At 45.9% G+C, this 72,089-nt stretch overlaps 1 protein-coding gene across 2 annotated transcripts; it reads left to right on the top strand.

The window, feature by feature from the left end:
- The first annotated feature begins 12,224 nt into the window (after nt 1-12,224).
- Nucleotides 12,225-44,305, top strand: LOC129693624 (myelin-associated glycoprotein-like). Of its 2 annotated transcripts, XM_055630414.1 has the most exons (7): nt 12,225-12,622; nt 15,940-16,013; nt 26,995-27,354; nt 28,426-28,716; nt 33,409-33,669; nt 43,189-43,285; nt 44,055-44,305. In XM_055630414.1, the coding sequence occupies exons 2-6, from the start codon at nt 15,974-15,976 to the stop codon at nt 43,272-43,274; spliced, it is 1,038 nt and encodes a 345-aa protein (XP_055486389.1). In that variant the 5' UTR covers nt 12,225-12,622; nt 15,940-15,973; the 3' UTR covers nt 43,275-43,285; nt 44,055-44,305. The 2 variants fall into 2 exon arrangements, with proteins under 2 accessions (XP_055486389.1, XP_055486390.1); XM_055630415.1 differs by lacking the exon at nt 43,189-43,285 and having other exon boundaries at nt 12,230-12,622; nt 44,055-44,303.
- The last annotated feature ends 27,784 nt before the right edge of the window (nt 44,306-72,089 follow it).

Genomic DNA, 72,089 nt, shown 5'->3' with positions numbered 1-72,089 from the left:
ACATGCCCCATCTACACTAGTCCCACCCGACCAACATGCCCCATCTACCCTAGTCCCACCCCGACCAACATGCCCCATCTACACTAGCCCCACCCCGACCAACATGCCCCATCTACACTAGTCCCACCCGACCAACATGCCCCATCTACACTAGTCCCACCCCGACCAACATGCCCCATCTACACTAGTCCCACCCCGACCAACATGCCCATCTACACTAGTCCCACCCCCAACCAACATGCCCCATCTACACTAGTCCCACCCCGACCAACATGCCCCATCTACACTAGTCCCACCCCGCCCAACATGCCCCATCTACACTAGCCCCACCCCGACCAACATGCCCCATCTACACTAGTCCCACCCCGACCAACATGCCCATCTACACCAGACCCACCCCAACCAACATGCCTCATCTACACTAGTCCCACCCGACCAACATGCCCCATCTACACTAGTCCCACCCCGACCAACATGCCCCATCTACACTAGTCCCACCCCGACCAACATGCCCCATCTACACTAGTCCACCCACCCCGACCAACATGCCCCATCTACACTAGTCCCCCCACCCCGACCAACATGCCCCATCTACACTAGTCCCACCCCGACCAACATGCCCCATCTACACTAGTCCCACCCCGACCAACATGCCCCATCTACACTAGTCCCACCCCGACCAACATGCCCCATCTACACTAGTCCCCCCCCGACCAACATGCCCCCTCTACACTAGTCCCACCCCGACCAACATGCCCCATCTACACTAGTCCCACCCCGACCAACATGCCCCATCTACCCTAGTCCCCCCCCCGCCCACCTACCCCATCTTCCCTCTTCCCACCCCGACCAACATGCCCCATCTCCACTAGTCCCACCCCGACCACCATGCACCATCTACACTAGTCCCACCCCGACCAACATGCCCCATCTACACTAGTCCCACCCCGACCAACATGCACCATCTACACTAGTCCCACCCCCACCAACCTGCCCCATCTACACTATGCCCCTTCCCGACCAACATGCCCCAACTACACTAGTCCCACCCCGACCAACATCCCACCTCTACACTAGTCCCACCCCGACCAACATGCCCCATCTACACTAGTCCCACCCCGACCAACATGCCCCATCTACACTAGTCCCACCCCCACCAACATGCCCCATCTACACTAGTCCCACCCCGACCAACATGCCCCATCTACACTAGTCCCACCCCGCCCAACATGCCCCATCTACACTAGTCCCACACCGACCAACATGCCCCATCTACACTAGTCCCACCCCGACCAACATCCATCACACTAGTCCCACCCCGACCAACATGCCCCATCTACACTAGTCCCACCCGACCAACATGCCCCCATCTACACTAGTCCCACCCCGACCAACATGCCTCATCTACACTAGTCCCACCCCGACCAACATGCCCCATCTACACTAGTCCCACCCGAACAACATGACCCCATCTAAACTAGTCCCACCCCGACCAACATGACCCATCTACACTAGACCCACCCCGACCAACATGCCCCCATCTACACGTCCCACCCCCAACATGCCCCATCTACACTAGTCCCACCCCGACCAACATGCCCCATCTACACTAGTCCCACCCCGACCAACATGCCCCATCTACACTAGTCCCACCCCGACCAACATTCCCCATCTACACTAGTCCCACCCCGACCAACATGCCCCATCTACACTAGTCCCACCCCGACCAACATGCCCCGCATACACTAGTCCCACCCCGACAAACGTGCCCCACCTACACCAGTCCCACCCCGACCAACATGACCCATCTACACTAGTCCCACTTCGACCAACATGCCCCATCCCAGCCCCACCCTGTCCACTATACCCCATTTACACTAGTCCCACCCCGACCAACAGGCCCCATCTACACTAGTCCCACCCCGACCAACATGCCTCATCTACACTAGTCCCACCACCCGACCAACATGATCCCATCTACACTAGACACACCTAGACCAACATGTCACATCTACATTAGTCCCACCCCGACCAACACGTCCCACAGAGTCCCGCCACCGTTGGAGAGTGTGGAGGAGGTTCAGGGCGGTGAGTACTTAATCGGGCGCGGGGCTTGCTTTTACAGGGGTCCGGGACCGTTGGAGAGTGTGGAGGAGGGTCAGGGCGGTGAGTGCTTAAATTGGGCGCGGGGCTTGCTTTTACAGAGGCCCGAGACCGTTGGAGAGTGTGGAGGAGGGTCAGGGCGGTGAGTACTTAAATCGGGCGCGGGGCTTGCTTTTACAAAGGCCCGGGACCGTTGGAGAGTGCGGAGGAGGGTCAGGGCGGTGTGTGCTTAATTCGGGCGCGGGGCTTGCTTTTACAGAGGCCCGGGGCCGTTGGAGAGTGTGGAGGAGGATCAGGGCGGTGAGTACTTAAATATTGCGCGGGGCTTGCTTTTACAGAGGCGCGGGATCGTTGGAGAGTGTGGAGGAAAGTCAGGGCGGTGAGTAGTTAAATCGGCGCCGGGCTTGTTTTCACAGAGGCCCGGGACTGTTGGAGAGTGTGGAGGAGGGTCGGGGCTTTTTTTTAAACAAATCCGTAACGTTCCACACTCCATAGGGAGGGTTCTGGTGGAAGCCGCTGATTGGTGGAAGCAGACTAGAGGAAGCAGCTGATTGGGTGCAACCTCAGGTTAGCATTTCTGCTTTCTGGTTAAAGGTTTAGTAAAGGTACAGTGATCTAAGGGTACAGTGCATTAGTAAAGGTACAGTGCTTTTTGTTTATATAATAAAGGTGCAGTTTAAAGGTCAAGAGCGAGCAGCTGTTGTGAGTCAGATACCTGCTGATTTCTCCGAGCAATTTCTATTGTATTATACTTGTATCGGATCCAGGGTAAGGCGAGAGAATGACAGTCAGAGCAGTGCACTGTTCTGGATGTCAGATGTGGGAGGTCATGGTGGCGGATGGCCCTCCAGACGTCCACATCTGCACCAGGTGCAGCGAGATGGGGCTCCTAAGGGACCGTATTAGGATCCTGGAGCAGCAGCTCCATGACCTCTGTCTGATCAGGGAGAGTGCGGAGGTCATAGAGGGAAGTTATAGGGAGGTGGTCACTCCAAAACCACGGGAGAGAGATATGTGGGTCACGCTAAGGAAGGGCAAGGGGCAGAGGCAGGAACGAGTGAGTACTCCAATGTCGGTACACCTTGCAAATAAGTACTCCTGTTTGAGTACGGATGGGGGTGACAGCCTACCCGGGGGTAGCGACAGCGAACGGGCCTCCAGCACAGAGACCGGCCCTGTTGCTCCGAAAGGTAGGGAAAACAAGAAGAGGGCAATAGTAATTGGGGACTCTATTGTTAGGGGGTCGGATAGGCGATTCTGTGGACGCCGTCGGGAGACCAGGATGGCGGTCTCGGACGTGTCTCAACGCATGCAAGATATCCTGAAATCAGAGGGAGAGGAGCCTGAGGTCGTGGTACATATAGGTACCAATGACATAGGTTAAAACAAAGGAAGAGGTCCCGAAGGGATGATTTAGGGAGTTGGGAGGAGAGTTAAGGAAAAGAACCAAAAAGGTAACAATCTCAGGATTACTACCTGTGCCACGCGACAGTGAGAGTAGGAATGGAGCGAGGTGGAGGATAAATGCGTGGCTGAAAGACTGGTGCAGAGGGCAGGGATTCAAGTTCCTGGATCATTGGGACTTCTTTTGGGGGAAGGTGGGACCTGTACAGAAAGGATGGGTTTGCACTTGAACCCGAGGGGGACCAATATCCTGGCGGGGAAATTTGGAAAGTCTACTGGGGAGACTTTAAACTAGAATGGTTGGGGCGAGGGACTCAAATAGAGAAAGCTAGTAGACAGAATGGAAGGCAGGAAGCAGAAAAGGGAAGCAGTCGGCCACAAGAGGAGAAAGGAAGAAAATGAAATAAACAGAGAATAAGAGACGGAGGGTTTCTTAAATGTGCATATTTTAATGCAAGGAGCATTGTAAGAAAGGTGGATGACCTTAGAGTCCGGATAGACTCCTGGAAGTATGATGTTGTGGCGATCAGTGAAACATGGTTGCAGGAGGGCTGTGATTGGAAACTAAATATTCCAGGATTTCGTTGCTTCAGGTGTGATAGAATTGGAGGGGCAAGAGGTGGAGGTGTTGCATTGCTAGTCAGGAAAGATATTACAGCCGTGCTTTGGCAGGATAGATTGGAGGGCTGATCTAGGGAGGCTATTTGGGTGGAACTGAGAAGTGGAAAAGGTGTAGCAACACTTATATTACATTGTATTATAGACCGCCAAATGGGGATCGAGAATTGGAAGAGCAAATATGTAAGGAGAGAGCAGATATTAGTTTTAAGCACAAGGTAGTGATTGTGGGAGATTTCAACTTTCCACATATAGACTGGGAAACACATTCTGTAAATGGGCTGGATGGTTTGGAGTTTGTAAAATATGTGCAGGATAGTTTTTTACAGCAATACATAGATGTACCTACTAGAGGAGGGGCAGTGCTGGACCTCCTGTTAGGAAATGAGACGGGACAGGTGCCGGAGGTATGCGCTGGGGAGCACTTCGGGTCCAGTGATCACAATACCATTAGTTTCAATATAATTATGGAGAGGGTCAGAACTGGACCTAGGGTTGAGATTTTTGATTGGAGAAAGGCTAACTTTGATGAGATGCGAAATGTTTTAAAAGGAGTGAACTGGGACATTTTGTTTTATGGGAAGGATGTAGAAGAGAAATGGAGGACATTTAAAGGGGGAATTTTAAGAGTACAGAATATTTATGTCCCTGTTCGGTTGAAAGGAAACAGTAAACATTGGAAAGAGCCATGATTTTCGAGGGAAATTGGACATCTTGTTCGGAAAAAGAGGGAGATATACAATAATTATAGGCAGCATGAAGTAAATGAGGTGCTTGAGGAGTATACGGAATGCAAAAAGAATCTTAAGAAAGAAATTAGAAAAGCTAAAAGAAGATATGAGGTTGCTTTGGCAAGTAAGGTGAAAGTAAATCCAAAGTGTTTCTACAGCTATATTATTAGCAAAAGGATAACGAGGGATAAAATTGGTCCATTGGTGAGACAGAGTGGACAGCTATCTGCAGTGCCAAAAGAGATGGGGGAGATATTGAACAATGTATTTTCTTCGGTATTCACCAAGGAGAAGGATATTGAATTATGTGAGGTAAGGGAAGCTAGTAGAGTAGCTATGGATACTATGAGTTTCAAAGTAAAAGAAGTACTGACACTTTTGAAAAATATAAAAGTGGATAAGTCTGCAGGTCCTGACAGGATATTCCCTAGGACATTGAGGGAAGTTAGTGTAGAAATAACCGGGGCTATGACAGAAATATTTCAAATGTCATTAGGAACGGGAATAGCCCCGAGGATTGGCGTACTGCGCATGTTGTTCCATTGTTTAAAAAGGGTTCTAAGAGTAAACCTAGCAATTATAGACCTGTTAGTTTGACTTCAGTGGTAGGCAAATTAATGGAAAAGATACTTAGATATAATATATATAAACATCTGGATAAACAGGGTCTGATTAGGAACAGTCAACGTGGATTAGTGCCTGGAAGGTCATGTTTGACTAATCTTCTTGAATTTTTTAAAGAGGTTACTAGGGAAATTGACGAGGGTAAAGCAGTGGATGTTGTTTATATGGACTTTAGTAAGGCCTATGACAAGGTTCCTCATGGAAGGTTGGTTAAGACGGTTCAACTGTTGGGTATAAATGCAGGAGTAGCAAGATGGGTTCAACAGTGGCTGAATGGGAGACGCCAGAGGGTGGTGCTGGATGGCTGTTTGTCGGGTTGGAGGCAGGTAACTAGTGGGGTGCCTCGAGGATCTGTGTTGTGTATCCTTTGTTGTTTGTCATGTACATCAATGATCTGGATGAAGGTGTGGTAAATTGGATTAGTAAGTATGCAGATGGTACCGTGATAGGGGGTGTTGTGGATAATGAAGAGGATTTCCCAAGTCTGCATAGTGCTTTAGGCCATTTGGAAGAATGGGCTGAAAGATGGAAGATGGAGTTTAATGCTGATAAATGTGAGGTGCTACACCTTGGCAGGCCAAATCAAAATAGGACGTACATGGTAAATGGTAGGGAATTGAAGAATGCAGTTGAACAGATGTAGCTGGGAATAACCGTGCATAGTTCCTTGAAGGTGGAATCTCATATAAACAGGGTGGTAAAGAAAGCTTTTTGTATGCTAGCCTTTATAAATAGTGAGATTAAACGAGGACTTACCAGTGCGAAGTTTGATCTGTATTTTATGAGGAGTTACGATGAGGGATTACGTGAAGAACCCACCCAGTGCGCAGGCGCGGCATACTTCCAAGCAGCGGTGTGGAATCACAGGTAGACACAATATTTGAAGTAAAGATAGTAAAGATTAAAGAGACATCAGCTCGAGTTTGATCCATATACTGAGGGTGGGAGCGGAGGGCACGTAATCCCTCATCGTAACTCCTCATAAAATACAGATCAAACTTCGCACTGGTAAGTACTCGTTTAATCTCACTATTTTACTTCGGAGTCACGTGAGTGACTACGTGAAGACTTCAAAGATCTGTGATTTCAAACCGTGTAACAGCTATATCACTCGCTGCCGAAGTTATCGAGGGAGGAAGTGGTATCTAAAGACCAACGAATTTGTTTGTTTTGAAAACAAAAATTGTTTATTAAACAATAACAAAAATAGCTCCCTTAGGCTTAAAATTATAAGTTTGCAGTTTCTAAAATGTTCTCTGCAAACAAGTCTTTCTGCATCAGCGGTTTATGGTAGAATATCCGGAACGTCGATTCCCTTGACCATCCTGCTGTGCTTAGGATGTGGTCTATGGGAACATCCATCCGTTCCGCAGCTGACGTAGATGCTGCCCTAATAGAATGGGATTTGAAAACATCAGTGTTAATCCCTGCAGCTTTCAGGACCTGTTTTAACCACCTGGATATAGTTTGGCTGGTTACCCGTCCAAAAGGCTTCTTGTGGCTGACCCATAAGGCTTTTTCACTCCCTCTAAGTGTGTGGGTTGTGTCTACATAGTTGTATACATGGGTCACTACACAGAGCCTAGGTTCTGGAGGGTAGGCCCGGAAGATTAATGGCGAGTTGGACATACCTGGCCTGCTTTGTTTAACTAACCCCGGCATAGTGAATGTGATGCAGTCTGGGGTAGTTACCATGTTGTCCAGTCGTAGTTTATGTAGTGACTGGACCCTTTGTGCAGAGACGAGCGCCATTAGCATCAGGGTCTTGAGTGTGGATTGCTCTAGACTGAGGGATCCCACCGGTGGCCATCCTCTGAGGTGTGATAGCACGACACTTGTATCCCATACATGGGTATACCTGGGTGTAGGGGGTTTGTTATTGTAAATCCCCTTGAGGAGTTTTATGACAAGCGGGTGGGACCCGATGCTATGGTGTCCGGTTGGCATGAGATAAGCGGACAGGGCACTTCGTGCTGCATTGACGGCACTGTAGCTCATCTTCTGGTCATGGTGTAAATGGGCCAGGAACTCCAACACGTCCGTGATTGTGGCTTTCTTATACGACGCCCCTGCATCCAAGCAGTACTGCTCCCATTTCTTGATATATGTCAGGTACTGCTTCTTGGTTGAGTCTCGCAGGGATGCCGACATGGTGGTGATTGTTCTCTCTGATAAACCCAGTTCCTGGTAAGGCCTGGTTAAAACCTACAAACCAGGAGTTTTAAATTTTTATGGCATGGATGACTTATGCCGGATACTGGGTGAGTCAATAGCTGTGGGTGACTGTTAAAGACCATAGGTGACTCAACCACCATGTCGTGAAAGACTGGGAACCATGGTTGGGTAGGCCAGTCGGGTACGACCAAAATACCTGAAGCAGAGTCTGACTGTATTTTCTGGAGTACCCGGCTGATGAGGCAGAAGGGAGGGAAAGCATAGAAAAAGAAATTTCCCCAATCCAGCGTGAAGGCATCTACCGCTGCTGCCTCTGGGTCTGGTTCCCGAGCCACATACATGGGTAACTGGTGATTCAATCTAGACGCGAACAAATCTATATCTGGCGTTCCATATTGCTTAGTAATTTTTGCAAATATTTTTGGATCTAACATCCATTCGATGTTATCATTGAATTTTCGTGACCTGGTGTCTGCCACTGTGTTTAGCTTACCTGGTAGATAGGCAGCTGATAGCCAAATATGTCTCTCGACACACCATTGCCAGATTATATTAGCCAATTTGTCGCATGATACTGATTTTATGCCACCCATGTGCTTGATGTAGGCCACCACCGTTGTATTGTCAATCATTAACCTAACATGCACGTGCTGCATATTGGATGAATATGCTTTTAGCCCATAAAAGGCGGCCAGCATCTCCAAATAATTTATGCCTAGTGAGTGTAGTAGCGATGTCTCGGAATTAGTCCATCTGCCACCTGTGCTGGATATAGAGTTAGTAGCTCCCCAGCCTAAAGCACTGGCATCCGTCGTGATGACTATGTTAGGATTGGTGATGACAACGGGACTGTAACTGTGCCAAATATTTTCTGACCACCACTGAAGTTCTGATATGGCCTCAGTGGGTAAATACATAGTTCGGTCATAATGCCCCCTACTTTGTTGTAGTGCATGTGTCCTTGCTCTTTGTAAATTTTGGTAATGCAAGGGTCCATATTGTGCAGCTGGAAATGCTGCTACAATACTCCCAATGACTCTGGCAACATGCCGGATCCTTGGTTGTGAATTTGAGATTAAATTGTTGCATGCTTGCGCTAATGCAACCTTTTTATCCCTTGGCAGAGTAACAGTCATGTGGGTAGAATCGATGGTGAAGCCTAGATAGTCCATGTTAGTTGACGGCTTCAATTTCGATTTATCTGGGTGTAGAACAAATCCCAACGTTTCAAGGAGTTGTTTAGTAGCTGAAACTGCTGCGACAGCTAGTTCCTTGGTTCTCCCCATTATGAGAATGTCATCCAGATAAGCCATGACTAGGTATTTTTGTTCTCTTAATATTTTCATGGCTACTTTAAGAATTTTGGTAAATAATCTGGGAGCTGTCGTTAACCCATTGGGCAGTGCTCTATATTGCCATTGTTGCTCCATCCAGATAAATTTCAGATATCTAAAATGATCCTTGTGAATGGGTACTAAATAGTAAGCATCTTTGATGTCTATGCTTGCCATGAAGTATCCCTTGGAGATCAGTTGTCTGGCAGTGACAAATGTCTCCATTTTGAAATGTTGATACTCAACAGATTGATTTAGTGATGTTAGATCAATGATGATGCGACATCCACCATCTTTTTTGGTTTTAAGAAATATATTTGATACAAATTCCAATGGCTCATGTCTGGTCCTTTCAATGACCCCTTTAGACATGAGCCTATCTAGTTCAGCCTGTCCTTCCTCCTTCTCTAGTTCAGTAGGAAGGAATACCCTTTGGGGTATATGCTGAACCGGCGGTATTATGCCTGTTTTAAATTCAATTTTGTATCCACTAATACTGTTGAGTATGTATTTGTTGTTAGTGATAGTACACCAAACATGTTTAAAGAACCGTAAACGCCCTCCTGTTAGTAAAACACCCTTGGTTGTTGTATGTTGACAGGAACCAGACCCACCTACCTCCATGTTCATTTTTGGGAGCGTCTCCGTTGGTGGGTTTGGCTCGAGGGCGTTCTTGTTGGTGCTGTCACGGGGCGGCGTATCTTCCCACGGCTCCGCTCTGGGCCCCTCTCTAAAAAAGAGCTGTGGGGGTAGTGAGGAGCGGTCGCCAGGCTTTCACCAGTCCGGTATCTGCTGGTGGATGCCGAGGGGTGCTGCCAACTGGGTGTCTTCGCCCTGCTCGGCGCTGGTCCTGCCCTCATGAGGCCTACTGGTTGGCTGCCTCTTCAAGTTCTTTCAGCCTTGTCCCCAGGTCAGCCCCAAATAGCAGTGCCTCTTTCTCTGGCGCAGGAGCTTTACAAAGCCCCGCATATTTGGGGTTGAGGGCAGGCCTGATGTTCTCCCGCCTTAAGTTGTTCATCTCAAAGTGGGTGTTACACATCAGAGCTAGGACATCCTGTTGGGGTGTAGTGAGGTCCGTGAGCTCTGCGGACCGAGCAAAGGCGGTGATGGCTGCGGTATGGAGCTTCAGGATGCGCTGCATCTTCAGCTCTTGGCTCCTGATGTGTTGGCCTAGCTGGCTCCATATCTGGCCATTGACGGTCTTAACCCGCAGCGCCTCACAGTTCTCGGGTGCCGTGTACGTCTCGAGAGCCTCCTGGAGTACTTTTTCCTGGAGAGGCTTGTTGGATAGCCGGTTTATGCTTGCCGCCATTTTAGGGGTCAGCATTCTCCCGGCCCTCGGGGGCGCCGCATATCTGTTGACCACACCCAGCAGCTCTTCTTCCTCCTGCTCCCCTGGCATACTTGTGCAGTCGTCCGCCTGCCCCTGCGATAAGCCAGCCCAGTCCTGGCCTCCCTTGCTGACCTCAAACAAGGAGGGAGCAGAGGGGTAAGGTGACGGTTTGGAGGAGGCCTCAGCCCGTCCTCCCTGGAGATGCCTTGCCTGCATCTCCTGCTCGAACATTTGTTCGAGGAGCTGCCTCATGCAGCTTAAGCGGCTGTCTCCCCGTTTAGCCGGTGGAGAATGTTCCCGATCCTCCGACGAGTCAGAGACCACCGGCCGGTCCGTTTTACGGGTGGATTTCCTCCCTGTGCGAGGTGTTGAAGTCGGCAGCACAGGGAGCGGCTCGGGGTCGGGTGTACGGGAGCGCTGAAAATGCTCCTCTGCCGCCAGTGGCTGCCGCCCAGATGTCGACCCTTCCTCGGGGGGAGTTGGGCAGGCAGTCCGTTTAGTTTGTCGCTTGCGGGTAGCCATGCTAGCGACTTCTCTGCAATACAAAAGACTCACTTACCTGAGGTCTTGTCTTTATCCTGCAGCTGGAGAGCCTGGCTCCAGCTGCCGCCGCTGTTGCGCTGCTGGCGTAATGCCGCGCCTGCGCACTGGGTGGGTTCTTCACGTAGTCACTCACGTGACTCCGAAGTAAAATCAGAGCATTGTGTATAGAAGCTGGGATGTAATGTTAAAATTGTACAAGGCATTGGTGAGACCAAATCTGGAGTATGGCGTACAATTTTGGTCGCCCAATTATAGGAAGGATGTCAACAAAATAGAGAGAGTACAGAGGAGATTTACTAGAATGTTGCCTGGGTTTCAACAACTAAGTTACAGAGAAAGGTTGAATAAGTTAGGTCTTTATTCTCTGGAGCGCAGAAGGTTAAGGGGGGATTTGATAGAGGTCTTTAAAATGATGAGAGGGATAGACAGAGTTGATGTGGACAAGCTTTTCCCTTTGAGAATAGGGAAGATTCAAACACGAGGACATGACTTCAGAGTTAAGGGACAGAAGTTTAGGGGTAACATGAGGGGGAACGTCTTTACTCAGAGAGTGGTAGCGGTGTGGAATGAGCTTCCATTGGAAGTGGTGACGGCAGGTTCGTTGGTATCTTTTAAAAATAAGTTGGATAGGCATATGGATGAGAAGGGAATGGAGGGTTATGGTATGAGTGCAGGCAGGTGGGACTAAGGGTAAATAATTGTTCGGCACGGACTTGTAGGGCCGAGATGGCCTGTTTCCGTGCTGTAATTGTTATATGGTTATATGGTTATTGAACCTCGGTGGGCTAAAGGGCCTGGTTCCCCGCTGTATCACTAAATTAATCTGACCTAAACTAAACTGAAGTAAACGAAAACTAAACTAAACTCAACTAAACCAAATCAACTCAATTCAACTCAACTAAACTAAACCAAACTAAACTAAATCAAACTAAACTAAACTAAACTAAACTAAACTAAACTAAACTAAACTAAACTAAACTAAACTAAACTAAACTAAACCAAACTAAACTAAACTAAATTCATCGCTTCCCGTATTACTCACTCACGATTCTCCTCGCTTCATATTTTCCAAGCAGGTAGCATTATGAATGACCATCTGCACCAAGGACACGGTCTGATCTGTCACTGAATTTGCAAGGCGATTCATACTGAAGATTGTATTTGCACTTCTCGTGTGGTTTCCAAATAGTTGTGGTTTAGGTAGTCTAACTCGAATGTATCAACTGATTAAAAATGTCTGAGGTTTAACGGGTTTTCAATCATTCCGGCAACTGTTTCAAATATGGGCACGGAAACACCTTCTAAGAGGACGTCCAATCGCCGCCTCTCTGACGTGGCTAGTAGTCGTCCCACGTCCGTTTCCCTTCAACTGGCCCTGCTGGTACAGAAGCAGATCAATCCGGCTCATTTCGACATTTCAAAACCAACATCGGTTCTGTGGCGTTAAGAGGCCCAGCGTCAGGTTTTAACGCTGCTGTATCTGAAATTTACAGGTGCGACGGTTTTCGAACCGAAGTAACCAAACCCGCAGAATCACTGCCGATACTACTGAACATATCTACAGAGCAAGGCTACAGAACACAACTACAGAGGTAAACGAACAAACATACAGAAATAAGACCGAAGACCACTCTATTTACAGTACCACCAGGCGAATCGTTGGCCAGTTCTTTTCCCGGATCTGTGGTTTCTAATAAACTACGCTCCAGCAATTACCTGCAGACTCCATGCAAGGTGCAACCCCGACAGGTTTGAACGTAAGTAGGACTTTAGCTTCTGTCGAGTTTATCGAATTTGCTCTCTATGCATATGACAAAAGAATGGGGGGTGTTGTGGTCTGGTTTGGTGAGTCCGGTTTATGTGAGAATGCGAGAGAGAGCGTGGGCGCGTGCTGGTGTGTGTGCGTGCGTGCGTGCGTGCGTGTGTGTGTGTGTGTGTGTGTGTGTGTGTGTGTGTGTGTGTGTGTGTGTGTGTGTGTGTGTGTGTGTGTGTGTGTGTGTGTGTGTGTGTGTGTGTGTGTGTGTGTGTGTGTGTGTGCAAGTGAGTGTGTGCAAGTGAGTGTGTTTGTAAGTGTGTGTGTTTGTAAGTTTGTGTACGCAAGTGAGTGTGTTTGTAAGTGTGTGTGTGTGTAAGTGTGTGTGTATGTGTTTGCAAGTGTATGTGTTTGTTTGTGGGTGTGTGTTTGTAAGTTTGTGTGTGTGTGTGTGGGTGTTTGTCGGTATGTGTGTGTCTGTGTGGGTGTGTGCGTGTGTGCGTGTGTGCGTGTGTGCGTGTGTGTGTGTGTGTGTGTGTGTGTGTGTGTGTGTGTGTGTGTGCAAGTGAGTGTGTGCAAGTGAGTGTGTTTGTAAGTGTGTGTGTTTGTAAGTTTGTGTACGCAAGTGAGTGTGTTTGTAAGTGTGTGTGTGTGTAAGTGTGTGTGTATGTGTTTGCAAGTGTATGTGTTTGTTTGTGGGTGTGTGTTTTGTAAGTTTGTGTGTGTGTGTGGGTGTTTGTCGGTATGTGTGTGTCTGTGTGTGTGCGTGTGTGTGTGCGTGTGTGCGTGTGTGCGTGTGTGCGTGTGTGTGTGTGTGTGTGTGTGTGTGTGTGTGTGTGCGCAAGTGAGTGTGTGCAAGTGAGTGTGTTTGTAAGTGTGTGTGTTTGTAAGTTTGTGTACGCAAGTGGGTGTGTTTATAAGTGTGTGTGTGTGTAAGTGTGTGTGTATGTGTTTGCAAGTAACCGACTAATAGATAAATATGACCAATTCTTAAAGAGTTGGTCTCCTTTCATCGACTTTTTGGAATCATGTGATGCAGCGGTGCCGTAAGGATTGCTGATTTCAGTTCATGAAGCGGATAGAGCTACATCTCCGAATACAGATTTGAAAAATTCTCTTTTAAGGGGCCTTCTCTTCTATTTCTACTTTCCTCTTTCTCTCTTTATTTTTTTATTTTTTATATACACACTTCACGTTTTTCTACTCTCTACCATCTATTTTTCCACTTTTTCCCCTTTCTATTGCTTTCTTTTTCTTGTTCTGCTTACTTCTTTCTTATAACATAAAACTAGAGGTTGTACATAGAATGGATTACGGTATTACATAGTTGGCACCTAAAATTAGGTGCCACTGTACTGTTTTGTGCTGTATTAACTTCTAATAAAATAAACACACAAAAAAAAAAAGTGTGTGTGTATGTGTTTGCAAGTGTTTGTTTGTGGGTGTGTGTTTGTAAGTTTGTGTGTGTGTGTGGGTGTTTGTCGGTATGTGTGTGTCTGTGTGTGTGCGTGCGTGCGTGTGTGTGTGTGTGTGTGCGTGTGTGTGCGTGTGTGCGTGTGTGTGTGTGTGTGTGTGTGTGTGTGTGTGTGTGTGTGTGTGTGTGTGTGTGTGTGTGTGTGTGTGTGTGTGTGTGTGTGTGTGTGTGTGTGTGTGTGTGCGTGTGTTGATGCAAGTCTGTATGTATACTCTGCATTCTTGCCTCCTTGCTAAAATAAAATGTCCACCTGACTTCTCTGAAATCCATTGGGAAATGTTAACTTTTCGCTCCAATTTTTTGTGAAGTTATAGTAGTCTCCGAATGTCACAATACATGAACGTTTCATTGTGAAGTCTGCTTTCGACTTTGTTTCTGGTACAAATGTTGCAACGGGGCTTCATGCAGATGTGGCAATATCGTTATCCAGCCAAAATAATTTGGCTACAAATCCCGCAGCAGAGCTCAAAGGCGAAATCATCACTGCTGAATGTCCCAGGAGTCTTGTGGATGGTAAAGGGAGGGGTAAATGACGGTTCTGGCCCTGGGCGATTGAACCATGTGGTTGGGGAATCAGCATGTTGACAGCCAATAACGCAATTAAAATAAAATAAAACAACATTTATTTTTGAGCCAAGATCATTTGGGTTGTTTTATTGTTTAAGAAGGAACTGCAGATGCTTGAAAATCGAAGGTACACAAAAAAGCTGGAGAAGCTCAGCGGGTGCAGCAGCATCTATGGCGCGAAGGAAAAGGGCAACGTTTCGGGCCGAAACCCTTCTTCGTTGTTTTTCTTTGTCTGATTCAAGTATTTTCCTGAAATTACACACCCAGAAAGATTGTTAAAATCATCGAGCTTTGCAATACTAGAACAGACCATTCTATCCATCTGGTTCATGCCTAACTGAGCTTGAAGATAGACACAAAAGGCTGGAGTAACTGAGCGAGTAAGGCGGCATCTTTGGTGACGTTTCGTGTCGAGGCCCTTCTTCACGCTGAAAGTTAGGGGAATGAGAAACGAGATATATAGCAGGTGATATAGAGAGATAGAGAGCACATGAATTAAAACATTGCAAAATGTAACGATGATCAGGAAATGGTGAAGATATGGAAGATTGTGCCTCGTGTAGCCGGGGTGAGATTGTTTGAACTCAGCATCGCATTCAACACAAACATTATAGGTCAAAAAGCTTGTTCACGTGCATTTCTATTTTCTATGCTCTTCTATTACCCGATCTCAGAACCCTAACTTCCATGTATCTTTCCTCTTCATATAACCGTACGGTGGCACGGTGGCGCAGCGGTGGATTTGCTGCTTTACCCTCGTTCGATCCCGACTACAGGTGCTGTCTGTACGGAATATGTACTTTCTCGCAGTGAACTGCCTGGATTTTCTTCGGGATCTCCTGCGATCTGTTGGTATATCGATTATGTTATGAATATTTGTCCTTAGTATTTCTGAGGTGCAGAACGGCAAAACGAGAATATATTTATTAAGAATTAGTTCAGATTAATTTATATATATAGCGCGGAGACATGCCATTCGGCCTGCCGAGTCCGCGCCGACCAACGGTTCGTGCACACTAACATCATCCCACACACACTAGCCGAAATTTACAATATTATTGATGCCAAATAGTCAACAAATCACTACGTCTTTGGAGTGTGGGAGGAAAGCGCAGCTCCAGCCGTAACCCCACGCAGGTTATGTGAAGAACATACAAACTCCGGACAGACAGTTCCCAGAGGCAGGATGGAACAGTCTCTCCACACTGTAAGGCAACAACTATCCGCTGTGCCATCGTGCCGCCCATAATAATATAATTTGATTGTTCTTTTTTTTACAGATCCAGTAAAGGACGATATATTCAAGAAAACACAATGATCTGGCAATATTGCTTCCCACTGTTACTTCTGCAAGGTAAAATCGGGAACGTTTCGCACGTATTGCTTACATTCCTTGCAAATTATAAATAGTGATACGATGGGGCTAATGTCAGCATGGACCCAGTGTGGTAACGCACACGAGTCGGCCATCGCCGTTGAGGCCATGGAGCCAATTAGTTCAACATCTCGTTATTTAAGAAGGAACTGCAGATGCTAGAGAATCGAAGGTACACAAAAAAGCTGCAGAAACTCAGCGGGTGCAGCAGCATCTATGGAGCGAAGGAAATAGGCAACGTTTCGGTCCGAAACCCTTCTTCAGACTGATCGGGGGCGGGGGTGGGTGGGGACAAGAAAGGAAAAAGGAGGAGGAGCCCGAAGGCTGGGGGATGGGAGGAGACAGTAGGGGGACTGAGGAAGGGGAGGAGACAGCAAAGTTCAATATCTCAATTGTCGGAATCATCGTCTATCATCCATCCTGTGATCATTATTCCTGCCACTTCGCCAACAGCAGTTTCACTGGACACGTTTTGTGCACAGAGAACGGCGGGCGCCTGCAATGTACAGCTGGGGGCAGTGGTGGAGGGTATTACGATAGTGGCATTTACAATTATTTTAAATAGGTCCATAGATCTGCAGCGAATGGTGTGATATGATTTTTGTGTAGGCGGGGAGATTGATGTGGCATCACGTTCGGCACAGGAATGTTGGCGCAGGGAACTCGTTCCTCTGGTGTGCGGTTCTATGTTTGCGGCGAGATGGATGAGAAATAAAAAAATCCACATGAGCCCATCGTTGGGACAGCGATCTCGGACATTTGCAGGGGAGAATGTTGTGGATTAACAAACAATCTTCTGGTTTTCCCAGCGGATCAGGCAACCATTGTGCAGATAACTGAACAAACGATGTTCCGGGTCGAGGCACTTCACGCGTTTGAGTGAGTGGGAGGTATGAAGTGTTAGATGTAGGGGAGATATGATTGATTGGTTGATTGATTCATTGATTGATTGTTGATTGAGTGATTGGATAATTGTTTGATTGATTTGTTGTTTGATTGATTGATTGTGAGTGATTGATTGATCCATGATGCAAGTATGATGTAGTGGGAATTACTGAGAAATGGCTGCAAGATTGCCAGGGCTGGGAATAGAATATTCAAGGGTATAGCTCATATCGCAAAGACAGGCGGGTGGGCAGAGAGGGTGGAGTAGCTCTGTTGGTGAGGAATGAAATTGAGTCAATTGCAAGGGATGACATTGACACATGAGATGTGGAGTCAGAATGGATAGAACTAAGGAATTGTAAGTGTAAAATACCCTAATGGGACTTATCTACATGCGCCCAAACAGTAGCCTGGATATAGGGTGCAATTTGAATCAGGAGTTAAAATTGGCATGCAGTAAAAGTAATGCTGTGGTTGTTATGGGAGATTTCAGCATGCAGGTAGACTGCGAAAACCAGGTTAGTAGTATATATTTATTGTCATTTTCCTGAGTGCTCACATACCCAGAGGAAACAAAAAAACGTTGCTCATTCAGTGTGCAGTAAACATAAACAGAAATAAAAATACATATATCATGAACAAAACACTCTACTCGTTACTAAACACCAACAGGTGTTCCGATCGGCAGCGGCACGACAGTGGCTCTGCTGCAGTGTGTCCAGGTTGGTGGTTGGTGCGCGATACTTTGGCAGGGGGGCAAAGTCCGTTTATCAGTTTTATAGCCTGCGGGAAGAAGCTGAGGAGCATCCTGCTGGTTTTGCAGCTAATGCTCCTGTACCTCTTCCCAGATGGCAGGATGGATAATATGTGATGCGATGGATGGTAGGGGGTCTTTGATGATGGAGATGGCTCTGCTGATACATCTCTTCCTGTATATGGGATGTAATGTTAAAATTGTACAAGGCATTGGTGAGGCCAATTCTGGAGTATGGTGTACAATTTTGGTCGCCTAATTATAGGAAGGATGTCAACAAAATAGAGAGAGTACAGAGGAGATTTAATAGAATGTTGCCTGGGTTTCAGCAACTAAGTTACAGAGAAAGGTTGAACAAGTTAGGGCTTTATTCTTTGGAGCGCAGAAGGTTAAGGGGGGACTTGATAGAGGTTTTTAAAATGATGAGAGGGATAGACAGAGTTGACGTGGAAAAGCTTTTCCCACTGAGAGTAGGGAAGATTCAAACAAGGGGAATGACATGAGAATTAAGGGACTGATGTTTAGGGGTAACATGAGGGGGAACTTATTTACTCAGAGAGTGGTAGCTGTGTGGAATGCGCTTCCAGTGAAGGTGGTGGAGGCAGGTTCGTTTTTATCATTTAACAATAAATTGGATAGTTATATGGATGGGAAGGGAATGGAGGGTTATGGTCTGAGCGCAGGTATATGGGGCTAGGGGAGATTATGTGTTCGGCACGGACTAGAAGGGTCGAGATGGCCTGTTTCCGTGCTGTAATTGTTATATGGTTATATGGTTATATGTCCAGCAGGAAAGGGAGTGGAGCACCAATAATCCTGCTGGCAGTCTTCACAATCCTGTCTAGTTGGTGCCGTTCGTGCGCCTTGCAGCTCCCGAACCAGGAAGTGATGCCGTAGGTTAATGTGCTCTCGATTGTCCCCCTATAAAAAGGTTCGTAGGTGTGTAGTGGGGAGACCTGCTTTCCGTCGTCTTCGGAGAGGGTGGAGTCGCTGCTGGGCTCTCTTGACCAGTGCTGTGTTGTTGGTGGTGGATGTCAGGTCATCTGACAGGTGGAGCCCTAGGAACTTCACGCTGCTGACCCTTTCCACATCAGCTCCATCGATGTGCAGAGGTGTATGGTTTTGTTTTCCCGGCCTCCTGAAGTCAACCACCATCTGTTTAGTTTTTCCCACGTTGAGAACGAGGTTGTGGGATTTGCACTATCCTGTGAGCAGCTCCACCTCCATCCTGTACGCCGACTCATAATTGTCACTGATGAGATCCACCACTGTTGTGTCCTCAGCGAACTTGTTGATGAAGTGGTTATTGAATCTAGCAGTACAGTCGTGTGTAAGCAGACTAAACAGCAGGGGGCTTAGGACACAGTCTTGGGGCGAGCCAGTACTCACGGCTATGGTTTTTGATGTCCTACTGCCCACCCTGACTGTCTGCTGCCGTTGCGATAGAAAATTCAGGACCCAGTTACATGTGTCAGCATCAACCCCCAATAGCTCCAACTTCTCCACCAGCTGCTGCGGAATGATTGTGTACTGGACCCCAAGTAAGGGAGTTTGTGGAATGCCTTCGTGATGGATTCTTAGAACAGCTTGTATTGGAGCCTACCAGGGAGAAGGCAATTATGGATTTAGAGTTATGTAATGAACCGGATTTCATAAACGAACTTGAGATTAAGGAGCCATTAGGAGGCGGTGACCATAATATGATCGGGTTTAATCTACAGTTGGAGAGGGAGAAGGGTAAATCGGAAGTGGCCGTGTTACAGTTGAATAAATGGGACACTGGGGCCATGAGGGAGGAGCTGGCCAAAGTTGACTGGAAAGATCGGGATGAGAGTGGAACAACAACGGCAGGTGTTTCTAGGAATAATACACAAGGTGCAGGACAGTTCATTCCAAAGAGGATGAAAGATTCCAAGGGGAGAAAGTCACGACCATGGCTGACAAGGAATGCCATGGACAGTAGAATCATATAAGAGAAGAAGTACAACATAGCAAAGACGAGCGGGAAGCAAGGGGATTGGGTAGTGTTTAAAGAACAACAGAAGATAACTAAAAATACATTATGGGGAGAAAAGATGAGGTACGAAGGTAAGTTAGCCAATAATATAAAGGAGGATAGTAAACGCTTCTTTAGGTATGTGAAGAGCAAAAAAAGAATAGTTAAGATCAAAGTTGGACCACTGATGACTGAAAAAGGTGAATTTATTATGGGGCACAAGGAAATGGCAGATGAGTTGAACAGGTATTATGTATCCGTCTTCACTAAGGAGGACACAAACAATTTTCCTGATATAGTAGTGGTCAGAGGATCGGGGGTGACAGAGGAACTGAAGGAAATCCACATTAGTCAGGAAATGGTGTTGGGTGAACTGATGGGACTGACGGCTGATAAATCCCCAGGGTCTGATGGCCTGCATCCCAGGGTACTTAAGGAAGTGGCTCCAGAAATCGTGGATGCATTGGTGATAATTTTCCAATGTTCTATAGATTCCGGATCAGTTCCTGTGGATTGGATGGTAGCTAATGCTATCCCATTTTTTAATGAAGGCAGGAAAGAGAAAACAAGGAATTATAGACCAGTTAGCCTTACGTCGGTGGTGGAGAAGATGCTGGAGTCAATTATAAATGATGAAATAGCGGTAATTTGGATAGCAGTAACAGGATCGGTATGAGTCAGCATGGATTTACGAAGGGGAAATCATGCTTGACTCATCTTCTGCAGTTTTCTGAGGATGCACCTAGGAAAATGGACTAGGGAGAGCCAGTGGATGTAGTGTACCCGGACTTTCAGAAAACATTTGATAATGTCCTACCTATGGAATTAGTGAGCAAAATGAGGGCACAATGTATTGGCGGTAGAGTGGCGACATGGAAGAAAATTGCTTGGCAGACAGGAAACAAAGTATAGGGATTAACTGGTCTCTTTCAGCTTGGTAGGCAGTGACTAGTGTGGTACCGCAAGGTTCGATGCTGGGACCGCAGCTATTTACAATAGACATCAATGATTTGGATGAAGGGATTCAAAGTAACATTCGCAAATTTGCAGATGACGAAAAGCTGGGTGATAGAGTGTACTGTGAGGAGGATGCTATGAGAATGCAGGGTGACTTGGACAGGTTCGGGGAGTGGGCAGATGGTGGCAGATTAAGTTTTATGTGGATACATGTGAGATTATCCAATTTAGTGTAAAAAACATGAAGGCAGATTACTATCTAAATGGCGTCAAGTTGGGAAAAGGGGAAGTACAACGGGATCCGGGTCCTTGTTCATCAGTCGATGACAGTAAGCATGCAGGTACAGCAGGCAGTGAAGAAACCAAAGCTTTTTAACAAGAGAAGTCGAGTATAGTGAGCAAATAAGACCTTCTGCAGTTGTACTGGGCCCCAGTAAGACCCCACCTGGTGTCTTGTGAAACATTTTGGTCCCCAAATTTGAAGAACGGCATTCTTACAATTATAAAAAGATAGAAACATAGAAACTAGGTGCAGGAGTAGGCCATTCGGCCCTTCGAGCCTGCACCGCCATTCAATATGATCATGGCTGATCATCCAACTCAGTATCCTGTACCTGCCTTCTCTCCATACCCCCTGATCCCTTTAGCCACAATGGCCACATCTAACTCCCTCTTAAATATAGCCAATGAACTGGCCTCAACTACCTTCTGTGGCAGAGAATTCCAGAGATTCACCACTCTATGTGTGAAAAACGTTTTCCTCATCTCGGTCCTAAAAGATTTCCCCCTTATCCTTAAACTGTGACCCCTTGTTCTGGACTTCCCCAACATCGGGAACAATCTTCCTGCATCTAGCCTGTCCAACCCCTTAAGAATTTTGTAAGTGTCTATCAGATCCCCGCTCAATCTTCTAAATTCTAGCGAGTACAAACCGAGTCTATCCAGTCATTCTTCATATGAAATTCCTACATCCCAGGAATCAGTCTGGTGAACCTTCTCTGTACTCCCTCTATGGCAAGAATGTTCTTCCTCACATTAGGAGACCAAAACTGTACGCAATACTCCAGACATGGTCTCACCAGAACCCTGTACAACTACAGTAGACCTCCCTGCTCCGAAACTGAAATCCTTTTGCTATGATTGCTAACATACCATTCGCCTTCTTCACTGCCTGCCGCACCTGCATGCCTACTTTTAATTAATGGTGTACCATGACACCCAGGTCTCTTTGCATCTCCCCCTTTCCTAATCGGCCACCATTCAGATAATAGTCTACTTTCCTGTTTTTGCCACCAAAGTGGATAACATCACATTTATCCACATTATACTGCATTTGCCATGCATTTGCCCACTCACCCAGCCTATCCAAGTCACCGTGCAGCCACCTAGCATCCTCCACACAGCTAACACATACCCCCAGCTTCGTGTCATCCGCAAATTTGGAGATGTTGCATTCAATTCCCTCGTCCAAATCATTAATATATATCGTAAATAGCTGGGGTCCCAGCACTGAGCCTTGCGGCACCCCACTAGTCACTGCCTGCCATTGTGAAAAGGACCCGTTTACTCCTACTCTTTGCTTCTTGTCTGCTAGCCAGTTCTCTATCCACATCAATGCTGAACCCCAAATGCCGTGTGCTTTAAGTTTGTATACTAATCTCTTATGTGGAACCTTGCCGAAAGCCTTCTGAAAGTCCAGATATAACACGTCCACTGGTTCTCCCTTATCCACTCTACTAGTTACATCATCGAAAAATGCAATAAGTCTCGTCAGACATGATTTACCTTTCATAAATCCATGCTGACTTTGACCAATGATTTCACCACTTTCCATATGTGCTGCTATCCCATCTTTAATAACTGATTCTAGCAGTTTCCCCACTACCGACGTTAGACTAAATGGTCTGTAATTCCCCGTTTTCTCTCTCCCTTCCTTTTTAAAAAATAAAAAATGCGGTTACATTAGCTACCCTCCAATCCTCAGGAACTACTCGAGAATCTAAAGAGTTTTGAAAAATCATCACTAATACATCCATTATTTCTGGAGCTACTTCCTTAAGTACTCTGGGATGCAACTTATCTGGACCTGGGGATTTATCGGCCTTTAATCCATTCAATTTACCCAACACCACTTCCCGGCTAACCTGGATTTCACGCAGTTCCTCCATCTCATTTGACCCCCGGTCCCTTGCTATTTCCAGCAGATTATTTATGTATTCCTTAGTGAAGACAGAACCAAAGTAATTATTCAATTGGTCTACCATCTCCTTGTTCCCCATTATCAATTCACCCGTTTCTGACTGCAAGGGACCTACATTTGTTTTAACTAATCTTTTTCTCTTCACATATCTATAAAAGCTTTTGCAGTCAGTTTTTATGTTCCCTGCCAGTTTTCTTTCATAATCTATTTTCCCTTTCTTAACTAAGCCCTTTGTCCTCCTCTGCTGGACGCTGAATGTCTTCCAGTTCTCTGGTAGGCTGCTTTTCCCGGCAAATTAGTACGATTCATCTTTTGTTTTGATACTATCCCTGATTTCCCTTGTTATCCACGGATGCACTACCTTCCCTGATTTATTTTTTTGCCAAACTGGGATGAACAATTGTTCTAGTTCATCCATGCAGTCTTTAAATGCCTTCCATTGCATATCCACCGTCAACCTATTAAGAATCAATTGCCAGTCTATCTTGGTCATTTACGTCTCATGCCCTCAAAGTTACCTTTCTTTAAGTTCAGGACCCTTGTTTCCGAATTAACAATGTCACTCTCCATCCTAATGAAGAACTCAACCATATTATGGTCACTATTGCCCACGGGGTCACGCACAACAAGACTGCTAACTAACCCTTCCTCATTACTCAATACCCAGTCTAAAATAGCCTGCTCTCTCGTTGGTTCCTCTACGTGTTGGTTTAGAAAACTATCCCGCATACATTCCAAGAAATCATCTTCCTCAGCACCCTTGCCAATTTGATTCACCCAATTTATATGTAGATCGAAGTCACCCATTATAACTGTTTTACCTTTGTTGCACGCATTTCTAATTTCCTGTTTGATGCCATCCCCAACTCCACTACTACTGTTAGGTGGCCTGTAAACAACACCCACCAGCGTTTTCTGCCCCTTAGTGTTTCGCAGCTCTACCCATATCGATCCCACATCCTCCAAGCTTCCTTTCTATTGCGTTAATCTGCTCTCTAACCAGCAACGCTACCCCACCTCCTTTCCATTTCTGTCTATCCCTCCTGAATATTGAATATCCCTGGATGTTCAGCTCCCAGCCTTGGTCACCTTGGAGCCATGTCTCCGTGATCGCAACTATATAATAGTCATTATTAGCTATCTGCACATGCAACTCATCCACCTTATCACGAATGCTCCTTGCATTGAGACACAAAGCCTCCAGGCTTGTTTTTACAACACTCTTACCCCTTATACCATTATGTTGAAAAGTGGCCCTTTTTGATTTTTGCCCTGGATTTGTCTGCCTGCCACTTTTACTTTTCACCTTGCTACCTATTGATTCTACCCTCATTGTACACCCCTCTGTCTCTCCGCTCACACATTTAAGAAACCCTTTTCCCTTTAACACCATCCTCAACTATCCCATTTGACACGCCACCCCCATTATTCAGTTTTAAACCACCCGTGTAGCAGTGGCAAACCTGCCTGCCGGAATGCTGGTCCCCCAACTCTTAAGATGCAATCCGTCCCTTTTGTAGAGTTCCCCCTTACTCCAAAACAGATCCCAGTGATCTAAGAATCTAAATCCCTGCCCTGTGCACCAGTTCCTCAGCCACACATTCAGGTCCCGTATCACCCTGTTCCTGCTCTCGCCAGCAGGAGGAACTGGAAGCAAGCCGGAGATAACAACCCTGGAGGTCCTGCTTTTCAGCATTTTTCCGAGCTCTCTAAAGTCACGCTGCAGAATATTCATCCCCTTCTTTCCGACATCGTTTGTGCCGACATGCACTACCACTTCCGGCTGTTCACCTTCGTCCTTGAGGATTTTCTGCACTCTGTCTGTGACATCCTGGATCCTGGCACCAGGAAGGCAGCACACCATCCTCTAGTCCCGTCTGTTGCCGCAGAAACCCCTGTCCGTACCTCTCACAATGGAGTCTCCCTCTACAATGGCGTTGCCTGACGTTGGCCTCTTTGGTTTTGGCTCAACAACCCTATTCGCATCACAGGCCAGTCTGCCGCTCAGTGCATAAACGTATTATGTCCCGGCAGCTTCTAAGTGGGTGAACCTGTTCACAAGAGGTACAACACCCGGGGACGTTTGCATTCCATGCTTCCCTCCCTTTCTCACTGTCTCCCACCTTCTCTCTTCCAGTACCATAGGTGTAACAATCTTACTGTAGGACATGTCGAGGAACGACTCCGTTTCTCGGACGAACCTGACGTCATCCACTTGCTTCTCCAGTTCCCCAACACGGCCCTTCAGGAGCTCTACCTGGATGCACTTCTCACATTTGTAGCAGCCAGAGGCACCAGCAGTGCCCTTGACCTCCCAAATACGGCAAGCATCACAGTGAATCAGCTTACCTGACATCTCCTTCTTTCGTCTCTCCCTCTGCAGTGGTTTGCGTAGCCTCCTCTCCGAAGACTCTCGAGCCAAAGACTCACACTTTACTCACAGGGCCGCTCACTCACTGCCGCTCCATAAGAGCAGTCTTGCTTATATTGACTGATCAATTGCCTAATTTACCAATTTACAAACCAAATTCCTCAGTTTTCAACTGTTTTCCCTGCTCTGACTCACTTCTCTCCTCCCACTTGGGCTAGAGCCAATCAGTGTTTTATCTTACCTTCTCCTGCTGTTGCTTCCAAATCTACAGCAGCTCAATAGGTGGAGTGCAGCCCAGGTTTACAAGGTTAATTCCCGGGATGGCGGGACAGTCACATGCAGAGAGAATGGAGCGGCTGGCGTTGTATACTCTGGAGTTTAGAAGATTAAGAGTGGATCGTATTGACGTATATAAGATAGTTAGATGCAGGAATGTTCCCGATGTTGGGGATTCCAGAACCAGGGGCCACAGTTTAAGAATAAGGAGTAAGCCATTTTGAACGGAGACGATGAAACACGTTTTCCTCACATAGAGTTGTGAATCTGTGGAATTCTCTGCGCCAGAGGGCGGTGGAGACCGATCCTCTGGATACTTTCAATTTAGAGCTACATAAGGTTCTTTAAAATTGCGTCGTCAGGGAATATGGGGAGAAGGAAGGTGATCCACCTGTCTACCTACTGATCTATCAATTAACGTACCTATTTATTTATTTATTTAAGTGCATGCTTATTGATTGATCGATTTGGTGGTTGCTTGCTGATTGATTGGTCGAGTGATCGATCGATTAAATGATCGATCTGTTGATTTATTGATTGGATGATTGATTGGTTGGTTTGTTAATCGATCGGTCGAGTGATGTATTGAATGATTGATTGATTGATTGATTGATTGGTTGATTGATTGATTGAATGAATGATTGATTGATTTATTGCTTGATTGCTTGATTGCTTGATTGCTTGATTGCTTGATTGATTGATTGATTGATTGATTGATTGATTGATTGATTGATTGATTGATTGATTGATTGGTTTATTGATTGATTGATTGATTATAGATCGATTGATTGATTGTTTGATTGTATGTATGAATGAATTAATTAATGAATGATGAATGAATGAACGATTGAATGATTGAATGAATGAATGCATGTGAATGAATGAATGATTGAATGAATGAAAGATTGATTGAATGCATGAATGAATAAATAAAAACAGGCCCGTAGTACAACATTGCCCACACCGGCCGACATGCCATTGTATACTACTCACACCTGCAATCCTTTGGCTCATATCCCTCCAACCCTGTCCTATCCATGTGCCTGTCGAATATTTTTTTCAACGTTGCAATAATCCCTGCGTCGACTACTTCCTCTGTCGTTTTGTACACCCACCAAGCCAAAGAAGTACAGGTTAATTGTCTTCTGTAAAATTGAAAATAGTCCTACTGTGTTGGATAGTGTTAGTGTGCGGGAATCGTTGGTCAGCACGGATATTGAGGGCTGTTACCGCTCTGTAACTGAACTAAATTGAACTAAACGAAACATTTTTTTGGAAAAAGGTACCACTCAGATTCATATTAAATGTCCCCCTTTCACCTTAAACCTATGAAAGTAGAGATGTTATTTTCGGAATTGTTTTTAATTATGTAAGCTATGTAATTGTATTAAATGTGCAACAGGTCAGAATTGTATTTGTTCTGTTGACGGTAGCTATGAATCATTCCAGTAGATTGTTGCTGTTTTGGTGGTTCCTGTCGCACCATTTAACACTGTCGTCAATTTATCTGCTTCACCATAGCAGGCGCGCAGTCGGGAGAATGGACAATGCGGGCTCTGCCCTGTCGGGCCATCAGGAAGTCTTGCGTGGTGATACCCTGTACGTTCGACTTCCCTTCGCGTCCTTACACCGCCGTTCACGGAGCGTGGTTCAAATACTGGAACTACTGGAAGTACACCGTGTATTACACCAGAGATCACAACTACGGGATGGCCGGGTTCAAGGGGAGGGCTGAAATCGTTGGTAACCTGGAAGACAAAGACTGCTCGCTGAGGATCAATCACCTCAGATCAGAAGATTCTGATGTGTACTACTTCTACGTGGAACTGGACGGCTTTGAAACTTACACCTACATACCCCCCGTCCAACTGCACGTTCTGGGTGAGGCCCCATCAAGGTTTACGTCCGCTATGCACACGTCCTTCAGAGTTGGTTTCGCTACGTTTTGAAATTTCCTTTCTCGAGCCTTTCTCACTCGCGAGGTTTAAAACGAATGTAGGAAGTGTGCAGCATTGGATAATTGCACAGCAATGTGAGCACGTATTGGGACAGCGACATTACAGAGGGCGAAATGTTCAAGGAGAGTGAGGTGCCAGTAACGGCTTGGCGGCCAACAAGTGTGGTTCTAGCGAGTGGTAGAGTCGCTGCCTCACAGCGCCAACGACGGGGGTTCCATCTTGTCTACGGGTGTTTTCTACGTGATCTTTGCACATTCTCCCTGGGAGTACGTGGGATTTCTTCGGTTGCTCCAGTTTACTGCCGCACTCCTCAGACGTACATGTCTGTAGGTTAATTGGCCAGGGAGGTAAACAACCTGTTTACAACCAGGAAAGCACCCTGGTGAAAATCCGCCGGTTGAACTGCTGTAATTCCTCGGACCTTACACAGTATAATGCTGGAGGCATGGCGATTTGTTCTCGGCGACACTCTTAGTAAATGTGATTAGTACATATAGAGAATAGGTAAATGGATAGATGGGTGAATAGATGGGTGGTTAGATGTTTCGGTAGATGGATAGATAGATGGATGGGTGGAGAGGCGGACAGATGGTGGTCAGGTTGTGGACGGATGGCTGGATAGATGGATGGCAGGTGGTTTTTTCAAATGATCGGAGAATAATAGCATGCCCCACTCTCTTGGTCAGATAAGTGGCTACAGATGGTGAATTCAGGAGCAAGAGAACACAAAATATTGCTGGAGTGACTCAGCGAGCAACATCAATGGAGTCAAAATGATGGTGTACAATTGGGTTGAGATTGTGCTTTCCATACCATCTCTTTCCCTCCACAAATGCTGCTCAGCAGGTGGTGTTCCATCAATAGTTTGTTCTTTGCTCCCTCCAGGGCAGTGCGTGTTAAGTCTAAAATATAACTCGCATCACCAGCCCCACCCCCACCCCCCTCCCACTTCAGACCTACATGTTGTTTCACTGTAAATCTTTCCAATCTCCAGATGTACCTGACAAACCCGAGATTTCAATCCCGGAAACTCTCAGCGAAGGGACCCCGGTGAGCATCCTCTGCAAAGCCCTCTACCCCTGTCCCGATCAACGCCCATCTCTCACCTGGAGTGAGCTGTCAAATTCCACCATCATTGTGCTTGGGGAGAAAACTAGCGGAGACATTTCCACTGTCTTGAATTTTACTCCTTCCGTCGCTCATCACGGGCAAACTGTTCGCTGTACGGTTGACTACTTTGATACGAGTCACAGACTGGCAAACTCCGTTACCCTGAATGTAACATGTAAGTATTGTTTTATAAAGTATTATAGTCAAAGTATTCAATCCGTACAGCAGAAAAACGGAACATTCCTTCAACCTTTTCCATGGAATCTAGTGGACTTTCTTTGGTCGTCGATCCCTATCCCTCGAAATCCTTCCCATCCATATATAATAATAATCTTATTTATATAGCACATTTTTAGTCAACTTGCATTGACCCCAAAGTGCTTCACATAATTACATTACATTTACACACAGGCAAGGGTGGGTGAAGTGTCTTGCCCCAAGGACACAACGACAGTATGCACTCCAAGCGGGATTCGAACCGGCTACCTTCCGGTCACCAGCCGAACACTTAGCCCATTGCGCCATCTGTCGTCCTATATATATGCAAAGCCGTATTTGAAAAGTTATAATTTTACTTCTTAGCTTCCCCAGGCAATGAGTTTCAGGTACGGATTACAATCTGCGATCGTCCAGTTTTAGAATCTTCTTCCACAGGTTAAATTTATGCGTGCACTAAAATACAATCAGCCGTCAGTCTACCGCCATAATTCAATACACGCAATTGACATCTTAATTATCTCCTTCTATTTCTGGGCAAAACCTCTAGGTGTACACATCAACGCCCATGATGAACATTTATATCAAGAGGATTGGAATAAAAAAAGAGATAGGTAACGCTGAGGCTCTATAAGTCGCTGATCAGACCGCATTTGGAGTACTGCGAGAACATGTGAGCCCCTTATCTAAAAAGGATGTGCTGGGTCCGAAGGAGGCATACAGGAATGATTCCAGGAATAGATGGGCTAGCATATGATGAGCGTTTGACAGCACTCAACCTCTACTCGCTGGAGTTTAAAAGGTTGAAGGGGGACCTCATTGGAATGTACAGAATAATGTAAGGCATGTACAGAGTGGGTATGGACAGTACGTTGCCACTGGTGGGAAAGTCTAAGACCAGAGGTCTTAGCCTCCGAATTAAAGGGCGTCCTTTTAGAATTGACGTGAGGAGGAACATCTTTAGTTATAAAGTAGTTGATCTATGGAACCCATAGCCACATAGGGCTGTGGAGGCCAAGTCAGTGGATATTTGAAGATATTCTTGATCAGAACGGGTGTCAAGGGTTTTGCGGTGAAGGCAGGAAAATGGGATGAGATCAGCCATGATTGAATGGCGGGATAGACTCTATGAGGCGAATGGCCTAATTGTACACCTATAACATGTGCGCTTATGACACCAACAACAGCATCGTGGTATCCCAAATGTTGTCGTCAATATCATTCCAAATGCGGTCAATCGTGCCAAACGTCTCTTGCCAATCTACCCACATAAACGCAAACCACTTTCAGGGAACTGCGCTCTAATTCCTATACCGGAATTGTGCACTACACATCTTGTCCGATAACTCTGTTGCAGTATCAGAGATTCGGTAAATCCAGCCCTGGCTTGACATAGGAAATTGAAACAGCTAACACTTGCCAGAGTATTATCTGTATTGTGAAAAACATCCCTTCAAAGAGGGAATTAAGGGACAGAAGTTTAGGGGTAACATGAGGGGGGACTTCTTTACTCAGAGAGTGATAGCTGTGTGGAATGAGCTTCCAGTGGAAGTGGTGGAGGCAGGTTCGAATTTATCATTTAAAAATAAATCGGATAGGCATATGGCTGGGAAAGGAACGGAGGGTTATGGCCTGAGTGCAGGTAGATGTGACTAGGGGAGAATAAGTGTTAGGCACGGACTAGAATGGCCGATATGGCCTGTTTCCGTGCTGTAATTGTTATATGGTTATATAGAGCATCACAAAGGAAAAGCAAGGTACGTGAATATGGCACAGTTGATGAAACGGTACCCTTCCTCACTCTCCATCCTTCCCCCACTCGTTGCACACGGTTCCCGTTCTCACCAAGCAAGCAGCTAACAACGGCCTGTTTCCTCTAACACTGTAACCTTTTTAATATATTTCATTCATTTGACCAATATCTCTCTACATCATCTATATTATTGCCTATAGCTCTCGTTTTCATTTCCCCTAACTAGTCTGAAGAAGGGTCTCGACCCGAAACGGCACCCATTCCTTCTCTCCAGTGATGCTTGCAGTCCCACTGAGTTACTCAAACATTTATGTCCATCATCTGGTTAAATCAGCATCTGCAGTTCCTTTTTACTCTTTGATTTACGGCTGCTCTTGGAAGAATGTGTACATCTCCCGTCCTTGAGGTCTTTGATTAGATCATAGTCAGCGAATTACATTTTATTTGTTATGCCATATGTCATGGTTAGACCACACTGAAGTACCGGACACGGATAGAATACACGGATTGTGGTGGATTAAGATAGAGTCATACAGCCCGATAGGCATAACTTACCACTGTCTACATTGATGGTTCACCTATCCTCGTTCCACCTGCCTGCATTTACCCCTTAATCATATAAACCTTTCCTAGCTATCTACCTGTCAAAATGCCTTTTATATGGTGCTCTAATTTCTGCCTCAATCAATTCTTGCGGTCGCTCGTTCATTACACCTACCATCCACCATGTAAACAGTTGTCCCTCAGTTTCCTATTATTTTCTTCTCCTCTCACATTAAACATACGTTCTCTGGTTCGTGTACCCTTACTTAGGAGAAGGGACTCCTTCTCTATTTACTCTATCTATTCCCCATACGATCGATATCACAGTTATAAGATCATCCCTCGTTCTCCTTTGCTCCAACGAAAGTAGTCCTAGCTTGCCAACCTTTCCTTTTTCGCTCAGGCAATATAGTCCTGGCAATATACTTGTGAGTCATCTCTACATTCTTTCAAGGTTCACAACATCTTCCTACAGCGGTGTGACCATAACTAAACAGTTCCGGAAATGGGGCCGCACCAATATTTTGCACATTAATAACATAACATCTTAACTTCTACAGGCATAACCCAAACCGATGAAGGCCAATGTACCGAAAGCCTTATTGACCAACGTAAATACCTGCGACGGCACGTTTAGTTAACTATGTACCTACACACCTTTGCACTAAGACATTGCCCAGCACCCTGCCTTTTACCGTGTGGATCTTGCTCTGGTTTGATTTACCAAAATGCAACACCTCGCATTTATCTGCATTGTATATCATTAACGATTCATCCGCCCCCTTCCCCAAATGGTCAAGTTTCTGCTGTCGTCTATATATTACTAAAACTCTCATCTTCTTTATGTTTCTGTGTGCGTGCGTGTCTGTGTGCGTGCCAAAGTGCTGCAGGAACTACGCCAAAAAGTACACGATAGGGCTGCAATTTTTGTACCACCTTACTCACAATTGTCTTACGTTTTTATCAAGTTTCGATCAGAGTTATGCTATATTTTACAAGTTATTCATTTTTAACTTCACATAATCTAGTTTGAGAAAGAATCACTTGAACTTGGTGTGGCAGATGCAGTGGAAGTTGCCAACTATGATGTCACAATGGGATCTCATTTACACAAATTGCCCGTGAGCAGTGCTTCACCCGACAATTACATCACAATGTAATATCATTTACATAAAGTGCCCATCATCGGTGTTCCACCCAGTGCAGTGAGAGATCTGTGACATTGTTGCTAGGAGTCGGAGGAATTGGGGAAGGGAGGAGGGGAAATGCTATTTAAACATTGTATTTAGTGGTGGAGTTGGATACGGGAGAAGTGATGAGTGGGGGAGCAGAGTGATATAGGGAGAGGAAGGGGGAAAGGGAGAGGAGAGAGGTTATGGAAAGATGGAGGGAGAGAGTGACTGAGGGTAGGAGAAATGAGAGGGAGGGAGAGGTGAGGGAGTGGAGCAGGAGATGAGGAGAGGGGATAGAAGAGGAAGGGTGAAGAGGACGGGGTAGTGTTGGGGAATGAGGGGAAATGAGCCGCGCCTGCGCATTTTGGGGCTATGCGTGAGTGGTGGAATACTGCGTTGGGGAATGAGGCCCAACGGGTCCCACTTGGTCTAGTTGTTTATAAATATCTTCGTTATCTATGACATGACCATGGTACAGTGATATCCCCAAACATATTGATCATACCTCGTATATCCCCATCAGATTGAAAACACTGCTTAGATCACAGCTGACGTGTCATTGTGCCGTTATGCTGGAAAGAGTACATGATGGAATTACGAGAATGATCCGAAGACTTGAGGGCCTGCGTTACAGGCAAAGGTTGTGCATGCTAGGACTTTATTTTTTGAAGCGCAGCAAGATAGCAAGATTTAGATTTAGATCCTGAGGGGTAACATAATCTCTCTCAGAGTATCCTGATTTTGGATCCTGATTCCTGGTACGCTTTACCTATTGGTAAATGTCCTTGCGATTATGAAAGTTTTAGCCCGTTGAACAGGTCAAGCCTTTGCGACGAAAGTCCTTCTATTATAGGGAGCTGATGATATATTTCCAAAGTGATGTGGGACGCGAGTAAAATGTAGGAGCTCCTCTCCCTTGCGTCCGAATCCTCGGTCAATATTGGCGGTAGAAGACGTAGCTTGCGGTCTCAATAGTTAACGACTTACATGCTGTAAGAGGTTGAAAGAGTGGACATAAATGATTGTTGTCGGAAGCAGTGTCGCTGTTTGGCTGGTGGATATTGTGGCAGTTAACTGAACTGCTTGTCCTCGTTGTTTGGCGGTTGCAAGACACACCACACGCAAGAGACGAAAGGTTTCAATTTCTATCCCGCTAACATGCTGATGACGTTGTGTTTCCAAGATTCCCCCCGGAACACGGTGGTCGAGTGGAACTTCAAAGAAGCCAACAGGATTTCCCTACGTTGTTCCAGTGACGCCAACCCCAGTGTCACTAGTTTCTCCTGGTTCAAGGTCACCCATGGCGTTGAGACTGATCTAAGGCGGGGAAGTCAAAATATCACCGTTCACCTTGAATCAGAAAAGGCAACTACATCCTACAGCTGCACGGCGACAAACGCTCTTGGGAGCTCACGGTCCGCGCCCGTGCGAGTCCACAGGCACCGTGAGTATTTGGTGTGACGGGTTGCTCCATCACGGATGACCGAGCCTTCGGTTACTTGGTATTTGAGCTGAGGACTTCCTCCTATAAATGTCAATTTCCGTCTATGCTAACCATCTACCGGTTTGACGCAGCTTATCCAATAATTCCTCACAGAGTGCTTTGGAAAAACGGTGACACAAGTACAGAAATAACCAAAACATTTACTGGTGCCTTTTCTACTGCCCCCCCCCCCCCCCCCCCCCCCCCCCGGATACTGGTTTTTAGTCTGAGAACCAACTCCACACATTGCTCCACCTACCGCCCCCAAGGCGATTAACTGTCAATAAAACTCAAACAAACCGCATCGATTGGTAACAATACTTAGACACAGGGCGATATCATTAGGACCCTTTAGTTTACCATGTCATGCCCATGATTGCGCAGAACCTAGATCCCTTAATGCCATTCTGATCGGTCAGCGGATAGGCAGAGCATCCTGGAGTAAACCAATGGGTCAGACAACATCTGTGGAGAAGAGGTATGGGTCATAGACCAGGTTGATCAGAGAACAATAAAGCATAGATCAAGCCCTTTGACGCACCATACCAAACATCAAGCCTCGAATTGTACACTGATCATTGCTCAATTCATTTCATTCCACATTCCCATCGACGCTTCGGTTTCCACTAGATGTTGAATGAGTAGCAGAATTTGGGCCATTGATGAAAATGTAAGCACATTAATTGTATTTCGCGTAAATGGGCAATTGGTGGTCGACATGCGTTTGCTCGGCCGAATTGCCTGGTTCACTATTCCATATCCCTATTGTACAATTATGGTCAGATTACACCACTCATCTATGCACCGGAGACAACCTACATCGTCCAATTGACCTATCAAACAACATGTGTATTGATTGGTGTAACTTAACGGATCCGGCAGTATATATGGAGAGAGGATAACAAACGTTTCCGGTCCGGACACTTCTTCAACGATTGTAGTGAGCACATGGGAGAGAAAGCTGGAAAAGAGGCGGTGCAGAACAAGTCAGATTGGTTACAAAAGGGTGGAGAAATCTGGAGGATAGTTGAAGGGGAGGAGGAGATCATATTGGTCGGTCAGCATTTAGAGTCCCTTTCAGTAGGATTCGGAACCTTTCTCCCGCAGTATCAGTTTCCAAAGCGCCACAATTTATGCAACATTTGGAAATGTACACACTTACTTACATACACTTACGTCCAAGGACAAGCATGGGTTTTGTTTACTGGAACGTTGAAAGCTCCGAACCCGAAACATATGTTCTCTCGTCTTTCACATTTCCTCTTTGCGAAAAAAGTATTTAACTTCACACGATGGATGCCTCTCATAGTTTTCTAGATCAATCAATGAATGGGCATTTGCATTAATGGAGGACGATTGTATAAACTCGTGTTTTTACCCCAAGACCTTGTAGAGGAAGCGGCCGTTGTGTCCTGGGCGCGATGCGCGAGATATCCCACCAACGTGACCTGCCGCGGCATTGTGCAATCCAACTCCCCCGTCAACGTCGCATGGGGATTCCTGAACCGGACCATCACGATGACGGACATGGCCGGGGGCGTCCAGGCAAATTGCGTTTGCGTCGGTTCGCTGGTGTTCAACACACTGATCGTCCGCGGGGTAAACCTGACGGTGGAGACTGTGAACGTCTCGGCATCCAACCCTCTGTGGCTGGTACCTTTGCAGGCAGAGCTGGAGGTCCAGACAGACGATGGGATGGGAGACGGTAAAAACTGAATGTAAAGATGAATGCGACGGAATTGGAAGAGGTTGCGGTTGGCGCGAGGGGAACGTGGCAAATTGGAGCAGCACCAGGTATTCCAGCCTCTTGCTATTTCAAACAACGCACGTAAATCTGGCTCGCCATGCGGCTCGAGAGACTCGGGTTAGTTCCGACCTCCGCCGTTGTCTGTGTGGAGTTTGCTAGTTCTCCGTGTGACTGCGTGTGAGATTTATACATCGCAGCAAAGTGCGCGGTCATGCAGTTTTCGAGTGGGAGTAACATCCTAGACTATTTTCGAAATGAGGAGAGGATCCAGAAACCGGAGGTGTAAAGGGCCTTGGGAGAGCTGGTGCAGGATTTACAAATTGATAATTTGCAAAATGAATCCCTAGTAAGTAAGCCAATGCAATGTTCTCATCTATTTTGTGAGGACTATTTTTGTTCCTCCCAAAACTGGTAAGTATGTTGAGGCTTGATGAGACACTGGCCAGTCAGCATTTGTAGTATTGTCAGCAATTTGGGGCATCTCTAAGCACATCTGAGGGGAGTTGCGTTTGCTTCGCACAAGTTCCATAGAAGGTTTGCGAGAATGATGCTGAGGTTGATTGGTGTAAAGTATGACGAGCGTTCCACGGCTCTGGGCCTCCACTCGCTGCATATTAGGGCGGGGGGGGGGGGGGGCTAATTGATACTTACCACACAATGAAGGGCATGAATGCAGTGGATATTGGAAAGATGTAACAACTGCTGAAAGAGTCCAGGCCAAGACGGCACAGCCTCAATATAAAATGTCGTGACTTTATAAAGGAAATGACATTTATTTTGCAGATGGTGGTGAATCTGTGGAAACCATTGCCACGGCTGTGGAGGCTGTCTTTGGGTATTTTAGAAGCGGAGGTTGATAGATCCTTTGTTTCTAAAGGTGTCAAAGGTTATGGGGAGAAGGCACGAGATTTGGTTTGAGAGGGAAAGACGGATCAGCCATTATTGAATGACGGAGTAGACACGATGGGCCAATTGCCCTCATTTTGCTTCCATGGCTGATGAACCAAGAAGGTGCCAATGGTGAGGATGTTGATATTTGTGATGAAATGCGCTATATCCACATCTCCCTGCAGTTTCTTGCGACGGTTAAGTTGGCAAATCAAGTTACGAGGCAGCGGATAGGAAGTTTCCTTCGTGCACATGTTAAAGCTGGTAAGAGACAGACATTGGCAAGACCCTGTGATGGAGCAGTTTGGTTATGACGAGAGAATGTTTTATTAGATTAGAGGAGGCAAGCAGGTAAATCATTCGGGGTATAGTTTGGGTTAAGATCGGATATAGATCGATTAGATGTATCAGTGTGTTACCTGAATTTATGATCCTTGGGTTGCACGGATGAGTTGCATTGGGTGGGAGTGTGGGAAAGAGGGTGGCCTATTGAGGCGAGGGGAAACAGTAGCCTATTCATTCAAGTACTTCATTTCAGGTAACATAGCGGTGAATCTTTTCTACATTTTCTCTAGTCTAATCCCGTTTTTGTTGGAGTGTAGGACACAAAAGAGGGAGGTGTAGGCGGTGGAGCGGTAGAGCTACATTCTACAAGCTACAGAGCAACAAAGGGTTTTGGTACGGGCGCTCTCTGCACTTTCTCCCCGTGGCCTGTGTAGGTTTTCTGTGGGGAGCTCCGGTTTCCTCCCACAAGCCAGAGGTGTGTAAGTCAATTAACTTTGCTTAAATGTAAATTGTCCCTAACGTGTAGGATAATGTTAGTGTGCGGAGATCGTCCTTCATGTTCAAACTCCCCTGCACCTTTTTGCCTTCCTGATTTCCTTCTTAACTCTGGCGGCACAGTCGCGCAGCGGTAGAGTACTGCATCTCAGCGACAGAGACCCAGGTTGGATCCTGACCACGGGTGCATGCCTGTATGGAATTCGTACGTTATCCCTGGGATCTGCGTGGGTATTTTCAGGGTCCTCCGGTTTCCTCCCTCACCCCAAAGACGTGCATGTTTGTAGGTTAATTAGCTTCAGTAAAACTGTACAATAGTATTTGTGTACGGGGTGATCGCTGGTCGGCGCGGACTCGGTTGGTCGAAGGACCTGTTTCCACGCTGTTTCTCTAAACTAAACTAACTATGCTTCTCTGTTCTCGAAACTCCTCTCAGCTGCCAACACTGCCCCATGACTTCTAAGTTTTCCTGAGAAGAGCTTCAATTTATCTCGTATTCCAAGCTTCCACACTCGCACCTACTTTGACGTTCACTCCAACATGAACATGCATGCCATAACATTCTTGTCATCACACGACAAAACGCATCACACGACCTGGACGTTCCATTAATCGCAAACAACCCACTCGAGTCAATTTTAACAAGTTTCTGTTAAATATCATAAAATATGCCGTTGCCCCAATTAACAATTTTATCTTGTGGACACGTTGCCTGTCGTCATTCGTATGTGTTCTAAAGCTGATAGAAGAGTGACCGCTGGTATCATAAAGCTCGCTCACGGCCACTTCAGTCACTTGGTCTTCCCAATGTATCAAAAGTAAATCGTGTTGCCCAATCCTTTGCAGGACCTTCGACATACTGCCCGAGGAAGCAATCATGGAAACATTTGACAAATTCCACTCAACGAAGTGAAACGTATTATGACAGTCCCTGTCCGCATTGCAACTTTCGAAATTCCCTGCAATGACAATCCTATTATCTCTGCAAATGCCTGCTACCTCCTGGGAAATGTGTTTTTGTAATCCCCGTTGACTGTTTGCCTTAGTGCACTCGCAACAAGGTTAACGTTCCCTTATTTGTTTCCAATTCCACCCTTACAGCAGCGCAGGACGAAGCATTAATATTGCCACCTCAGGCTACTGCCATGGCATTCTCATAGACATAGAAACATATATCAAAATAAAATCAGAATCACACATTATTCGCCAAGTATGTTTTGCAACATACAGGAATATAGATATGCAGCGTACACACATGACCTTCTACCTAATTTGCCCACAGTTCCCAACATGTCCCATCTACAATAATCCCACCTGTTTATATCCCTCTAAACCTGTTCTATCCATGTACCTGTCTAATTGTTTCTTCAAATTCGCAATACTCCCTGCATCAACTCCTTCCTCGGGCAGCTCGGTCCATATACCCACCAACCTTCGTGTGAAAAAGTTACTGATTTTCTATTTCAGAATCCTATTAATTCCTTCCCTCTTCACCTTAAATCTAGATTGTCTGGTTCTCGATTCCCGGCAATAGATCTATCCAATCTGTATAATTTCCAACTTGTTAACATATTTGCTGTAACATGGTGCCCAGAACCGAACACGATACTCTGAATCCGGTCTCACCAACATCTTAGAAATCTGATACACGACCTCCCGAGTTATTTCCTCAACGCTGTGACTAATGCAGGCCAAGGTTCGAACCCCCCTTTGTCCACCCTATCTACCTGTGATGTTACTTTAATGGAACTATGCACCCGAACTCCTAGATGTAAAGCAACATTTCCTCCTCTTTCCATCTTCATCTATCTCTCCTGAAGAACCACGATCGTGGAACATTACGCTGCCTGCCTTATTCTTCCCTTAACCGTGTTTTCGTAATGGCTGCCACATCCCAGTCGCTCGTACCTATCCACGTGCCCTGGTTGTCCGCCTTACCCGTAAAATCCCTCGAACTCAAATGAATGCAACTCAATCCAACAGTCCTTCCTCGCTCTTTGCCGTTCTCCAGCCTGGACTGTCCACTTAATTTTCACGCAACATCTTCCAAGCCGACTTGCAGCCTCTCACCTGCAACTGTCCTGTTTTGGTCCATCTACATTAAAACCACCCATGTAGCATTAGTTAACCTATTTATCAGGATTTTGGTTCCACGCCGGTTCAGGTGCAACTCGTCACTGTTGAAGAGATAAGGACCATACCAGAAATTAATTTAAATATCTTGTATATTAATTATTTGGACGAGGGGATTGGAGGACAAATGTGCGGATGATACGAAAACGGGTGGAAAGGCAGGTAGGGTAGAGAAGCGGGACCTCTGCAGAAGTACTTCGACAGGTCGGGAGTGTGGGCAGCGAAGTGGCAGATGGCATATAGCGTAGCAAAGTGTGGAGTCATGCCTTTTGGTGGCAGGATTAAATGCCTTGACCTTTTTTTTCTAAATGGGGGGAGAAACCATGTCAAGGGTCAAGAGAGTTTATTGTCATGTGTTCCTGACAGGACAATGAAACTCCTGCTTTGCTTCAGCACAACAGAACATAGTCGGCATTGCCAACAAAACGGATCCGTGTGTCCATATACCATTATATAGGTAAATACACACATGAATAAATAAACTGATAAGATGCAAATAACAGATAATGTGCTATTAATGTTCAGAGTTTGAACAGAGATTGAACCGGAAATCTGAGGTACAAATAAATTTGGGAGTGCTGGAGCAGGATTCCCAAAAAGTTGAAACGGTAGTGAACAAAGCAAATGCAATGCTAAAATGTATTTCTAGAGGGCTTGTGTACAAAAACTGGGATCCTCAGGGATCTGTGTTGGGTCCTTTGTTGTTTGTCATGTACATCAATGATCTGGATGAAGGGGTGGTAAATTGGATTAGTAAGTATGCAGATGATACCAAGATAGGGGGTGTTGTGGATAATGAAGAGGATTTCCAAAGTCTACAGAGTGATTTAGGCCATTTGGAAAAATGGGCTGAAAGATGGCAGATGGAGTTTAATGCTGATAAATGTGAGGTGCTACACCTTGGCAGGCCAAATCAAAATAGGACGTACATGGTAAATGGTAGGGAATTGAAGAATACAGTTGAACAGAGGGATCTGGGAATAACCGTGCATAGTTCCTTGAAGGTGGAATCTCATATAGATAGGGTGGTAAAGAAAGCTTTTTGTATGCTAGCCTTTATAAATCAGAGCATTGTGTATAGAAGCTGGGATGTAATGTTAAAATTGTACAAGACATTGGTGAGACCAAATCTGGAGTATGGCGTACAATTTTGGTCGCCCAATTATAGGAAGGATGTCAACAAAATAGAGAGAGTACAGAGGAGATTTACTAGAATGTTGCCTGGGTTTCAACAACTAAGTTACAGAGAAAGGTTGAATAAGTTAGGTCTTTATTCTCTGGAGCGCAGAAGGTTAAGGGGGGATTTGATAGAGGTCTTTAAAATGATGAGAGGGATAGACAGAGTTGATGTGGACAAGCTTTTCCCTTTGAGAATAGGGAAGATTCAAACACGAGGACATGACTTCAGAGTTAAGGGACAGAAGTTTAGGGGTAATATGAGGGGGAACTTCTTTACTCAGAGAGTGGTAGCGGTGTGGAATGAGCTTCCAGTGAAGGTGGTGGAGGCAGGTTCGTTGGTATCTTTTAAAAATAAATTGGATAGGCATATGGATGAGAAGGGAATGGAGGGTTATGGTATGAGTGCAGGCAGGTGGGACTAAGGGAAAATAATTGTTCGGCACGGACTTGTAGGGCAGAGATGGCCTGTTTCCGTGCTGTAATTGTTATGTGGTTATATGGTTATATGGTTAATGCTGAGGCTCAGTAAGGCACTGGTGGCTTACTTTTGGAATATCGTGAGCAATTTTGGGCACAATATCTGAGGAAGGACGTGTTGGCTGCGGAGAGTGTCCTGAGGTGACTTATAATAATGAGCCCATGAATTAGTTCATGGCCCCCTTGGGCTCTTTAATTTTTCTGTGCCCCCCCCCCCCCCCCCTGACATAATTAGCGGAAAAAAGTGGCTCCCTTCATTGAACCTGTGGACCCCTAAATCCCCATTTTTTCTGTGGCCCCCCTGAAATTTCCCATGGCCCCTTTGGGGCTTATGGCCCCAGGTTGGGAATCACTGGGCGTGTGTAGGCACTGTGATGAGCGTGTGTAGGCACTATTCTCGCTGGAGTTTTGCAAAAATGAGGGGGGGGGGGTCTCTTTGAAACATACAGTATAATAAAAGGCTTGGATAGAGTGGATGTGGAGAGGAGGTTTCCACATGTGGTGACCTAGGATTAGAGTTCATAGCTTCAGTACTAAAGGACGTTTAATTTGAGGAGACATTTGGTTACTCAGAGGGTGGTGAATCTGTAAACATATTTGCCACAGAATAATGTAGAGGCCACGTCAGTGGATATTGTTAAGGCAGAGATAGATAAAGTTTAGATTAGTATAGGGTCAGAGGTTATGGGAAGGCATTGGAATTGGGTGAGGAGAGAAACATAGATCAGCCATAAAGGCGCAATTGGCGCTAAACCGAATGGCCCAATTATACTCTATTATTTATGACCTAATGACAATATGAGAAATAATCCTAATTGTCCAAAACCTGAATCCCTGCCATCTGCACCAATTTCTCAGCCGTGCATTAATCTTTCCAATATTTCTGTTCCCACCCCCACAAGCACATAGCGCCGGGAGTTACCCTGTATGTCCTGCTTTGAACCCTTTGGCTAACAACCTATATGCACCTCATCACTTTTCCTATCCAGGTCGTGTGTGCTAGCTTGGGCAACTAATTCTGGTTGCCAACCTCCCCCTTGGGAAAGTTATGTAGCTGTGTGGAGACATCCAGGATCCTGGCCACAGAGAAGCAACTCATCTGGAATATTGATTGCCTCCATAGAATCCCCTGTTCGCCCGCCATAACTGAGGAGTCTCCTGCCACGAAGACTCCCTGCGTGACATACCCTTCCCCACTGCGCATAACGGTCAGGTTCTGTGCTATAGAGCTGACATTCTGATATGGATCTCGTCAGGCCGAGGAAATTGATCAGACGTTTTTTCCAAAGCTCTTTCTTTTGCAATGTTGATATTTGTTTCTGGATAGCACTGCCCCCTCTTCTGATATTAGTAGGTGTTAGATTCTTCTTAACCGCTAATACAGAAGAGATGGATGCATTTAAATCCTCTCCAATTTCCCGTTGTTCCACACACAGCTTACTTTATAGACATTTAAGTGGGCCTAGGTGGTACACATACGTTACAAACAATAGGGTAACTGAGGAGACGACAGGGTCACTGAAAGACAAAGGGCGAAATGCACGCGTAAAGCAAGAGGTAGTATAAGTGTAGGTTGTAAAGATATTTAAGAAAGGTAAGGTTAATCTAAGGCGGTAGTCGAAGAAGTGATGATGTTTGGAAAGATGTGGTATTGTTTTTCAAGAACATTAAGATGGATGGCTTGCAAAGTCTAACGAGCTCTATCCCAAGTATTTGTGCGAAGGAAATTACGCGATTACCGCCAGCTGGCAGAGTATGTCATAGAGTGATAACGCGTGGAAACAGCCCCTGCGTCACAAGTTGCCCACACCAGCCAACCTATCGCAGCTACACTAGCCCCACCTGCCTGCGTTTGGTCCATATCCCACTAAACCTGTCCTGTCCACGTACCTGTCTAACGGTGGCTTAACCGTCATGAAAGTCCCAGCATCAACTACCTCATCTGGCAGCTTGTTCCATACACGCATCACCATTTGTGTGCAAGGAAAGAGGTTTCTTACATTCGTCTTACAAACTTAATTTCCCTCTTTTTCAGGTGCAACACATTCCAGTTCTACGGGTCACTATTGCCACAAACGAGATCCCAATGCTCCAAGAACCAGAATTCTCCCCCCTGCCCCTCAGCCACACACTCGTTCACCTAATCCTTTTCTCTCCACACTCACTAGAAGGTGACACAGCAATCCCGAGACTACAGTCCAAGAGACCCTGATCTTCCCATTGTTTCTTAATTCCCTATCGTCACTCTACATGACCTAGTAACTATTCCTGTCTAGGTCGGTGGCTACAAAGTGGACGAAGATCTCCTGCTGCTCAACATTACCTTTCAGATTGTCCCGTGCTCGCCCAGAAACAGTATTGACGTCATAACTAGTGAGGTTCAAAACATTCATCAATGTACTGGGTTGGGTTAATTGGATACTGTTAATCGCTCCTGATGTGCGTGGGCTTGAGTTTCGGGACCTGCCGGGAAGTTGATGAGAATGTGGAACGAATAATCTGGTATTCGTAGAGGACACGTATTAGTGGGAATTTGTCGGGCTGAGGCCTGAAGTCATGACTTTCTTTATGAGGGGGGAGGGGGGGGAGAAGGAGGAAAGAGCGAGAGAGAAAGGAAGAGAGAGTGGGAGGTGAAGGGGGGGAGAGAAAGGGAGGGAAGGAGGACGGGACGGATGGAGACGGCGGGAGAACGGGAGGGATGGACAGAGGGAGGAAGAGAGAGAGAGAGAGAGAGAGAGAAAGGGAGAGAGATCAAGGGAGGGGGAGAAGGAAGAAGAGAGTGAGGGGAGAGGGAGGGCGAAAGGGAGAAAGATAGAGATAGGTCTCAGTGTAGAACATTTAGAAATAAATATTGGAATAGAGAGAGAAAGCGTCAGGGCGAGTGGGAAGCGAACAAGAGTATCAAGACTGCAGCCCCTTGACCTGCTTCTGACATTGGTAAATATTCAGAAGGCACGCAATCAGTCAGCGCTGTTGCCAAAACTGACACGAACACCGTGTCCTGTTCACAAACTCGCGGCTATCGACCTTTCAGTGTCAATAGTTTATGACATCAATTGCAGTTGGAAATTTCCACCCCAGCATAACATATTAAATCCAGAATTTGTCAACTGTAGCACTGCTATTTCTGTTTCGATTCCAGGAGAAAGTGAGATAAGAAGAGAATGAAAAGCGCCACATAAACCAATATCATGAATCAAGAATCAAAAGGCTTTAACTGTCGTATGCACAGTCAATTGAACAACGAAATTCGTTTTTGCGCAGCGGCATAACAGATCTTCATGCTCTACGCTAATAGATGATATCAATGAAACAAATAACCAATAATGTAATTATCACAATACAAATGAAATAAACAAAATGAGTGCAACCAAAGACTCCGACCACGATTTGTGCGAAAACGTTCTCCCTCAGATGCTTATTAAATATTTTCATCTTCGACTTAAACCTATGTCCTCTGGTTCTCGGTTCACCTACTCTGGACAAGCGACTATGTGCATCTGCCCGATCTATTCCTCTCGTGATTTTATAGACCTCTATAAGATCACCCCTCATCCTCCATGCGCGCCAGGGAATTTCTATTCCCAGTCTTCTCAACCCATCCCTGCAGCTCAGACCATCTGGTTCTGGCAATATCCTCGTCAATCTTCTCTGTACCCTTTCCAGCTTGACATCTTTCCAATAACTTGTTGCCAAGGACTGAACACAATACTCTAAATGTGGCCTCACCAACGTCTTATACCACTTACGTTAGTTAGCTCCACCCATTTTCTACACATAGGCGGCAATTTACGGTGGCCTATCAAAGCTGCAGTCTTTGGAATGCGAGAGGAAACGACAACTGACGAAGAATCACACGAGGACACAGTGAGAACATGCAAACTCCACACAGGCAGCAATCGAGGTAAGGATCAAAGCAGGGTCTTTGGAACAACTGTACCCGCCTCGTCACTGTGCCGCAGTGTGAAACAGCCTGACGGTTGTCATGGAAACAGGACCTTCGGCCCAACGAGCCAACGCTGAACATAGTCAGAATATATATTTTTTTTCATCACTTAAATTTTATTGATTTTTAAGAGATATTTTCAAAACAGTGCAACACCATCACCATAAATAAAACAAAGTAAGAAAAACAGCAATCAAAATAAAAAAATAAGTAGATGGGGGAAACAAAAGTAAATTAAAAAAAAATGGAATAAGATCGTGTGGTTCACTTACCAAATTAAAAAAAGAAAAACCATTACATTGATTAGTTATCTGGAGATAATTTAACATTCATACAAACATACCATCTAGTTCTATATAACGCAATCTTCCCATATCTTGCTCGGCATTTATCTAATTGTGTGTCATGGTTCAAATAAACAGTCCGTTTTTCCCAGATCTTCTCAAATAAATTCTCCTTGGCTCTCAAGGAATATGTCAATTTCTCCATATTAAAGATGTCTCGCACAATTTCTAACCACTGTTCCTGTTTTGGACTTTTTTCATTAAGCCACTGCCTGGTAATGGCCTTCTTACTTGCTGCAAGCAAAACTTTAATCAAATATGTATCTTCTATTTTTACTCTATCTTTAATACGCCCCAGATACATCACAGGGCAGGTATTTGGGATTTTATAACCCAAGATATTATTTACAGCTGCATTAACATTTTCCCAGTATGGCCTTATCTTTACACAGTTCCAGAAAATATGCAAGTGGTCTGCCTCCGTACTCCCACACAGCCTCCAACAGTGTTGTTGGACAGCAAGTTGTCTGATTTTTATTTTGGGTGTTATAAAAAAGCGAGATAGATTATTCCAGCAAAATTCTCTCCATAGTGAGCTTGTGGATGAACATTGTGTTTCACACATTTGATACCATTCTTCTTCTGTTATTTGAATCTTTAATTCTGCTTCCCATTTTGTTTTTATGTAGAGCGTTGATTCTCCCCCGCTTTCCACCAGAGCTTGGTAGAAAGCAGAGATGACCCCGAGACCCCTTCTGTTTGTATGCATCCACAATCACCTTGATCACATTATTTGATGTTTCGTCTAGTTCTGGCCTTATCTCGTTTATAAAGTAAACTCTTAATTGCAAGTATCTAAAAAAAAATCTTTGTTTTCGAGACCATACGTTGACTTTAAATCTTGGAAGCTCATAAACTCGCCATTTTCTGAAACTGTATACATTGCCGTTATGCCTTTTTGTGCCCATTCTTTGAATCTTGAATCATATACCCCTGGGTTAAACTTTGCGTCATATGCGAACCACTTCAATGCGTGAACCCCTCTTTTTAATTTGTATTTTTCCACTATAACATTCCATATTTCTAACGTAAATGCTACTATTGGATCCATAGCATGTCTCAAAGCCCCTCTCAGATATTTGTCACCAACCAAAATCTGGGTCTGGTAACCCTGTATCTCCCTTTCCATTTCTTTCCATCGAGATTCATAATCAGGTCTACACCAACAAGCCAGAGGTCTGAGTTGAGCTGCATAAAAGTATTTCCTCAGATTTACTAGAATGTTGCCTGGGTTTCAGCAACTAAGTTACAGAGAAAGGTTGAACAAGTTAGGGCTTTATTCTTTGGAGCGCAGAAGGTTAAGGGGGGACTTGATAGAGGTTTTTTAAATGATGAGAGGAATAGACAGAGTTGACGTGGAAAAGCTTTTCCCACTGAGAGTAGGGAAGATTCAAACAAGGGGACATGACATGAGAATTAAGGGACTGAAGTTTAGGTGTAACATGAGGGGGAACTTATTTACTCAGAGAGTGGTAGCTGTGTGGAATGAGCTTCCAGTGAAGGTGGTGGAGGCAGGTTCGTTTTTATCATTTAAAAATAAATTGGATAGTTATATGGATGGGAAGGGAATGGAGGGTTATGGTCTGAGCGTAGGTATATGGGACTAGGGGAGATTATGTGTTCGGGCACGGACTAGAAGGGTCGAGATGGCCTGTTTCCGTGCTGTAATTGTTATATGGTTATATGGTTATATTTGGTAAAGCCATTCCACCCTTGATTTTCAGCAGTTGAAGTGTTGTTAATTTTATTCTTGGTTTCTTGCTATTCCAAACGAATCTAGAGATCATTTTATCCCAGGCTGTGAATTTATCTCGTGGAACATTAATTGGGAGAGATTGGAATAAATATAGTAGTTTAGGTAGGATATTCATTTTTACCGTTTGTATTCTGGCACTGAAGTCGATCACCTCTCAACATCCTTTTTGATGTTTTCTTCAATTTTGTTATAATTAGTTGCAAACAAGTTGGAAAGTGTTTTGGTTATAGTTACACCAAGATACTGCATTGTTTTAGAGTTCCATTTCAGATTATATGCATCTCTGATTTGTTGGGATGGAGAATAATTGAATGAAAGAATTCGTGTTTTTGTTATATTCAATTTATACCCTGAGTAGTATCCATATGTTTCAAATAGGTTCATTAGATTTGGGAGACATATATCTGGTCGTTCAAGAAAAATAATGATATCATCAGCGAAAATACCAATTATATGTTCTTTCCCCCTATTTTGAGCCCCTGCAGGTCTTATCTCTGCCTTATTGCTTGTGCTAAGGGTTCGATATACAAAACAAAGAGAATAGGAGAAAGACAGCATCCTTGCCTTGTGCCCCTCTCTAAATTGATCATTTTTGATATGTTTCCATTTACCTTCATCCTAGCTGTAGGCTCCTGATATATTGTTTTAATACACCAAATTGCATCTTCATTGAAACCAAATCGCCTCAGTACTTCATATAAGAATACCCAACTAACACTATCAAAGGCTTTTTCTGCATCTAAACTAACCAGGACCATATTTGTATCATTTTTTTTAGCATTATCCACAATGTGGAGGGTTCTTCTAATACTATCCTGTGTTTGACGCCCCCCGAATAAATCCAGTTTGGTCTTCATTAATCAGATCTGGTACAAAAGTCTCGAGTCTTTTGCAAATGATTGAGGTAAATAGTTCGTAGTCTACATTTAAAATTGAGATTGGCCTGAAATTTTTACATTGCTCTTTGTCTTTGCCTTCCTTGGGTAAAACGGTAATAATTGCTTCCTTCCATGATGGGGGAGACCAGCCCTCTTTAAGGGTCCAGTTAAAGCAAGACAGGAGCAGAGGTGATAGCTCTTTCTTAAAGGCCTTGTACCATTCTGGTGGAAACCCATCGCTGCCTGGTGATTTACTAGCCTTGAATCTACTGATTGCAGCTTCAAGCTCCTTAACCGTAAATTGTGACGTAATGGTATTATTTTGTGTCTCACCAATGGATGGCAGATCAAGTGAGTTAAGAAAACTTCTCATTGTCCTTTCGTCAGCTGATGGTGGTTTAGAATAGAGTTTCTTATAGTATTCTTCAAATCTTCTTTCTATCTCACCTGGCTCATGTGATAATCGATTGGTTTTAGGATCTCTTATTTTATGAATTGTATTAGAGGCCTGCTGTTTACGCAGGCGTCTGGCCAGGAGTCTAGTTGCTTTTGGACCTGCTTCATAATAGGTCTGTTTTACGAATCTTGCCCTTTTTTCCATATCTCCCCTGAGGATCTAATCTATCCCCCCCCTTTTTTTTATCCTTAATCTGTTTTAGTACCAACTGATCCGGTATGTTTTTTATGTTTTATCTCCAATTCTTTCAGTTTTTCTACTTTATGTTGATACATAGCTGGCCGGGCCTTTTTTTGTGATGTTGTCAGGGCGATCAGCTTTCCACGTATAACTGCCTTCATAGCATCCCACAGTATTACAGGATCCACATCCCCGTTATCATTCTCTTCTATGTACCTTTTTTATCTCTTCCCTTAATTGTTCCACATTTGCCTTATTATTCAAAATACCCACATCGAGCCTCCAAACAGTATTTCTTTTTCTAGTATTCAGGTGTACTGTCAAGCTGATCGCACTGTGATCAGATACATCTGCCATCCGATTCTACACTGTGATACTGTGACTTTCTCCCGTATTCATTAAAAAGTAGTCAATCCCGGAGTAGACCGAGTGAGGTACCGAATAGTGTGCGTAGTCTCTTTCTAAAGGGTGAAGTTCTCTCCAAACATAAATTAGGCCAATTTCCTGTACTGATGTGTTAATAAATTTGGTGAGATGCATCTTGGGTTATTTTTAGGCTTGTTGTATCCAAATTATGATACATGACCACATTGAAGTCCCCTCCACATATCAAAATACCTTCAGTCTCTAAAGCAATAATGTCAAACAGAGTTTTGAAAAAACATTTGCTACTCTCTGGGGGGGGGGGGGGGGGGGGGGGGGGGGGGGGGGGGGGGGGGGGGCATATACATTGATCAGTGTCACGACTTTGTTTTCCAACTTTTCTTTAACTAATACATACCTTCCCTCTTTGACCCTGACTTCTTTATGGCATTCAAATTGGACTGCATTTGTGATAAGGATAGCCACTCCCCACCTTTGTCTAGTTTTATAGGAACTATAAAATGCAATTCTAAAGCCAAAGCGTTTTAGTTTCTCATGTTCTTGTTGAGGCAGGTGGGTTCCTTGTAAAAATAGTAGCTGGGCCTTTTCTTTTTTTCAGTTTAGCCAGGACCTTGCTACTTTTAACTGGATTATTCGTCCCATTTACATTGAGTGACACCAATTTGATAGTATTACGTGACATTTAATTTACCTCCTCCTGTCTTGCATTCATAAATCTCCAGATAACTTGAAACTGTGCAGGTCTGAACATCTGGACAACATGTGCCAAATTAAAAAAAAGAAAAGAAAAAACAGTTGACTTCCAAGTAAGGGTGATTCCTTTCTACCCTGAGTCCCCGTTGGCAGGTATAGGGGAAAGCCTCCTCCTAGAGGGCCCCTCACTAGAGGTGAAACACTCCATTTCATGCATCCTAGTATCGTCCAACGTCATCCGATAGCACTTATTTTTTAGTCCAAAAGAATTTGTGACACAATAAAAGCCAGTTGGATGGGATTTGCTCAGACTCCTGTAGTCACTCTCTTGCTGTCTCACTCTCATCTTCGCTCCTCTCTCCAACTCTCTGCCATGTCAAAGCCTGGAGAAGACGCTCCATCTCTGGGTCCCCCGGCTGCTCAGCGCTGTAATCACGTGTCTCCACGGAGTAGCCTCTCCTCCTCAACTCCTGCAACTGCGTCTTGTGCACTATGATATGTGCATGTTCCTGAGTCCCAGTTAATACGCATCTTGTCCAGTGGGGTCTGGAAGCGGACACCTCTCTCCTTCAGGGCCCTCTTTATTCCCTTATATGCCTTGCGCTTCTGGACAACCTCCGTTGCATAGTCGTGGTCAAATGATAGACGTCGCCCATCAATCATTATCTTCTTCCCCCAGGCCTTTTTCAATACAATTTCTTTGGTATTAAACTCCAGGAAATTTACCACTATAGACCTAGGTGGTGAATTACCTTCCGGTTTGCGAGCCAAAGCTCTGTGCGCGCGCTGGATCCGTACGTTGGTGTCCGTTGTTATTACGAGTTCAGTCATTAAAAGTTGCTCCACAAATTCAGACATAGAGTTGCCTTCTTTATCTTCAGGTACGCCGTAGATGCGAATGTTATTTCGTCTAGACCGTCCTTCCAAATCAGTTTTGGGAGTCATAATATTTCAATGCTATCGCACCTTCACGTCGACTCCCTACACATTGGAGGCACTTTGTAAAGACCAGCTGCTCGACAAATTCACGTGGCTTTTAGATGCGGGAGGAAACCGGGAGAACCGGATTAAGCGTACGCGGTTTAAACATTATTAACATTAAACTATTCCGTACCTGTACGTTATGGACCGCATGATCGTAATAATGTACAATCGTTTTGCTTCCTGGATATCAACCGACCAATAAAATGTTTTTACAGTATCTCGGTAAACGTGACAATGCACTAAACTAAAATTAACTGAAGTAAATACGGTCGGTTAGAAGCCGCTTCTGTGGCGGTGAGAGTGCAGCAACTCTACCAGTTTCGTCGTGGCTCAGCCAAAAAATTAGATGATTTAAAATGTGTTAGATATTCCCCAGCAATGTGGAAAACGTACTGGTCCGGCAATTCCAACCTCCCGAGGAGGCCAAAAGGTCGGAAATACCGCCAAACCCCCTACCGCCCCCGCCCCCGCGATAAAGACACACCATTCTTAATAATCCCTGCAAGCCGGATGTCATCATTAACCATGCAGGATGAAGCAACACCAAACCGACCTTGGAGGAAATTCCCATCCACAAGTGCCGAGGGACTTTTAAAGACAGTTATCAGATTTAAAAACCGATTTGAACACTGTGGAGGCAAAACTGAGATATTTGTCAATGCAGACATGATTTTCCTAAAGGCCAAGGTGGTTCATAAGCCATAAGGTCATGTGATAGGAATATGGTTAGGCCATTCGGCCCATCGTGTTCGCCATTCAGTTATGACTGATCTATCTCTTCCTCCCAACTCCATTCTCCTGCCTTCTCCTCATCACCTCTGACATCTGTATTAATTCAAAATCTATCCTTTCTGCCTTAACAGTACCAACTGACGGCATCTGCAGCTTTCTGTGGCAACGAATTCCACAGATCCACCACCGCCTAACTAAATAAATATTTCCTCATTTCCTTCCTAAAATAACTAAAATATGGTTCTGGGCCAACCGGGACCGTCTTGAGCACGCAATTGCAAGCGGACAAAATACTACGAATGCAGGAGGGCAAGCATACTGCCGATTTTCATGAAGGGCGGCGATGAATATGAATGTAAATTACAGACATAATGAGATGAACATCCGTAATTGGGATAGGTAAGAGACTGCAGATGCTGGAATCTCGATTAAAAGGCAAACATCCAGTGAACTCAGTGGGCTAGGATGAAGGTGAGAAGAAAAATGGACCAGTCTGAAGAAGGGCCACACCCCTAAATGTCGTCTGCCCATTATCCTCCCCATATTCCACCCGACCCGCCGTTCCTCCAGCAGATTATCTTTTGCTCGATACTTCAGCATTTGCAGTCTTTTGCCTTCCTCAAATATCAACGTTCTACAGCAGTTTGCCAATTTATTAGCTGATAGCCGATCAGTGGTAACTAGTTTTGTTTTTCCATGTGGAAATTTCGGCTGAATTATCATTGCTGTAGTTCTTGTAGAGTCATACACATCGGGAACAGGCTCTCCTGTCCAGCTGACCATGTTCCCTATTTTGGGCCGAAAGATTCCTGTTTTGTTTTGTACAGTTCTATGGTCTTCCACCAAAGTGATTAGAGAGATACGAGCCAGGTACACCCGTTCAACCTGAGGCAAAATGATGCCGCGTTAAACGCACAGGATCTGCCCTCACCCATTAATTAGGCGGGTTCAGTAGCCAATGAAACCCGAGACTTCTGCGACAGTCTCACTCAACATACACATCCACTCGGACTCACAATTATATTAAATCTATTATTTTTATGTAATATAATTATATATAATATATAACTCCAGTCATATTCACGTCACACACACATATATATATATATATATATATATATATATCCCGTTTTATATATATATGCCTAACATATATGCCTATATATATATACCTAATTCCGTGCTGAGGTCTATTTAAACCATATATTATAACACCATATATATAGTTATAATATATGGTTTAAATAAACCGCAGCACGCAATTAGGTTCCCCATAGAGTAATATGAGCATTGAGCAACAGATGACGCTTACATTTTTAATCTAATTTTCGAATCAGCTTTTCGATTCATTAATATGCAACGTTTGGCACTTGCGAGTTATGAATTCCTTCTCAATTATATTTTATCTAAATATGTGCCACATTTCAAGTAGATACCAGACATGGGTGATGGAAGTTAAATTCTAGACACATGTTCGATGCTCGGCCCTATTTCCCGGGCAATTTAAAAACATAGTTATGGTGGATCCCGATAGAATGCGTTCTATTATGTATGAAATACAGAATGGGATGGACAGACCGGCGGAGCAGTGTATCAATGCGAATGGATAGGTTCCGATAATATTTCGGTAGATTCATCTAGTTGCATGAATCAACAGACAAAACGACTTGTTAGAATCGTGTATGGATGCTGGCTGATAGTTCAGTGCATATAAAACCGAGTGCTTTCTGGTACCAAGTTTCTAACTGATAAATTCATAGAGCCATAGAATGATACCGTTTCTGTTTCCGTGCTGTAATTGTTATATGGTTCTATTACTCAGAGTGGCGGCTGTGTGAAATGAGCTTCCGGTGGAAGTGGTGGAGGCAGGTTCGATTTTATCATTTAAAAATAAATTGGATAGGTATATGGATGGGAAAGGAATGGAGGGTTATGGTCTGAGTGCAGCTAGATGGGACTAGGGAAAATAAGTGTTCGACACGGACGCAGGGCCGAGATGGCCTGTTTCCGTGCAGTAATTGTTATATGGTTATATGGTTATATGATACAGTGTGTAAATGAGCCCTTCGGCCCAAGTTGCCAACGCCGACCAAGTTATCCCAGCTGCACTAGTCCCACTGCCAGCATTTGATCGATATCTCTCGGATCCTGTCCTATCCATGTACGTGTCTAACTGCTTCTCAAATGTTGGGATTGTCTCTGCTTCTGACACCTTGTTGCATACACCCACCACCCTTTGTGTGAAAAAGCTACCCCTCAGATTCCTATTCAATGACATATACTTATTTGCAATGAGGGAGGAAACCGCAGCTCCAGGAGAAAACTCGCGCGGTTCACTGGGAGATCGTGCAAAACCGCATAGTTGGCATACGTCGTCAATATCGCAGTCGGTTTTCTGGCATTGTAAATCAACAGCTCTTCAAGTACACCACCATGCTACCGCCACAATATAGTGTGACGGACTTATAGCGTTACAGCTGCAGAAAAAGTGGAGATTAAAAATAATACGATTCGCTTTGAATTAGATTGGAAAAATGGGACCATAGCCCAGCTGATGGGAGAAGGGTTTAGTGGAAGGATCGGTCATTGCAAGGGCCATTGTGTGGACATATATTGCGGGGTGAATCCTAGGACTGATGGACGTAGACCAGTTAACTAGCTTCCTCAGCATTCTTGAATTAGGCCTGTGTCCATGTTGGCCAACTATGTTAATCGATGCCAAATGCAAATTAGCTCGAACAGCAGAAGTATGATTTTGCAAGACCTATCAGGGTCAGTTCCAAGAACAAGGTCATTGCTTGCAAACCTGGCCGGGCACAGATGCATGGGAGGAGTGTATCCAGTAAATGGGCCAAGTGAACAAATACTTGTTGCAGCAGCCATCATGACGTACGCACGGATACCAGTTGATCAACGTTCAGATCCAAGAGGGAAAGGTTCAAGGATGCTAAAATAAACGAATAGTGGATGAGAACAAATACAATTAGCAAAATGGTAACTAAATGAAGGTTTGGCAAGATTAATTCAGACCGTAACTTTGAGGATTGTAAACAAAGGCAGAAATCACTCATGCAGGAGGTAAAAAGGGCCCAAGGAACGTCGTGAACAGTCATTACCAAGTCAAAGTAAAGGAAATTGTAAGGCATATTATACACATATTAAACATCAAGTGGGTAACTGGGAAGCGGGTATAATTTCTCCAGATTAAAGGTTGGAGTCCGAAGATACAGGCCAGCGACGAAACCACTATTTTGCTTTGACAGTCATCAAGGAGAAGGTCAGTGGGATCAAAGGAGGGAATACTATTATGACATGCTAATTGAGATCAAGGAGGAGGTGGAGGTGTACCTCCTAAGAGCATTATGATGGATAAGTCAACTGGGCCTGATCTGACGTATCTCGGATAACATGAAAAGGCGGGGGAGTGTAGGTTGATGGGTATTGATCAATAGACAGGAAATAGACAGGAAGAGAACTTACTTTCTGTGGAATGATTAATGAGTGGTAGTTTGTTTTCAGTTGGTATTGACCCGTATCTAACAGATGTGTTGAAAAGTGTTTTGTTGCCTGCTAATCAGTCAAAAAATGCCTATACATGATTACATTGAAGCTGTACACAGTGCACATATACAGGATAAATAGTATATGATTTAATGCAAGTAAAATCTGATTGAAGATAGGTAAATGTGTCCAATGAGGTAGATGGGAGGTCAGGAACGCACTACAGCTGGTGAGAGGACGGTTCCGTAGTCTCATAATACCTGTGAAGAACGGTCCCTGAATCTGGATATTTGCGTTTTCAAACACCTCTTGTCTGATGGAAATGAATTGTGTGAGACCGGTCCATGATTAAGATTGTGACCATGCCGGTGCATCGTAAAATGTAGCTGGAGTCTATGGAACGGAGTTTGTTTGGCGTGATGGTCAGGGCTACGCCCACAATTCTCTGCATTTTCTAGCGGTCTCGGATGCAACTGTTCCTCAAACTTTCTGCGATGCACACCGATAAGTTGCTTTGTACGGCGCATCTGTGTGTGTTTTGGGGGTTTGATGGGAACATACAGAACTTATTAAAAGTCCCCCTAGTCCTCACCTTTCATCCCACCAGCCGGCAAATACAACAAATAATCCTCCGCCATTTCCGCCACCTCCAACGTGACCCCACCACTCGCCACATCTTCCCATCTACCCGTATGTCTGCCTTCCGCAAAGACCGCTCCCTCCGCAACTCCCTTGTCAATTATTCCCTTCCCTCCCCGGACACTTTCCTTTGCAACCGCAAGAAATGCAAACCTGTCCCTTCACCTTCCCCCTCGACTCAACACCTGTCCCTTCACCTCCCCCCCCGACTCCATTCAAGGACCCAAGCAATCGTTTCAGGTGCGACAAAGGTTCACCTGTATCTCCACCAACCTCATCTACTGCATCCGCTGCTCCAGATGTCAGCTGATTTACATCGGGGAGACTAAGCGGAGGTTGGGCGATCGTTCCGCTCAGTCCGCAATAACCTACCTGAATTCCGGTGGCTCAGCACTTCAACTCCCCCTCCCATTCCCAATCTGTCCTGCGTCTCCTCCATTGCCAGAGTGAGCAACGCCGGAAATTGGAGGAACAGCACCTCATATTCCGCCTGGGTTGCTTGCGTCCGGATGGCATGAACGTTGAATTCTCCCAGTTTTGCTAGCCCTTGCTGTCTTCTCCCCTTCCTTAACTCTCGAGGTCTCTCCTCCGATCCACTCGCCCTCGGGCTCCTCCTCCTCCCTTTTTCCTTCCTTCTCCCCCCCAACCCCCATCAGTCTGAAGAAGGGTTTTGGCCCGAAACGTCGCATATTTCCTTCACTCCATAGATGCTGCTGCACCCGCTGAGTTTCTCCAGCATTTTTGTGTACCTTCGATCTTCCAGCATCTGCAGTTCCTTCTTGAGAACGTACTATAACATTATATACTATAACCTTCTATAACAAAATAGTGGCGATGTTATGATATATTGGGCGTTGTGGCTGGTCCAAGTGCTGGTAATAGTTAATCCTAACCATTTTTATTCTCAATTCATTTTGCTTTATTGTTAAGTGTGCCGAGGTACAGTGAAAACACTTTATTGCGTGCTATCCCGTCAGCATTAACACGATACATGATTACATGCGAGCCATTCAGTATATAGATGCATGATAAGGTGATAACGTTTAGTGCAAGGTAAAGCCAGCAAAGCCCGATAAAGGATAGTACGAGGGACACGAAGATGCTAGGTAGTAGTACAGCACATCGCTCTCTTTGTGGGAGAATGATTCAGTTGTCTGAGAACAGTTCGGAAGAACCTGTCCCTGAATCTGTAAGTGTGCGTTTGCACACTACTTTATGTTTGCCTGATGGTAATGTGGAGACGACGGAGTGGTCAGAGTGCGACTCGTTCTTGATTATGCTGCTGGCCTTGCCGAGGAAGCGTGGGTCTAAATGGAGTCAAACGAAGGGACGTTGATTAGTGTGATGGTCTGGGCTGCGTCCACAATTCTATGTAATGTTTTGCGGTCTTGGGCGGAAGTGTTCCCAAACCGCTACGATGTATCGTTATACAATGGTGCCTATGATGCATCTGTAGAACCTGGTGATAGTTGTTGGTGACATGCCGATTTCCGATGCCTTCTAAGGAATTAGATGTGTTCGGTGTGTTTTCTTGATCGTTGCTTCAATATGGGTGGTCCAGGAGAATTTGTTGGTGATATTGACTCCTTGGAATTTGAAGTGTTCATCCATATCTACCTCGGCACCGTCAATGTAATCTGGGGTATGCATAGCTCTTTACATCCTGAAGGTCACAATCTCATTTATCTTGCTGACATTGAGAGAAAGGTTGTTGTCTCGCCACCAGGAAATGATGTTTTCAATCTCCTTCCTGTACTATGTCGCATCATTATTTGAAATGGTGATATAGGCCACGAATGGGATCATTGATTTAGATGTGTACATGGCTGCACAGTCGTGGGGTGTACGAGGAGTAAAGAAGGGGGTTGAGAAACCATCCTTGCGGAATGCACGTGTTGGTGATTGGCGTAGAGGATGATTTGTCCCCGATCTTTACTGATTGCGGTCTGCTGGTCAGGAAGTCGAGGGTCCAGTTGCAGAGAACAGGACTGACACCAAATCTTCCGAGTTTGGTTATAGCCTTGGATGGTATAATGGTATTAAAGACAGAGGCGCAGTCTGTGAATAAATAACTGAATTAGGTATCGCGCTTATCCAGTTGTTATAGGAATGAGTGTAGAGCTAGAGCGGTGTCATCGTCCATGGACTTATTGTGGCGGTAGGCGAACTGCAGTGGGTCAAGTCCGCTGATAAGTCTAGATTTAATGCGTTCCATAACTAGCTTCTCAAAACATTTCACGATTATAAATGTCAAGGTCACTGGAGCGTAGCCGTTTAGGCATCAGATTTAGCTATTCTTCAGCATTGGTAGCATGATGGTCTTCTTGAAGCAGGTGGATAGCTGCGAACGGTGATGGGTGAGATGAAAGATGTCCGCTGAGTGGTTCGCACTGCTACCAAGTACACGGCCAGGAAACCCGTCTGGGTCAGTTACTTTTCGTGGGTTTACACTGAGGAAGGCCGATCTAACGTATGCTATCATCATTCTGGGGAGGTGCGCATTGTAGTCTAAAGTGTCAGGCGATCACTTGGCCTTCTGCTCGAAGCTTCGGGTCGGACCATCACCAATGATGCTGCTTGACCTTGCATTGCTGCCAATTATCGTATTCAGACCTTGCCACATTATCCGTGTGTGTCCGAGTGATTACACTAGGACTCCGATTTGTCCGGGTATTGTCTCTTGGCATAATTGATGGCTATGCGGAGATCAAATCGGGCCTTCATGTCCCATTCGGAATCCTTTGAGTTTTCTTTCGCAGCAAACCCGACCTTAACCTGTAAATGTACCTCACGATAGACACAAGAAGCTGAGGTTACTCAGCGGGTCAGACAGCACCCCTGGGGAAAAGGAATAGTTGACGTTTCGTGTCGAGACCTTTCTTAGGACCTCGCGGTTCATTCGTGGTTTATTGAATTCCCCATCTTGGATTTACTTCGTCGGCGCACAACCGCCCACGCACTCGCTGGCGAAGTCAGACATGGCATCGTTGAACTCATTCAGGTTCGCTACGGAATCCCTGAATATCAACCTGGGGAACTTAGGTGGAGATAGGGTGAACTTTAACCTTTCGATCATAATTTGAGGAAGGACGTCCTTGTGATTGAGGCAGTGCAGCGTAGGTTCACGAGATTGATCCCTGGGATGGCGGAACTGTCATATGAAGGCAGGCACAGATTATTGATAGGGAACGATCAGCCATGATCACAATGAATGGCGATGCTGGCTCGAAGGGCCGAATGCCCCCCTCCTGCACCTATTTTCAATGTTTCTATGTTCATATGGTCTTCGCCGCCATCAATGTACACCGTGATCGCGGTGTCTGTATTTCTTTGCTCCCTGAAGTCAATCACAATATCCTTTGTCTTAGGTGACGTTGAGTGAGGGGTTGTTGGCTGTGCACCAGGTTACGAGGTTCCCAATCTATCTCCTGATTGCACTCATGTCTGGTCTATTTTAGTAGAGTTTAGTTTAAAGATACAGCGCGGATACAGGCCCTTCTGTCCACCGAGTCGGCACTGATCATCAATCCTCGCACAATAACACATGTCTACGCACACGAGGGACAATTGTAAACTCATACTTAGTAAAAAAAAACAATACTTGTAGTTCTTCGGAGTGTGTGAGTAACCGACGATCTGGGAGAAAACCCTCCAGGTCATGGGGATAACGTGCAAACTCGGTACAGACAGCACCCGGAGTCAAGATGGAACCCGGCTCCCTGGCGCTGAAAGTGCTGTAAAACGTCAATTCATCCGATGCGCCACCGTGCCCCCCTCTACATGGATCGTATGCAATCAAACGTTTCTGTGTTTCTCGGACAGCAATAGCTAATATAATTGAATTAAAAGTGTATTGGTAGTATTCACAATCAAGGAACTTGCCGTGTTGCACCGCCTACAAATGACAACATGACATACAGTGTCAGTTAAGAATGAAACATTAATAATAAAACATTATTGATTAGACATGTGAATTAAATCAAATACCAGAGCAAAAGGAGGCTACAGAGTTTCATTTATTGAGTAGAGCTACTACTCGTGAAAAAAAAGCTGTTTTTATGTATGGCTGTGACAGCTTTAGTCGCACCTCAGCCTTGCCGACTATGCTTGCAGGCGGAATTACTCCATCGTCAGCCAGCAGGGAAGTGTTCCATTTGCAACATAATTTGTGTAGCGCATCGCGAAGCTTACATACACCAAACACGATAACCACTGGATTCAATACTGCGTAGGAGAAGCCGTCGTAAAGATACGAAAACTCAAGTAACTTGTCCATCATAAATGATCATTGCGACGATTGGGATATCGCACACAACAAAAATATAATTCTCGCAAATAGAAATGCAAGAAAAAGCAGATAAAGTGAAACAACCATTGCGATTATGCGCGTGATGATCCCCCTTCTTGGGACGTTTAACGTTGAGGGCGTGCTGCTATGATGATCACCGACGTTTCCATAAGACGGAGATGAGCTAAATACAAGAAGTGGACATCCACAGAGCGGGGAGCGCAGTTGCAAGGATTAGGCTCATGTATATGTTTAATTGTTCAGTTGCTTCGGGGTTCATTTCCTGCGACTCGTGTGTCGATCCAAAATGATAAGATCCGTTCAGGTAATGGCAGGTTTGTGCCTGGAAGGTCATGTTTAACTAATCTTCTTGAATTTTTTGAAGATGTTAGTCGGGAAAATGATGAGGGTAAAGCAGTGGATGTTGTGTATATAGACTTCAGTAACGCCTTTGACAAGGTTCCTCATGGAAGGTTGGTTAAGAAGGTTCAATGGTTGGGTATTAATGGTGGAGTAGCAAGATGGATTCAACAGTGGCTGAATGGGAGATGCCAGAGAGTAATGATGGATGGTTGTTTGTCAGGTTGGAGGCCAGTGACTAGTGGGGGTGCCACAGGGATCTGTGTTGGGTCCACTGTTGTTTGTCATGTACATCAATGATCTGGATGATGGTGTGGTAAATTGGATTAGTAAGTATGCAGATGATACTAAGATAGGTGGGGTTGCGGGTAATGAAGTAGAGTTTCAAAGTCTACAGAGAGATTTATGCCAGTTGGAAGAGTGGGCTGAAAGATGGCAGATGGAGTTTAATGCTGATAAGTGTGAGGTGCTACATCTTGGCAGGACAAATCAAACTAGGACGTACATGGTAAATGGTAGGGAATTGAAGAATGTAGGTGAACAGAGGGATCTGGGAATAACTGTGCACAGTTCCCTGAAAGTGGAATCTCATGTAGATAGGGTGGTAAAGAAAGCTTTTGGTGTGCTGGCCGTGGGACGACAGATGGCGCAATGGGCTAAGTGTTCGGCTGGCGACCGGAAGGTAGCCGGTTCGAATCCCGCTTGGAGTGCATACTGTCGTTGTGTCCTTGGGGCAAGACACTTCACCCACCTTTGCCTGTGTGTAAATGTAATGTAATTATGTGAAGCACTTTGGGGTCAATGCAAGTTGATTAAAAATGTGCTATATAAATAAGATTATTATTATTATTATTATTATTATTATTATTATTATTATTATTATTATTATTATTATTATTATTATTATTATTATTATTATTATAATTCAGAGCATTGAGTATAGAAGTTGGGATGTAATGTTAAAATTGTAGAAGGCATTGGTGAGGCCAATTCTGGAGTATGGTGTACAATTTTGGTGGCCTAATTATAGGAAGGATGTCAACAAAATAGAGAGAGTACAGAGGAGATTTACTAGAATGTTGCCTGGGTTTCAGCAACTAAGTTACAGAGAAAGGTTGAACAAGTTAGGGCTTTATTCTTTGGAGCGCAGAAGGTTAAGGGGGGACTTGATAGAGGTTTTTAAAATGATGAGAGGGATAGACAGAGTTGACGTGGAAAATCTTTTCCCACTGAGAGTAGGGAACATTCAAACAAGGGGACATGACTTGAGAATTAAGGGACTGAAGTTTAGGGGTAACATGAGGGGGAACTTCTTTACTCAGAGAGTGGTAGCTGTGTGGAATGAGCTTCCAGTGAAGGTGGTGGAGGCAGGTTCGTTTTTATCATTTAAAAATAAATTGGACAGTTATATGGATGGGAAAGGAATGGAGGGTTATGGTCTGAGCGCAGGTATATGGGACTAGGGGAGATTATGTGTTCGGCACGGACTAGAAGGGTCGAGATGGCCTGTTTCCGTGATGTAATTGTTATATGGTTATATGGTCATATGGTTAACGCTGCATTGTCGACATAGCGATCCAACGCTCCCAGAGCGCAGCTGAATAACGACGTCGCACCGACCCAGAGGAAAACCTTGCCGCTGATCACTTGGGCTAGTTTCTTGGCGTTGGGCCGATGGACACTAACGATTTTCAGGCAGTAGAAGAAACAGAGGAGAGCACTGACCCAAAAGCTGAGGCAGTAGGAGAGCGCGAGGAAGGACTCGGCGACCTTTTGCTGGATCTCGCAGTAGTTGTGAATGAAGTCCACGGCCATTGCCAACAGCGCCACGAGGATGGTGGTAACGTTGGCGACGGCCAGAGCGTTGACGATGACCTCCGCGGGAGGCGGGCTGACTTGACCCAACCCTCGCCACAAAGTCAGGAGGATGAAGACGTTGGAAATCAATCCGAAAATGCTAAAGAATCCGACAACAGCTGATTTCACCCACAATTCCATTTTCATGTATGAATAAATTAAACCAAGGCTATGCTAGATAGTCCCGTGTCCAGAACCTCTCACGTTACTGACAACCACATTGCAAAAAACAATTGTGTCTGTTTGAAATGGTTGTTAACAGCTCGAAATATTAAGACTTGCAATATCAAAGTTATAATTCTTGCAAGATTTCGAAATGCGATGGACATTTTAATAGCCATAATTTTAAGGTCATTACTGCGTTCTCACAATGCCGAATGCTAGGTTACATCGTTTAATAGTGTATCGTTGTGCAAATTACCCTAACCAAGTCCTGTACTCTCAATTGAAGGAAGGTCAGCGCGCCCCCTGCGGGCCAAAGAAACGCTTCAAGGACAAAATACAGAACAGTCTGAAGAAATTCCACACCACATCGAGCAACTGGGTACACATTGCAATGAACAGGCGCTCCTGTAGGATATCTGTGCTGGACGGAGTTGCACGTCGTGAAATGAAACTACGCCGTGTCGCAAAGACAAAGCGACAGCACCGCAAGGACAGTGAGAAGGGGCCTCAACGACTATTAACCACCGCCAGTCTGCCTACGTTGCACCGTGTCTGCATTGCGGATTGCCCTATAGAGACGTCTACAGACCCACAAGTGGACATATAATCATAGACACATAGAAAATGGGTGCAGGAGTAGGCCATTCGGCCCTTTGAGCTTGCACCTCCATTCAATTGGATCATGGCTGATCATCAAACTCAGTATCCTGCACCTGCCACCATGATCCCTTTTGCCACTAGGGCCACATCTAACTCCCTCTTCAATATAGCCAATGAACTGGCGTCAACTGCCTTCTGTGGCAGATAATTCCACAGATTCACCACTCTCTGTGTGAAAAATGTTTTTCTCATCTCGGTCCAAAAATACTTTCCCCTTATCCTTAAACTGTGACCCCTTGTTCTGGACTTCCACAAATTCGGGAACAATCATCCTGCATCTAGCCTGTCCAACATCTTAAGATTTTTTAAAGTTTCAATAAGATCTTCAATCTTCTAAATTCTTGCGAGTACAAGCCGAGTCCATCCAATCTTTCTTCATATGAAAGTCCTGCCATCCCAGAAGTCAGTCTGGTGAACCTTTTCTGTACTCCCTCTTTGGCTATAATGTACTTCCTCAGATTAGGAGACCAAAACTGTACACAATACTCCAGGTGTGGTCTCACCGAGGCCCTGTACAACTGCAGCAGAACCTCCCGGCACCTATACTCAAATCATTTTGATATGAATGCTAACATACCATTCGCTTTCTTCACTGCCTGCTGCACCTGCATGCCTACTTTCAATGACTGGTGTAACATGAACCCCAGATCTCGTTGCATCTCCCCTTTTCCTTATCGGCCACCATTCAGATAACAGTCTACTTCCCTGTTCTTGCCACCAAAGTTAACCTCACATTTATCCACACTTTACTTGGCAGTCACGTGAGTGATTCAGTGAAGAAGCCCGCCAGTCCGCATGCGCGTCATTACGTCGGACGCATGGTGCAACGACGGGCTGGCAGTGTGCAACTCCACCCGCGGTAAGTTAAAAACCCGCACGTAAGTTTTTAAAAACTCACTGCGGTTGGCTTTTGCGGTCTGTACGTCTGGTTTACAGGATCTAGCAGGACTATGGAGAAGACGTTGAAAGGAAGGTCGAGGCGTGCGCCGGGAAGTCAGCTGAAGAAGCCCGCGGGAGTGCGGGCAGCGGGCGGGCGCCCATTTCGACTTCCAAGTCGCTGGCAGCACGGCCAGCGGCAGCTATTCAGGTGCCGATGGAAAGCACCGTGGCTACTCCTGCAGGGAGAAAACCCACCAAAAAAATCAATAAGGCCCGTGGACTCTGATGAGTCCGGCCATGAATCTCTCCCTGCACTGGAGACCCGACCTTTTCTCGTCGGGTCTCAGCTGTCGTTGGGGCTGCAACGAGGAGCGGCCTCCAACAGAAGAAGCCGGGGACTCTGGTGCTTTCTGGAGAGCGGCAGCAACAACAACAACTTACCGCCGCCGAGTTGCGCCACGGCCGTCCACCGATGGCTCTGGATGGTGGAGCACTCTGAGCTGCAAGGAGAAGAAGAAGAAGTCGCGCAGCTGGCCGAGTCCGGAGCGGGTGGAGCGGTGGAGGAGCGCTGCCGCTGCCGCTGCTGCTGCTGATGCTGATGCGGAGGCTGCTACTGCGGGTCTGGCGGACGGCGGCACCGGGAGCCCGCGGCTCCCTGGAGGGAGACCGCTTTTCGGGACTCCTGCAACGGCGACTTCTCCCGCCCGAATTGCGGGGTCGAAGAGCTCCTGGAGCGGGGCCTGACATCACTGCCCCGCGCGGCTTGGAATGGCCGCGGGACTCTGCGAGCGCACGCCGGGGGCTCTAACACCAAGACCCGGTGTGCGACCTCGCACCACCCGGCGTGGCTTTAATGGCCGCGGGACAATCGCCATCGCCAGCCGGGGGCTTTGACTTTGACTCTGACATCGGGGGGGGGGGGGGGGGGGAGAGTGCAGTGGAGAGATAAGTTTGTTTGTAATGTTTATGTAAATTATGTTGTGTCTTGGGTCTATTTGTGTGTAATGTATGGCTGCAGAAACGGCATTTCATTTGGACCTCCAGGGGTCCAAATGACAATTAAATAGACTATTGACTATTGACTATTGACTATTGACAACCTCCCCACCCACTGATTTCTCTCTAGTTCCCGAGACAGACCACGTACAGCTAGTGCAGTAATGTATGTTACAGTATGAATAAAGTGAAGTAAAGACACAGTGTGTTGATGACACTTCTTTACATGTTGGCATAAATCTTACCCTTGCGCCTCCTGTTTATCGGTTGTTTATTTACTTTTGACCCAGTTCCCCGTCCCCTTTCTCTATTTCCTCGTTATGGCCACTTCCTGCCGCAAGCCCGACGTGCTTGTCTTCGATTCTGAGATTGCCCATCGGTGGGATGTCTTTAGACGTGACTTCGACCACTATGTCACAATCGCTCATCCTGCCGCCACCCCTGAGGTCAAAGCTTCTCTGCTTCTCAACCTGGCTGGTCCCGATGCCCTGGGACGCTCTGACTCATTCGTCTACGATGAGGGCGAATCTGCTCGGGACCCGGTATGTTTATTGGCTAAGTTTACCGCGATGTGCGACATCCCCTCTAACTGCATCTTAGAGCGTCTTAAACTGTTCGGGCGGCGTCAGAACCCAGGTGAATCCATTGATAATTATGTCACTGCGGTGCGACACCTGGCCAGACGGTGCCGCCTGGACACGCTTACCCCCGATGAACTGACCAGGGACATCCTGGTTGATGGTCTACGCGATGAGAAGCTGAGGGCTGAACTTTTGCCCAAGCCCGACCTGTCTTTTAACGAGGCCATGGACGCCTGCCGTATGGCCGAAGCTGTCACCTCGGCGGTGTCACCGGCTGATCATGATATTAACTCTGCCAGTTGTGTTGGCCGTCGGCGGTACACGGGTCCGCCACGACAACGGGGGCCCACTGCTTCCAGGGGTAGCAACCCGCAGCGGTGCCCCAATTGTAACTTTGCCTCTCATCAATTCAATGTGTGCCCTGCCTTGGGCAAAACGTGTAACTTCTGCAGAAAATTGAACTATTTCTATGCTGCCTGTCGTTCCCGAACTCCATATGTCTGACTCGAGTTCCTCCCAGGTAGGAGACCAGCATATTTTCACTGTTGGATGCACCTGCACTGATAACGGATCCTTCAGTTCGTGTAGCTGTGAACAACTCGACCTTCACCGCGAAAATCGACACGGGGGCGGTCGCAAATGTAATGTCAACAAGCCTTTTCTGGAAGATAAGAACTAATGAGAAAGTCACTTCTGATCGCTCCATTTTGCATGCCTATGGGGGAGGCGTGCTTGTTCCTGTGGGGAAGGCTACTTTGCATTGCAAGATACTGGAGACCTCTCTGCCCCTCGCTTTTTATCTGCTAGATTCAAACTGCATCACCCTGTTGGGCATCCGAGCTTGCCAAGACATGGGCCTGGTCTCCTCCACCGTGACATCCACCAGGTGCAGACCCTTATGAACCCCCTGATCGAATATCCAGACCGCTTTGACGACGAGCTGGGCAAGCTGCCCTGCTACTACAAGATTGTTGTCGACCGCAATGTCGAGCCAGTGATTCGTCCGCCATACCGCGTCTCCTTCGCCATGAAGGATAAAGTTGAGTCGACGCTGCACAACACGGTTACCATGGGCATCCTGAAAGAGGTGAGCGAACCTACCGGGTGGGTCCCCACTATGGTTGTTGCCGCGAAAAAGGACAGAAGCGAGATACGCATTTGCATCAACCCAAAGGACCTGAACCTTGCCATCAAACGGCCGTACTACCCCATGCGAACGGTAGAGGACGTCGCTGCACAGGTTGGCCCGGCCACAATCTTTTCCGTTCTCGATGCCAAAAGTTCCTTCTGGCAGATACCGCTTGACGAGCAGTCCTCATACCTGACAACTTTCAGCACACCATTCGGCAGGTTCCGGTTCCTCCGGATGCCATTCGGGATCAACTCTGCCAGCGAGGTGTTCCAGCGGACAATGGAGCAACTGTTTACCGGTCTACCATATACCATCATCGTTGACGACATCCTGGACTACGGTAAGGACGTTGCTGAGCACGACTTCAACCTCCGCCAAGTCCTGGACCGGGCCCGGAAGATTAACCTCAAATTAAACCCCAAGAAGTGCCGATTCCGCGTCCCGGAGGTCACTTCTGTGGGCCACATTTATACAGCCTCGGGGCTGAAGCCTGACCCGCAGAAAACGTCTGCCATCTCCCGAATGTCTTCACCTACTGACGTGCCCAGTCTGCAACGTTTCATCGGCATGGTTAATTACCTGGGGAAGTTCATCCCCGACCTCAGTGAGCTGAGCGCACTCCTGAGGGAGTTGATTAAGAAGGACACTGCCTGGGTCTGGTTCCCTCAACACCAGAGAGCTTTTGACTTCCTGAAGTCCAGGCTGGTCAGCACCCCCACGCTCAAATGTTTCGACCTACAGCGTCCCATTGTCATCACCTGCGACGCCTCCCAGTTCGGTCTTGGTTCCGCTTGTCTACAGCTCCACGGTGGCCTGCAGCTGCCTGTTTCCTCCGCGTCCCGCACCATGACCCCTGCCGAGCAGCGCTATGCTCAGATAGAGAAGGAGTTGCTGGCTGTGGTATTTGCCTGTTCCAAGTTCAAGGATTACATCCTGGGCAACACTTTCACCATGGAGACCGACCACCAGCCGCTTGTCACCATCCTCAACAAGCCGATCCACGTTGCCTCATCCCGGTTGCAGCGCATGATGCTGCAGCTCCAGCGTTTTACGTTCGAGATTGTGTATCGCAAAGGCAAGGACATGTTCGTGGCCGACACGCTGTCCCGCGCACCGCTAACGTCCACCGATCGCCACCCATATGAAATGTCTGACTTGATGGTGCTCAATGTCAATATTGTACCTTCACAGCAGATGCAGTCACTGGTCCAGCACACAGCCAAGGACCCTGCCCTGCAACAGCTTGCAGCCGTCATCCAGCAAGGCTGGCCGGACCGTCGCTCCGCTTTGCCGGCTGGTGCCGTGCCCTACTTTCTGGTCCGGGATGAGCTCGTGCTGCACGACGGCGTGGTTGTGAAGGGACACAAGGTGGTTGTACCTGCTGCGCTGCACGACCACTATTTTCAGGCCGCCTACCGCGGTCATGCTGGGGCCGAGGCCACTTTGTCTCACGCTCAGAGCCAGTTCTACTGGCCCGGTATGGCTCAGTACATCCGGGAGAGGGTCTCCGCCTGCTCCATCTGCAACAGTCTCGCTCCCCACCAGCAACGGCAGCCGCTTCTGCAGCAGCCTGCTCCCGAACTGCCCTGGATGGCGGTTGCCACTGACATTTTCGAATGGCGTGGCAAGCACTTCCTGGTCCTTGTCGACTCTTACTCCAGCTGGTTCGAGGTTGACCAGCTGCACTCCCTCACCTCTTCGGCCGTTATCGGGAAGCTGCGCCGCCACTTCGCTACCTTCGGCTCCCCGGCCTGTCTGCAGTCGGACACGGCAGCCAGTTCACGAGCGCCGAGTTTCGGGATTTCGCGGCCAGCTGGAATTTCCGCCACTACACCAGTAGCCCGGAGTGCCCGCAGAGCAACGGCCTGGCAGAACGCGCAGTCCGCAGTGCAAAGGACTTGCTGGAACATTGTCGTTTGTCTCGCTCTGACTTTTACCTTGCCCTCCTTAACCTTCGCAACATCTCCCGCGACCCTGCCATGGGCTCCCCTGCGCAGCGACACATGTCTCACACCACCAGACCACCGATCCCGGTGGCCCAGCGCTCCCTCGTGCCCTCCGTCCTCAAGCCCGCTGCTGTCCAGGAGCGCATTGCCCTTAAGCACGAAATCCAGAAGCGCTCCCACGATAAGTCCTGCCGTCCTCTCCCGAGTCTCTTCCCCAGTCAAGTTGTCCGAATGCAGTCCCCCTCCGGTTACTCCAGGCTCGCCACCGTCGTCGGCTCCGCAGGGTCGTCTCGGTCCTATCTGGTCGACCATGACGGCACCGTTTACCGCCGGTCACGACAGCAGCTGCGGCTTGTCAACGAGCCACCACTTCCGCCCGCGGACCCTTTTGCTCCGCCGCTGCAGTCTTCCACCTCTCCCGCCGCTCCACGCATGCCTCGGACTCTGCCTTCTCAACTCTATCAGCCGACTTCTCCCCCGTCTCACCCTCCCTCGCCTGCCCGTCTGCCCGCTGCTGCGCCCGCGTCCCCTCCTTCTTCTCCGTCTTCTCCATCCCCTCTCGGGTCCCCCGTTCCGGTTCGGTCACCTGCACCTGCACCTGCACCTGCACCTGCACCTGCACCTGCACCTGCTCCTTTTCTTCCTGCAGGGAGGGGAGATGGCGAGATGCGAACCCGGCCTGGACGCGTTGTCAAGCCGCCTGTCCGTTATGGCGACTTTGCGTAACTGCTCATAGCGCATGTGACGTGGTCGCCCTGTCACTACCTTGTTGCCTTTTGTTTCTAAGGGGAAGGGTGCAGATGACATGTGCATGTACCTTTAACATAGTGACCTCACCACTACTAACCACTCCCCATATCACAAGTATAATTACAACCTCCCCACCCACTGATCTCTCTCTAGTTCCCGTGACAGACCACGTACAGCTAGTGCAGTAATGTATGTTACAGTATGAATAAAGTGAAGTAAAGACACAGTGTGTTGATGACACTTCTTTACACATACCAATGAGAACTAGTCAGCTATTGGTAGATAACGTGGCCAGAACCATTAATTATATGGTTTCCTATCACTTACAGGAGTTAACGGTGGGAGAAACGGCGAAAAGATATAAGAAACCTGTCAACTGTGTCTCAATCAAAGTGCCCGCTGTTAACCAGGCCATCTGGGGGCATATGGGTGCAAGCATCAGAGCACAGGAGTTTAGGCTCCAAAAGATCTTAAAGCTGCTGGGGTCATGCATTACTGCCTTTGCAAGATCAATCGAAGGGGCGCCCCTGTCTGATATACAGCAGGATGCTTTGGCCATTTTGTGCAATGCAAACTTCGAAATAAATTTTCTTCGTAAGAATGCAACAAGACAAACTCTCAATACAAAGTTTGCAGCGTTGTGCAAATCATCCAATGTGCAGCCGCCGATCCTGCTGTTCGGTAGATACCTGTCGAAACAGGTCAGAGAAATGGATGACGAGGCGAAGACAGTCTGTCTCAAAGGCACAAACGACCGGTAGAAATCCGTTTCGCCGATTGCACCCCTATAGACGGTTCATTGAGGCTGATTCCTGGGATGTCATGACTTTCATTTGAAGAAAGACTGGGTAGACTTGGCTTATACTCGCTAGAATTTAGAAGATTGAGGGGGAATCTTATAGAAACTTACAACAATTCTTGACAGGGTTTGACAGGCTAGATGCAGGAAGATTTTTCCCGATGTTGGGGAAGCCCAGAACAAGGGGTCACAGTTTAAGGATAAAGGGGAAATCCTTTAGGACCGAGATGAGAAAAACATTTTTCACAGAGAGAGTGGTGAATCTGTGGAATTATCTGCCACAGAAGGTAGTTGAGGCCAGTTCATTGGCTATATTTAAGAGGGAGTTAGATGTGGTCCTTGTGGCTAAAGATAACAGGGGTTATGGGGATAAGGCAGGTACAGGATACTGAGTTGGATGATCAGCCGTGATCATATTGAATGGGCCTACTCCTGCACCTATTCTCTATGTTTCTATGTTTCTATGTTCGGGTCAAGGACCAAGCCGGGCTCTGCCATATGTACGCAATTGGCGTACCCCAACACTTATTCCCGCCAGAGCTCGGACGCAAAGGTATCCACCAGCTACTATGGAGGTACGTGCATCTGGCTCTGTTCAGCTGATGTCATATATGGATCAGTCACAAGTTGGGGGTACATTGCAGTTGTTACTCGATGAATGGTTCTGCATAACATCAGATTCGTTTATACTGGAGAGTATTCAGGGATTTCGAATTGAGTTTTTTTTTTTAATTGCGTCCACCCACACAACATACACCAAGTAGGACATTGGTGTTTTCACAATCAGAACCTTTGCAGGTAAATGCTGAAATTGAAACGTTACTTTCAAAAGGTGTAATTGAGAAGTCGGTTCATCAATCTCATCAATTTGTGTCTAATATATTTCCTAGACAAAAGAAGGATGGTGGGGTTCGAGTCATTCTTGATCTAACTCTACTGAATTTCTATGTCCAGTATAGATATGAGATAGAGATATGCCATTTATTGTCACTATACATGTACAGTGAAACTGAAAGCTGCTCGTACTCAGTGCATACATACAATTTAGCACAGAAAACAAGAAACAGAAAAAAAACCAAAAAACAGAAGGGAGATGGGGGGGGGGACATATATACATATATCATATATATATATATATATATATATATAGATGGAAGTCCGTGTTGGGCGGTGTAGTCAGTGCATGTGTGAATTTGAATTTATGGTAGATATAATTCTCGGAAAGCAACTATTCCTGAGTCTGTTTGTCCTGGATTTGATGCACCTATAGCGCCTTCCAGAGGGCAGCAGGTCGAACAGTCCAAACGCAGGATGGGAGCTATAAACATTTCAAAATTGAAACTTTTGTTATTGCTGAACAATTGGTTTCCAAAGTATGTTATATGGCAAGTATAGATCTGAAAGATGCATATTATTCAGTACCGATTCATTACGATCACCGGATATATTTGAAATGTAGCTGGATGAGACAACTGTGGCAGTTTAAAGCATTACCTAGTGATTTAACCTCAGCTCCTAGACTATTTACAAAGTTGTTGAAACCATTGTTGGGTTTAATCCGGGCTCAGAATCATATTGTGATGGCCTACAGTGCCACGAGTGCTTTATCGTCCTATTTATGGCAGGGTTCGGGACAAAATTATGTTGGGTCTCATCCATTAATATCCCGGTTCATGAAATATATGTTTAACTGTAATCCTCTTAATCATAGGTATACGGAAATCTGGGATGTGAGCGTAGTTCTCACATTACTTCGTCAATGGGATCCAATTATATATCTGTCTTTGCAAAGACCAGCTCTTAAAATAGTCATGCAATTATACCATTTTGTGTTGGTCTATCGCATAAAATCCCAATAAAATACATTTACGTTTGTGGTTGTAACGTGACAAAGTGTGGAAAAGTTCAAGGGGTACGAAAACTTTTGCAAGCCACTGCATTTCCTTACATTTCAGGTATATTAGAATGATTTAACTGTTAGTAATGACCATCTACTCCCCTATAAAAGCTTTATCCCCCAGTCTCAATTAATTAATATGTGTGTTAGTCATGTTAGTATAATAGTATCATGCTTATATGATATCTTAAACCTCGAATCGTAATATTAGCTTCATATAATTAGTTAGTTATTTACTATTTAATCTACATTATAATATTTAAAGCTTTAAATTCAGTCCATAATATCAGTTCTGCTGTTTTTCTTCAGCCTGTCATTTTTTCTTCAGTTGTCTATCTTCTAATTTTCCGTTCAAGGTGAAATCAGAACTCTG

The sequence above is a fragment of the Leucoraja erinacea genome, unplaced genomic scaffold, assembly GCF_028641065.1.
Source record: "Leucoraja erinacea ecotype New England unplaced genomic scaffold, Leri_hhj_1 Leri_371S, whole genome shotgun sequence".
Taxonomy (NCBI): Eukaryota; Metazoa; Chordata; class Chondrichthyes; order Rajiformes; family Rajidae; genus Leucoraja; species Leucoraja erinaceus.
The sequence above is the reverse complement of the archived record's forward strand: the minus strand, read 5'-3'. Positions and strand labels throughout refer to the sequence as shown.

Bases quoted from the DNA above. Each gene is read 5' to 3' on its own strand.
- LOC129693624 (XM_055630414.1), top strand. From the start codon at position 15,974: ATGATCTGGCAATATTGCTTCCCACTGTTACTTCTGCAAG. The intron at 16,014-26,994 runs GTAAAATCGGGA...GCTTCACCATAG, and splicing joins CCCACTGTTACTTCTGCAAG to CAGGCGCGCAGTCGGGAGAA. The intron at 33,670-43,188 runs GTGAGTATTTGG...ATTCCTGTCTAG, and splicing joins CGTGCGAGTCCACAGGCACC to GTCGGTGGCTACAAAGTGGA.